The 72089-nt window shown below is 46.4% G+C and overlaps 1 protein-coding gene across 1 annotated transcript; it reads left to right on the top strand.

Moving 5' to 3' along the window:
• The first annotated feature begins 25171 nt into the window (after positions 1-25171).
• On the top strand, positions 25172-68366 carry LOC119442478 (carboxypeptidase M-like). The gene is made up of 8 exons (XM_049661700.1): positions 25172-25401; positions 38854-38951; positions 41921-42093; positions 50921-51117; positions 53796-53969; positions 61132-61284; positions 64734-64876; positions 68211-68366. Exons 1-8 carry the CDS (start codon positions 25194-25196, stop codon positions 68364-68366), a joined length of 1302 nt encoding a protein of 433 aa, XP_049517657.1. The 5' UTR covers positions 25172-25193.
• The last annotated feature ends 3723 nt before the right edge of the window (positions 68367-72089 follow it).

Genomic DNA, 72089 nt, shown 5'->3' with positions numbered 1-72089 from the left:
ATGACGTTGGTCAACTTCGCGACATCGTCCCACTTGTTGTGCGCTCTCACCCGTTCATACGCCGTAAACCAGTCCTCCACGTCTGTTTCATCTGTACCGCTGAAGACCTTCGGATCGCGTAGCCGAGGAACCCCGGCGCAGATGACGGGCTGGGGCGCAGGCGCCGGCGGGTCTGTGTTGTCGGTCATGATGGGCGGAAGCGTTCGGGTTCAAAGCTCCAGGGTGCAAGCAGCGGGGGAATTCCAGCACCTCCACCGATTGAGAAGAGGTTTATTGACGCTGTCCTTCAAGGACGCTTCGAGTTCCAAGAACGGCGAGGCAGCGTGGAGCACCGTCTCCAAAAGACACCAGCGACCAACATTGCGAGGAGAGCGGGCCAAGCATTGGCGATGCCGCTGGACCGGAGGCGCGTCTTCTTCACATTTCTTTTATCGGCATCATCATTACGCGTCGTATTCGGCAGATTTCCCTCCTGAAGTAGAAGGTATGTTGAAGTTATACCAACTTGAATACTAATTAGGTGTTCACCCCAACAGTGCTCACCACTGTACATTAACTCATGTCAAACTGGACGGAAATAAGAGAGAGAGAGAGAAATCAATGTGACTGCAAACTTCGGGCGCACCTACAGTGGCGCTATAACGTGAGTACAAACGTGCACGTGCATACAGTGGCGTGAAAAAAAGGAAGATGGATAGGTAATTTGTGAGTAAGCCACACGTGAACAGGTGCATTCGGTCGTGTCCACAATTGAGGAACGACACAGCCAATGGAATGTAGTGAAGATGGGTCAAAGGGTAACAAAGGGAACAAAGGGTATGCGAGGGGCGGCAGCTGCCTGGATAGTGTTTCTTTTGCTTTTTTCGTTTGAGGTTGCTGCAACTTTTCTATGACCACGCAGACGGTTAGTGCGCCCCCACCTGGTTATGGGATACCTGTACTTTGACCTCCACTGACCTCTGAATTCCACGAACGGCGTTCTATTGCATTCTTTGCCCAAGTGGCATTCTTTATATTTGCGGGCAAGCTGTTTTTTACAGCGAAGCTGTTAAGGGCTACGTCCCCAAGGATCGTGTTCGCGTGTAGAAAAAAACTGTCGTCATCAGCATTGGCTCGAGCGTCGTCGTCTTTTTGAGCGCATGGCCCCTCCTCCCTCCCGGCCAGCTGAGCTATCTCTCTTCTCTTGCGCCAGTTGACCTTTTCTTATGGCGCGTTCCCTCCTGAGTAGAGTTGGGCCCGGCTGCGAGGCTAGCGCGGCAAGCCTGCTGGAAGCTGCGCCCGACTACAGTTGAGCCCTGCTGGGAGGTTAGCGAGGCTAGGCAGGCGCCGCCTCGGCTGTTGACGCGCGCACTTTCCCTCACCCCTCCGGCTGCTCCGCGTGCGTCTATTGACAGAGCGGCTGGTAGGCGAGATAGGCGGCTGCCACTCATGACTGTGCGTGTGTGTGCCCATTCTCCCACTGCGGCGCATGCGCGCAGCCCTACCGGCCTCTGCCGCCTGTGCCGCGGACTCTCTCCGGGATCTCGGCCGCCTCTCTCAACGTTTAGCCGTTCCGTAACGTGGACATCGCGCTTGCGCTCTTATCAGTTGCAGTTACGGCTCAGGATGGCCCGGCCGCGTGCCGTTCATTCGGAGGAACAACGCAACGAGCGACTGCGTGCCCAGAAGCGCGAATGGGTGCGCAAACGCCACAAAAGAGCATACGCAGCAGAACCACAGAACACCCATACAAACTTAGAGAAGAGAAACTGTACCTTCCACAGTGCAACGGAAATAAGCGTAGCGGTGGCGTTGTGAACTAAAGTATGCGACCGAAAGATGACGCTGGCAGGGTCAAAACTAATATCATCATCATTACATAGTGAGCAATATGGCCGCTACGGTAGCGGTTCGTAGGGCTCGTCGCGCTGCTCGCTCGCTGGTTTTGGGCGTTTTGTTACCGCTTTCGGGGCGGTATTCGTGTGTACTGTACTCTAACATGACTACAGATATCTTTATTATGTCGCCAGGTGACCGAGAGGCCTCAACTGGCAATAAAACACTTCAAACAAGTAAGCTTACATTGTTTATTGTCAATGGTGAATGAGGCAGTACATGCTCACAATTTTCGTACAGCTCAGGTGGATTTAATAGTGTCCGTCACTGAGTTTACAACATACAGAAACGCAGATAGCCATCTATTTAATGGAACCCAAAGCTGAAATCGAGCGAAGTTTTTTTATCGTGTTCGGCGTGCCGTAAAGCAGGGAGAACGAAGGTTCAGACAGTGATATTTATGCTGAGCTGCCCTCGTACTGGTATTGCGTACAGTGCTGCTTGACGTTTTATATTCTCTGCGTTCGACGATTTCAGCTAGGTTAAAAAAAGGAACATAAAAAATTGCTCGGCAAAAATGTACTGTCAGCAACATAAGCTAGAGCTGCAATGTCCCATTGCTCTCATAACACATTGGCGAGAGGCACGAAGTGTAGGAGGGGGGGGGGGCATTATGCTAAATTTTACATTACATATTTTCTGCTCTTGATATTCTTTCTGCAGCACATTAGTGTTCAGGTGCGGCAGTAAAGGCTTTGAGACAAGTGGAGTACTCGTAGGGAAACTAGGGAACGTTATGGAGACAGCAATGCTTAGAATGACTTGTGTAAATATTGTGTGAATAAACAAGAACACTACATCAACATATAAGCAAGCCCAATTAATGCTCACAGATCCTTGGAAAATGGAATTTGTGGTTTCATGTTGAAAACGAATCTCGGTATATGTATTCACACATGGCAAAGAGGTTGCAAGGAGATGAACACTTCAGTTGAGTAACAGGTGAGCAAGGGAAGCCTCAGCTTGGAGCCAGCGTTTCACCAGGCAAACATAATTGTGAGGGCCGAGACGAAGACAAGTTCCCACGCTGAGGTTTCCCTTGCTTGTCTACGGTTGATTAGGTGAATGTTAAGCTGAACTTATTCTTCGAGTACATTCCAAAATCTTTTTGGGAGCCCACTGTGCTCAGGTTTGTCATCTGCTGTTTGAAGTGAAAGAAAATTTGTTTTTAGTGATTTCTCAAGTTAGTGATGTGTGAAATAGGCTGGCCGGTTGTCTGAGCTTGCCTTTTCTAGCTATCTCTTATAATGTAGGGCAAGCCTAGTTATTGATTCCATGCAAACTGTATGTGAGCCTCTTGTAGTAACAAATGTAAAATAATGCGTATTTCCAGATCTAATTCTACTCCTAGCATTTGCCATGTTAACGTTCCCTTAGATTTTGCCATGTCATTTAAATATCTCGGTGTACACATTACAAATAACTTAAATTGGACCATCAATATAGAGTACGTCATTAGCAATGCTAATCACATGCTCGGGTACTTATGGCGCAACTTTTCCAAAGCACCGTCTACTTTAGAACTACAGCTTTACAAGACTAATTCGCTCGAAACTTGAATATGCATCTGCAATACGGGATCTCAGTCGTGTTAATCTTATTACTTCGCTTGAACTAGCATAAAATAACTCTACTCGTTTCATTATTTCTAATTATAACCATACCGCGAGTATAACTTCAATGTAAACTAGCCGAGCGCATTCCAGTAGCTAATCGCCGCAAAGTCGGCCATCTTTTGCTATTTCATAAAATTCACCACACTTCATGACGACTTCATACTGCGGCCTCAATGCCCTTCAAATTGCGTCTATCATCGTAGTAAGGTATGAATTGATTCATGTAACACGAAGTCTTTCTTTCATGCCGCGTACAGCTCAGAAATGGAAGCACCAAGTATTGTAGCCATCACAGATAACAAACTTTTTTTAAACATTAGGTAACATTGTATAATCAGGAGAATCATTATGTTACAAGAACTCACTGCACTTGTTTGTTTTACTCTACTACTTTGTTACCACTCCCCTCTTTATTGCCATGTGGCCCTGAAGGTATGTTAAACTAAAAATAAAATAATAAAATGAAGAGTGACTGCCACAGTTTCAGTTAACATGAAGTATCATTTCCTTAAAATTGCATTAAGCGCTTTTGATCATTTTCAAATTCTTTGCATTTTCATGTAACAAATTTTAGTTGTGAGGGAATATGTGATACTTCGTGGTACTAATGCCCGTCAAACTAATTTGCAAAAAGCAGATGGCAGAGTTTGTGCATTAGCAAGCAGGAGCTTGCTACATTGTTTCTGTTCTGGTCGTCATGGCTATAATGACTGGAAAAGAAATAAGTAGGGACTCAACATGTGGTTCTTCTCCGATTGTCATAAAGTGCCCTTAAAAGCAACTAAGCTTGTACGTCAAATTTCTCATTCCCGCTCAGTATGATACAGAACTGTAGACTGCTGTTTTCCTAATAGGGCTCACACCTCTCTATCTGGTAAACTTCCAAACATTTCATAGTGAGGCACGTAGTTCAAGAGGACCTGTTGTCATTATGGTGACAGTTGAGCATCTTGTGGCTCAGCGTGGGCAGCCGGCAGACCAATAATCTCTCTCTGTCCGTCTTCCTGAAATAAGAAATGGCAAAGCCATGACACACATGCAAGCAAAAATTGGTGAAACAAAAGTTAGTCCCATAAATGAATAAATCACGGTTCTAGTTGAAGTGTTCAGAAACATACCCTGTTAGGATTCTGGCCCTTGATGTTACTTCCAGTGGTGACACATTCACGGTTGACTTGTACGTCCAGAGACAATAGAGTCCAAACGAACGAGTCCAAATATGAGCAGTGTCTTGGAGGCTGGAGTCGAAAGAAAAAAGAGCCTCAATTACTATGGTGGAAGTGTGAGTGAGTTTGTGATTCACGTATGACAGAGAACAGTAACAATACAGTTAATCTAACTGTATCACCGGAAGTACACTTGTCACTAATGTGCAGTGAATTTATCGCGGTGTAATATTTATGCAGAAACAGCCAAACTTTATTATTTATCCTGTACTCAGGTTAGTAATTTTAGCAACTTGGCAAAATAGCAATAGCCTCGTTTGAATTGATTCGGAAGGGCAATAACTTTATAATTAATACTATTTTCTACTTTTAAGAAATGACGACAGGAATCTGCTTTATCCGCCTCACCCGCAAAGAAAATCAAAGTTGGAAATGCGAAGCACTGCTTTATATACTCACCGGCGCACAAGCCCAGGGGCTGCAAGGTTAATTCACTTTCGTGGGTAGTCTTCAAGCAGACTGTGCTCGGTTCCAGCGATGAATTTTCGTGCTGGCCAGCACGTCATTACGCGGGCAGACACGGCAGATCACAAACGGCAGAAGCCGTGCATGCAGCCGCCAGTGAAACGCCGCAGCTGATAAAGTTCACCGTCTTTAAACACGTTCGCTAGGTGGCAGCTATCGAATGGTGGACGCATAAACTGGCTGAGGTATTATTGACATCTAATTAAAACTAACCTGCGTGATGCTTCTCAAAGGAAACGACCACCCGTTCGCAAACATAACCGCCGTACAATTTTAATCGATAAACGGCACGGACTGCAATCGATACCAGTGGGCTGCTGCTGATCACATGTCAGTGAAGCTTCATAACCTTTATTCAAGTAACAAAGCACGGACTTTAATAACAGAAGTCCAATAAAAACAATAGACTGCTTATTTTGTAAAAAAAATGACACTGTAACTCTGTTTGTAGGTTATTATATGTACATTAATAGATCAAATATTGAGTCGTGTTGAGCGCCCCTAGCAGAAAAAATACAAACTAAAGTATGCGACCAAATTACAGTAGCTCCACTTGCGCGCTTATGCTAGAACGCGCCGCGGTTGATTTTTCGCCCTCTGTGGCCGTTTGGTGAACTCGAGAGTTTCCGGGGCCTGGCAAAACGTACTACGTCCAGTGGTTGGGAAGCCCTAGTCGAACAAGAGGTCGTTGGCCGAATACGCCGCGAACGACAGCAGAGCCGGCAATGTGATCGGCGCCGGCGGCCATGCCGGAGGCGTTGCCATCTACGCGTGGAACGATTTCCTTGGTGTAGTCCAGTGATACGAGATGCCGGTGGCGTACGATGCCATCGTCTCCGCTTCCGCCGACGCATGTGCCATCAAGGTGCGCAATGTTCCGGTGGTCGCCGTCGTGTACGTTCCACCCACGACGCCCAAGAAAGGCATTCAAGCATTCATGATAGATAGATGGGTTATGTTCGACGACAAAGCATCTATCGTAATAAGGGGTGACTTCAACGTAGACATGGCACGCCCGGATGGAAAGTGGTTCACGTCGTTTGTGCTCGAGTGCTTCGGTTGACGTGTGTGAACGAACCGACGGTACCAACTACATCATACTGGACGTGTATAGACGTCGTGTTTAAGAAGAACGTGCCTACCGTTGCCATATACGCTATGGTGGCGTACCATAGCGACCATAAGGCTATGGTCACTGTGGTCACTAAATAAATGAAAACGACCGGATCATATATATTTATCATTCTTTAGAAGTTCAAATAACCAATTACACCATCCCACCTTAATAGTCATAATTGAAAATACATAATTCCCGCCCTAGTACAGCTTCACTGGTCTTCCATCTCCACCCCAGGGGAAGGGCTGATACTTTTTATACAAAATCTATGTGTGTATGAAAAATATAATAACAGATAAATGAAAAATTATATGACAAGTTGAAGTAGTTACATCAACATGACATAAGGGCGAGAAGAATTTGTAATTAACGATACAGAAATATACATACCACTTTATAAACATGCCATATAATATATGTATATATGATCGCTCGAAAATGCGTAAGGCAACAAGGAAAAATGTTGATTGGAGCACCAAACAAGTGGTATTCTTTGTGTTGGCGGGTAAGCTGTTTTTTATATATAAAACAGCTTTTTATATATAAGAAATTGCTTACCCGCCAATATAGTCAATCTTGTCGTTCACTGCCTTAAGGAAAGCTAAAACCCTTTTCAAAACAAGTGAGCTTGCAGCGAGTCATAGTTATTCACCACATGAATACCAAAATCGCTGTTTAACAGGCCATAAAATAAAACAAGTAGCGGTAAATGAGCAAAATCCAGCAGCCTCAGCCGCGGGGGACACCGCGGTGTGGATGGCGGCCTGTGACTCACGACGACAATAGTGACGTCATCGTGGGTATCGCCGAGGCGCCTAATTCAAATGGGTCGCTGAACTTGTTGAGCAGTGCCCTGCACCATCAAGAATGCGACACATTTTGTCGTTAAAGGGGAATTTATATTTTGCCTGGCGCTTCTCTTTGCTTTGTCTGCCCTGGATGTAGTAAACCGTTAACATGATTGCAGCAAATGAATAACCGCAGTGCAGTGAACCATGGTGTAAGGAAGCGCGGAGTACAAGGCGAATTCTTTCCTTAGGTAGTGCCAATGGCCAGTATTTTATTTAGCCTCAAGTCAAACCTGTCTGTTCTACGGAACAAAAGTGGGCGGCAAATGTCTGCACGGAGACGTAGAAGTATTTTTCATGTACTTCACGTCACTTCACTGCATTTGAGATCCGGAAATAGGATTCCTCGAGAGCGCGCGTGCTTTCAAGTACAGGCATAATAATTATGATTTTGATTGCATGTGCTGTTATATTTGTTTTTATTTTGAGAACTGGTTTGACAAAAAAACATGATATTTTGGTTCAATGAACCATATATACTTTTTAATTAAGCTTGTCATCGTCGCAGCTCTGTGTCAGGAAGGATATGTTTAGTGCGTTTGTATTTCTTAGCCATCGTCTTTCATCACGAGGATTGCTGCGTGCCGGATGGCCAACGCAAATCATAACAATGAAGCAATCTTTACTGTTTGATAGGGATTCCAACTTTGCTACAGCTGCGAACAAAAGTACATTGTTGCCCCGCCCCGTGTCACTCCCAGTATAACACCCATGGGCTATATATTTGGTACTCATTCTTCTTATTCGATTACATTAGGGGGCTTCAGCATACTGGAACCGTATTGTCATTGCCGTAACAGTTTTTCACGTGTTAAATAAATCTATCTGCATCTTATCGGTGCATGATAAGCGCGGGTTCTGGTAGGGAAACACTAGCAGCATGGCGACGCTACCTTTTGCTGGTAGCTGGCAGTCGAAGAAGGGCAGTTTCGTTGCAAAACGGCAACACTTCCCTCCGTCATATTGCTTGTCAATCCTCTCTAAGAGCTAAAGCACTGAGTGTTGTGCTAAGTGGTGCTCTGCCAAATGGCTCGTACGGCCAAAGACGCTGGAAGTGTCATATTATCTTATTTTTGTACGTGTGATTTTAGTAAGGAGTAGGTGTTAACTGGTGACAAAACTGTGCCTCTTGTTACCATTGGCGATAGTCCTTAAAGCGCCTTCCTTTAGGCTATCACATCGAAGCAGACAATAGAGAGTTTTAGCGTGCCCAGTATAGGCCTTATGTGAAATTGCTCCCATCTGTCGGAGGTCTGACGAAGCTATTGCGATATGGCGCCATGTTTAAGGCCTCTTTCCGAGTCGTATTGCTGTCGCTGCTACAACTTTTTGCACATATGTGTTTTTTCGTAATCAAAATGCGCATAAAAATTTTAAAACGAGTGCTGTAAGGACCTGTCCGCGTTGCAGGCATTTCCTAGTGTCTTAGTTGACAGTTATTACGCGTCAAGAACTACCTCACAAGCATAACGAAGCTGCGAACCGAGTCACATGTGAGCCTGCCGTCGTTTAGAACGAAGCAGTCTCCCAGGTAATAAACTTTCTCTTTGTGTTTTCAGTATGATGTATAAAGCGTTTTCATCCACTTGAATATTATGGATATAGTGTCCGTGTGTGTGAGAGAGAGATAGCTTCATTTACGGCTTAACGACGTCGTTAAATTAGCTTGCAGGTGGTCCTAAGGGTGGTGGCCAATTGCTTGACGCGACTGTTTTGGCACAGTTTGGTATACTTATGCCTGAATCTGGTAGTCAGTCGTCGACAGGAGTGACTCCCCTGTCTCGTGGGAGGGAGCTGGTAGTATTGTCGTTGGAGGAGAGTTTCCTTCGCGTTCCCAAAGAATGTGATTTTGGGTAGCCTTCATGCAGTTGCAATGTTGGCCTAAGAGGAAAGGCTTTCGCGCACCAAGGTAGGCTTACAAATATAGTGTGCGAAGGTCATGAAGAGGTTTTCGCGTGCGACGCGACCAGGCGCAGAGACGATGGTACAAGCAAGAAGCTGTCAAAGCAACGTTTGTTTCAGAAAGTTTGAGTGCAGTAGGGTGGCCACAGGATCTTTTCGAAATGTGCTGATAAATAACATGTTAGGTCAATGCGTTTCACTCCGTCGCCTTGGTGCTTACGGTGGCCTTGCGGATCTCGTCGCATTGCAGGCAGACTCGATTTTGCGGCGCTGAGGAAACGCTGACAAGAAAATACCTCGACGAAACAAACAATCGGGTACCCACGGTTGAATGTAATCCATTTCGCGGAACGGAATTTTTTTATTTTGATACGAGGAGTGTTAACCGCCGTGGTTGCTTAGTGACTATGGTGTTTGGCTGCTAAGCACGAGGTCGCGGGATCGAATCCCGGCCACGGCGGCCGCATTTCGATGGGGGCGAAATTTTATTTAGATTTAGATTTATTTATTTAGATTTAGGTGCACGTTAAAGAACCCCAGGTGGTCCAAATTTTCCGGAGTCCCCCACTACAGTGTGCGTCATAATCAGATTGTGGTTTTGGCACATAAAACCCAATTATTTAATTTTTTAGGAGAAGTGTCAGACACACCTCTAGCACCTTACAACATTCTATAGCACATGGAATGCTTGAAAAATGTGTACAGTGATCCATATCCCATCAAACGGTATCTCTTGAAACTACACAATCAAAAACAAACTAAAAACAACACTCTCCTGCACAATCGGTGTGTACCGATAACACGCACAAGTAGCCCTTGTAGCATGTACACCTTATCAAAATGCAATAAATGAACTAACGATTTCAAAAGCAACGTGGGCATGTGCAGGCAGACACAATGCACCTTTAAAGATCGAAGACATAAAGGCAGCTTGTCTGGGAAGCAGATGGTAACGAAAACGCAACGAAAACCGTTTCGTTTCGGCATGAAAAAAAAATGTGTGATCACGAGCGCAAATGGTATCGTCGTATTTCCTAAGAAAGGTGAACGTAAACACGACGTTAGTCGTTAGTAACGTGAGCACTGGAGTCATTTGCCGGAGCATTCAAAACGTTCACGGTGAACAAAAACAACAATGCGGGGATAGAGTTTACTGCTTACCTTTTTTCTTTCCCAGAGAGTAAATCGGGATGCCGATGGAAAAAAGGTAAGCAGTGGCTCTTATCAGGCACCACACGTTGAGACGTAGTACGTTCCGTACGCTCACATGCGGAGTGCGCTAAACCTCCAACATGGCGGGTATGCCGCCAGATGGCAGCGGATTTCGCATAAGGCCTATAGCACTAGACGCTGGTGAATCGGGTGGAATACCGCGTGAGCCGAGGCGGAAACAGGAGCGGTCTGCATGGTGCAGAGCTTCACCAAACAAACACAGAGGTAATATTGCAATAAATAAGTTTGTTGCCCTTCGCTGTTGGTGTAAACTTTGCGGAGAAATGCATTGGCATTACAGTTACTTTTGTGCTTCAATGCATGAATAGAATAAAGTAACTGGAACGCCAATGCATTTCTCTGCAAAGTTCGGGAAATGATGCATCGAAACTAGTGTCATCCTGAAAATTCGTTCCAGGTGGATCCTTCTTGCGAACTCTACGGCTAGGATTTGTAAATTGGGATATGTGCCATAAGGTAATTAGTTAAACACTTGATTAGTGAAGTTATGTTACTTAGTCGATTATGCATTTCAATTTTTTGTGCGAGCAATGTCCGCATCTTCGAGCAGACCAGCTCATGAACTACAATTGTGCTATGTGCCACAGGCAACCTTTCAAATGTTTTAGAGTGTTTGCTGACACACCCTGTATGTAATACAGTTATAAATACTAATGGTAAAGTGTAGAAATTACAAACAATTACGAGTTGGTGTTGGTTTATGGCTAATAGCAACAGTGCACGGAAAGGAAAGACGAAGTAAGACGTAAGCACAACACAAGTGCTTGTTTTGCGTCTACGCCTTCCTTCATTTTCGTTTTCAGTGTGGTGTTGTGGTTAGCCATCTGCAAATACTGAAATGCACGTGCAGATGCAATTATCAATTATGAAAAATTCATTATCACAATATATATATATATATATATATATATATATATATATATATATATTGCTACGAGAGACACATTCTGCCAGGGGCAGACGACAAAGAAGACGGTTCTGTCGGGTGCTGGTGGCTGTCCACCATCTTGGCTACTGTGTCTGTCTAGTGTAAATACAGTGTAAATAGTCCCGCCTTGTGTCGTTTTACGTAACATCTTTGTGGTGGAGGTGCTGGGTAGTTCCCTGTTTCCATCACGGAGCTCCGCAACGGCCGCTTCATCACGCTTCCGACCATGTCAGTCGGTGCAGGCACAACGTCTTCACCCGCTGCCCCTCCCGTGGCTCCCACCTACATCGTTCTGCCTCCTGCTCGTGATCCTGGCGTCTTTTCCGGCCAGGATGGGGTTGACGTCGACAAATGGCTCAACCTTTACGAACGGATCAGCGCCAGCTACAGGTGGGACCCGACCCTTATGCTCGCCAACGTGCTTTTTTACCTCGATGGCCCACCACGGGTGTGGTTCGAGACGCACGAGGCGGACATTACAAGCTGGGACTCTTTCAAAGAGAAGCTACGCGACCTTTTCGGTGACAGCACTGGCCGGCAGCATGCTGCGCGGAATGAACTTGCGACTCGTGCACAGACATCCTCCGAGTCGTACGTCTCTTACATCCAGGACGTTATCGCTCTTTGCCGCCAGGTTGACGAGCACATGCCTGAGTCCGAGAGGGTTTCTCATGTGCTCAAAGGTATCGCTGACGATGCCTTTAACCTGCTCGTGTATACCAACGTTGATACCGTCGACACAATCATCAAAGAGTGTCGGCGGTTTGAACATGCCAAGAGCCGCCGTATAACCCAGAGATTCACCCGGCTGCCCAATACGGCTGCAAGTTCATCGTGTGATGCCGTTCGCCTGCCGCCAACCTGTGACCACGTTACGCGTATTGTTCGTCGCGAGCTTGAAGCTGCCTGTCCTGCACCTATTCCACCACCCGTGTTTACATCCCACGCCAGTGACCCAACGCCGCCATCAGTGTCCTTCATTCAAGCTGTAGTAAGGCAGGAGTTTGCCAATCTCGGCCTTCCATCGGCGTGCCCACTGACTCGTCCTGACGCTCAGCCTTATTCCTCTGGACCTGCTCGACGATCCTACACCTCTCCTGTCTCTTTCCGCAACCCTGCGGAATGGAGAACGCCCGACGATCAGCCCATCTGCTTCTCCTGTCATCAAGCCGGGCACATTGCTCGTTATTGCCGTCGCCGTTGGACCTACGCATCTCGCCAGACCTCCATGCATTCTACTCCTTTTAGACGTCCAGCCGCTGGTTCCCCTACTTACTACTCGTCGTCCTCCCACGAGCCTCTTCCCTCTGACGCCACTGCTCCTGTTCGCCGCTTTTCCCGCTCCCCGTCGCCGCAACGCCGCCAATCCCGCTCTCCGCAGCCTCGCCGCTTTTCCTCGCCGTCCTTCTCTGGACGCTCGCCGCCGGAAAACTAGATAGTGCAGCTTATGGAGGTGAAGCTGCAATGCCGTCGTCCCCTGCAAATCCTCTGCTGACTCTCCCCACTCACCATAGCCTTCTAGAAGTCAAAGTCGACAATGTTCCTGTGACCGCCCTCATCGACACTGGTGCACACTTGTCTATTATGAGCGCCCCTTTACGCCGCCGCCTGAAGAAGATTATGACGCCGTCTACGACACAGACAATACGTGTTGCCGATGGTGGTGCTGTTCAAGTGATCGGAATGTGCACCGCCCGTGTTAGCATTGCCGGTCGTCACACTGTCGTACTTTTTGCCGTCCTTGCTCACTGCCCCCATGACCTTATCCTTGGCCTTGACTTTCTTTCGGCACACTCGGCCTTAATTGATTGTTCCTCTGAAACACTCTCTCTCGATCTTCCTCTTGTATCAGATGCCTGCGAAACGACCGTCAGCCGATTAAGCCCCACCGCTTTTGTTCGCCTACCGCCTCGAGCCGTTACGTACGTGTGTTTGTCATCGACCCCACCCGTTCCTGACGGCGACTATATCGTCACTCCGATTACTGACGTACGCCTGACGCGCAATGTTACTGTGCCACATACCATCGCGACATTATCTGATAACTGTGTGTTCCTCCCGCTACTAAACTTTGGTCTGACCCCTCAAGTGTTGCCCCACAATATGTCACTTGCCCACCACACCGCTATAACAGACCATGATGTCAAGGTTGTCGCCATAACTGCGCCTGAAGAAGCTGAAGTTTCCCGGTCACCAGTTTCTGACGACAGCATTTTTCGCAAAATGATTGCATCAGACCTTTCGCCTGACCAGGCCGACGCTCTCTGTCGGGTTTTGGCCTCATACAGCGACATTTTTGACATTCGTGATCGACCGCTGTGTCAGACTACGATTGTCACCCACCGAATCAACACTGGCGACTCTTTGCCCATTCACCGTCGACCTTACCGTGTGTCCGCATCCGAGCGCGATGTTATTCAAAAAGAAGTGGCGAAAATGCTTGCTAAGGACATCATCGAACCATCATCTAGTCCTTGGGCCTCCCCCGTCGTCTTAGTAAAGAAGAAAGACGGCTCCTGGCGTTTCTGCATTGATTATCGGCACCTCAACAAAATCACCAAGAAGGACGTGTACCCTCTTCCACGTATCGACGACGCCCTCGACTGCCTCCATGGTGCCACCTTCTTTTCATCCCTGGACCTTCGATCTGGCTACTGGCAAATCGCTGTAGACGACCTGGATCGCGAGAAGACCGCCTTCGTGACCCCTGACGGCCTTTACCAATTCAAGGTCATGCCTTTCGGTCTCTGCAACGCACCAGCCACCTTTGAGAGAATGATGGACACACTGCTTCAAGGATTTAAATGGTCGACGTGTTTATGTTACCTGGACGACGTGATAATTTTCTCTCCCACTTTCGCAACACACCTTGAGCGGCTTTCGACCATTCTAGCAATTTTCCGACGAGCTGGCCTCCAGCTCAATTCCTCGAAGTGCCACTTCGCTCTTCGTCAAATTACTGTGCTGGGCCACCTCGTTGACGCTTCCGGTGTCCGACCAGACCCAGCGAAGGTACGCGCTGTCACGAATTTCCCCGTTCCTCGATCTGTCCATGACGTTCGTAGTTTCTTGGGGCTGTGCTCCTACTTTCGCCGTTTCGTGAAAAACTTTGCGGCACTCGCACGTCCACTCACTGACCTTCTCAAGCAAGACGTCCCGTTTTGTTGGGGTCCTCTACAAGCTAACGCCTTCTCTGAGCTCATCGCCGCCCTAACGACTCCACCTATTGCCCATTTTGACCCAGCTGCTCCCACAGAAGTACGCACAGACGCTAGTGGCCACGGCATCGGTGCAGTTTTAGCCCAAAACCAACGCGGCATTGATCGTGTTATTGCGTACGCAAGTCGTCTCCTTTCGAAATCTGAACGCAATTACTCGATTACGGAACCGGAATGTGTTGCCCTTGTCTGGGCGGTTTCGAAATTCCGTCCTTACTTGTATGGCCGCCCTTTTCGTGTTGTCACAGATCATCACGCTCTCTGTTGGCTTTCCTCACTGAAGGACCCTACTGGACGACTTGGTCGTTGGGCGCTGCGCCTTCAGGAGTACTCTTACTCAGTTACCTACAAGTCTGGCCGCCTCCATCTGGACGCGGACTGCTTGTCCCGCTACCCTGTTGACCAACCAGACGGATCGGAAATCGAACCTAGCACCTGCGTGATGTCCATATCTCAGTTTCTCCAGATTGGGGACGAACAACGCCGTGATGATTCTTTGCGATCGCTCATTGACCGGCTGGAATCGGCACCTAACGACGCCTCACTGCGCATGTTCGTCCTCGTGAATGGCACACTTTACCGTCGTAACGTCCAGTCCGATGGCCTTGAGCTGCTTCTCGTTGTGCCTAAACATCTGCGTTCAACGGTCCTGCATGAGCTTCACGACGACCCAACTGCTGGTCACCTTGGAGTATCCCGCACGTACGACCGTGTCCGGCGCCGCTTCTTTTGGCGCGGTCTCGCCCGGTCTGTTCGACGTTACGTGACCTCCTGCGATAAATGCCAACGTCGGAAACGTCCCGCTGCACCCCCTGCTGGTCTACTTCAACCACTCTCCATCCCAACCGAACCATTCTTCCGTGTTGGTTTAGACCTTCTCGGTCCCTTTCCTGAGTCAAGATCCGGCAACAAGTGGGTCGCCGTTGCTATCGATTATGCGACCAGGTATGCAATCACTCGAGCGCTCCCCACCAGCACTGCTACTGACGTTGCCGATTTTTTGCTCCACGATGTTACTCTACACCATGGCTCCCCTAGCCAATTGCTCACAGCTCGAGGCCGTGCATTTTTATCCCGAGTAATCGACGATCTTTTGCGCTCCTCCTCAACGCAGCACCAGTTGACCACCGCCTACCATCCTCACACAAATGGCCTCACCGAGCGCCTAAATCGCACCCTCACGGACATGCTCTCAATGTATGTTTCCTCCGACCACCGTGACTGGGACCTGGCGCTGCCTTACGTGACCTTCGCCTACAATTCATCACGTCACGATACCGCCGGTTATTCACCCTTTTATATGCTCTTTGGCCGTGAACCGACGTTACCAATGAACACCCTACTTCCGGCTGCTGCCGCGCCGCCTAGCGAATATGCACGTGATGCCATCGCTCGTGCCGATCATGCGCGTCAGATCGCCCGCTCTCGGCTGTCGGCCTCGCAAGCGACCCAAAAGCGCCTCTATGACAGCCGGCATCATGACGTTCGCTTCTCACCCGGTGCCTTAGTTCTCCTGTGGTGTCCATTCCGTCGTGTGGGCCTATCCGAGAAGTTGTTATCTCGGTACACGGGTCCTTACAGAATCATCCGCCAGGTCACGGACGTCACCTACGAGATTGTTCCCGTCTCTCCGACTTTGCCGCCTGCGATCGCTCCCAGTGACATAGTTCACGTCAGCAGACTGAAAGCATACCACCCACCTTCTGACGACAATGTTTGAAGTGCGCCGCGACGGCGCTTCCACCGCCGGGGGTAATGCTACGAGAGACACATTCTGCCAGGGGCAGACGACAAAGAAGACGGTTCTGTCGGGTGCTGGTGGCTGTCCACCATCTTGGCTACTGTGTCTGTCTAGTGTAAATACAGTGTAAATAGTCCCGCCTTGTGTCGTTTTACGTAACAATATATATATATATATATATATATATATATATATATATATATAAACTTTTCCTTGAATTATAGTTCATTGCATTTGCTGGCACTAAGTGTTTAAATATCTGTTTTGCATATATTCTTACACTCGTATACGCCATTATGTTAATACTTCCAATCTCCTTTGTCGTGTCTGCACACCCAAGACATGAAGTATACGTAAAACAGATCTTTTGTGTCGTGGCAGAAAATAATTTCAGCTGTACCACCGAGCGTGCAGTTGTACTAGACTGTCTATAATGCGCTAGGAGTAAAGTTGAAATAGCTGTTGAGACCATTCAATGCTGAAATTAAGCGTTCAGTCTTTGCAAATTTCATACTAGAGCACCCTGAAAAGTATCACTGATGAGCATGGGCAGGCACTAGCACCATATTCTGGTGTACTATACTTGGTTTTTGTCCTGAGCGATAAAACCGTGACATATCTACAGTATGGCCCAAAATGTGCAAAAATAAAAAATAAACATTCATTCATATGTAGGAGATGTGTTCGCGATATTCTTCATCATTATAGGTCGTTTAATCTGAGGGTTTATTATTATCTTCGCAGAGACTAATTTTGCGCAACATAAACGCTAACGTTACCAATGATGCGCGAGTAGGGAGCACCGTTAGGGCACACTAAAGTGAAGGGCAGGCCAGTAATAACAAGATGCCACGCAAAATTACTAGTTGATGACACTCGGCTAAATTGCTAAATTCATTCAAAATCCTTGGTGTGGATCGACCAACGTGAGAGTGTAAAAGCATTTGTGCACATTAATTCCATGCTTCTAAAATTTTAATGAGGCTACATTTTATTTTTTGCAATGAGAAAGAAGGCCACGAACATGCACCGCGTGGCAGGGCATAAGAAATATGCACCTATACAGCAACCGTGCCGGTGGCTTCGGAAAGAAAACATAATTGCGTTGGGTATGCCAAGCACTCTCGACGATATTAAAATATGGTCGTCCCCCTTTCACCTTGTTTGTCATGTGCAACTGAACACTAAAAAAAAGAATTTTTCGCAGTTATAGGGTGCCAGTGACGGGTCATCAAGGTGCGGGTTCAAATTTCCCGGTGCACTGCAGTTGGGCCACTCAGGTCATTCTTTCAATATGTCCTTTTGTTGTTCCTTCGCTGACCGGCGAACCGGGCGTTTCTTCTAAGTCACAAATGCATGCCGCCTACCAAACCTACGATTTCCGTTCATTCTCTGAAGGCTTCCTATCCTCTCCCTTCCCGAAATACTCCCCCGGGCCGCTCTCTCTGTCTTCTTTTATTGCGACAGCAACTATATGAACACTCCAAGTGCATTTTGCCATCGCCGTCGTCGTCGCCGTGGGGTTCCGTATAAAGGCCAACGGCGATAAAATTTTCGCCGCGCGCCGTGCGCTATGTGTACGAACGTAAGCTTGGAAGGGTGAGCCGGCAGCCGCAGCTGAATCTCGCGCGCGCGAGAGAGGAAAGCGGCCGGAAGCGCACGGTCTTTCTTCAGGCGCGAGGAACGGGCAGGAGGCGAAGGAGACGGGAGAAGGGGGGGGGGGGGGGTGCGTTCAGCTTACGCGGCTACTGCTCACGGAGCTATATCTTGAAAGCGATCTGCGAGGCGGACGAAGTGTGCGCCCGGGAGGCCTCATCTTCAAAGCGGTCTGCGAAGTGACAAAGGGCATTCGCCGAGTGCCGGTAGCTTCGTATGCGCTGTGCTTTCGACGTTTAGCTAGCGTTGAATCGAGAGCCAGAGCGAAGGCCAATTTTCTCGCTGCTGCTTGCGCGCTTTCTCACTCCAGCGTTTTCACGAGTTTCCGCGGTCATCGAGCGAGATGTGTTCATGCTTACGTGTGCGCGCGTGTCACCGTGCTTGTTTATTTAGTTAGTAAGCAAATATTTACAACTTTATACGGCCGATAAAACTAGTATCCCTACTTCGTATAGCTGTCTGCTAATTTTCTATCGGTATCGATGCTTCGCCGTTTTCGTTGAATTATTGCGATAGCAATGATATGGACATTCCAGGTGCATTTCTGCCGTTATCGTCACCGTCATGTTCGGTGTAAGTTCCAAGAGCGATAACGTCGTCGTCACACGTCGTATGCTGTATGTGCGAATGAAATTGTGTGAGGCTTAGCTGACGTTGGTAGCTCGATCTCGTGGCGCAAAGGAGGAAAGCGGGGAGGAAGCGCACGATATTTAATTCCCCGTAAATCACCGGGGGCCGTCTAATTTGGCGGCGGCTGCATATGGTGCGGCCGGCGGGCTCTTTTTGAAAACGATCTGCGATGGGGACCGAGTGCGCCGAGTGGTGATAGCTTCGTATGCGCTGTGTTCTCGCCGCTTAGTTCGCGTTGAAATGAAAGGCAGCACGAAGGTCAATTTGCTCGCTGCTGTTGCCGCACTTCCTAACTCCAGCATTTTAACAGCGTGTGTCCGCGGTCATCGAGTGATATGGGTTCTTGTTTGCTTATGCACGCGTGACACCATGCTTGTTATTTAGTTAGTAAGCGAATGTGTACAAGTTGATACGGCCGATAAAACTACCATCCTTACTTCGTATAGCTCTCTAATAATTTGCTATTGCAATCCATATCAGTCGCCTTTCGGGTGAAACTGCGACTTTTATTGCGATAGCAAATATATGGACACTCCAAGCGGATTCCTGCCGTCGCCGTCGACGTGAACTTCCGTATTAGTCCAAGGGCGATAAAATCATCGCCGCGGGCCGTATACTGTATGTGCGAGTTAAAGCGCGCAAGGCACGTGCGCTTTCACGGAGAGCGACCGCATGGCGTAGAGCAAACGCCACTTCTTCTGTCGTGCGAAAGGCCGTTGGGGCGGGAGGGAGGGGGGGGGGCGGCGCTGTGCTGCGGCACCAAATGCGTATCTTGCGATCGGGCGCCAGGGGAACTGGCGACTCAATCTCCCACGCGTAAGGAGTAAAGCGGGGAGGCAGCGCTGGAGGGAGAGGGTGCGGCTTCTTCTCTGCCAGGAACTGCCTACTTGTACTTTCCACGGCTACGGTCACGCGCACCGTATCTTGAAAGAGATCTTCACACGTCTGTTACCGTTTTAGGTGCTGGGCTTTTGCCGCTCAGTTTCCGTTGAAGCGATAGGCCGCAGGAACCTTCGCTCGGTGCCACCGGGCTTGCTCACGCCAGCGTTTGGCAGTGGTTGTATGCGGTGATCGAGAGTGATCAATTCATGTTTGCTTGTGCGCTGACACGATGCTTGTTAATTAAGTTAGCAAGCGAATCTGTCCAAGTTTATGCAGCCGATAAAACTACCATCCTTACTCCGTATAGCTCCCTACTAATTTCCTATGGCAATTGATGCTTGGCCTTTCGGGCAAAACTGCGACATTTTTTTTCCTGTCGCCTCCCCGCTCCTCCGCTTTCTTCCCTTCGTTCCCCAAACGCGCACTCCCCGCATCAATGCCTATAAAGGCCAAATGATAGCGCTCATTTTTTTTCAGTCTCTGCCTTTACAGACAGCGGCCGCCGACAACAAACGCCCGTGACGTCCCCATACTAACTCGTTATAACTGACAGGGCTGCCTGTGACAAAGATAGGTCCAGCTGTCGGAACGAAGGCCAGCCTTTCTGAGGCACTTTATCCCCGCTTATGTAACTTGTATGCCACAGTGTGCTACTCAATTTGTCGGCGCCCCTTTTTGATCTTGGCTAAACAATTTGAAATGTTATAGATTTCGCGGTGACAGTCCAAAATTATTTCGGAGTTATCTCAAGGACAGGTGCCAGGGCGTACACTTAAACAACTTTTCGTATAAATTACTTATTTCACATGGTGTTCCGGAGGAGTCACTGTTGGGACCGATACTGTTTTCATCGTATATTAAAGATTTCCACAAATGCTTGATAAGAGAGAGGTAATAATGTATGCATGACGATACATGGTTATATTCTCAGGCAAGAATATCAGTCAAGTAGCAAGTGTTGCTAACAAGGAACTAGAAAACATAAAGAATTGGATCATGGACAACAGATTAATATTAAATAAGTCTCAAACAAAGTATAATATATTTTAGTCCAATAGAGCTAAAATACCAACACAAAAGTATTCAACATTCTGAATACCATAACTTCAGAAGTTCAATAGTATGAATATCTTGGTGTAATGATAAATTCATCCCTTCCATAGAAGACATACAACGAATGTTTACAACCGAATCAGTCATGCTTGCTTTGCCTTATATCAGGCTCGACAGTATTTTCCCGCATGTACATTACGAACGATTTATTTCAGTATTTTTCACAGTGACTAACCTATTGTGTAGTGACACGAGCCCATACGTATTCAACTTACCTAGGTCCTGTAATCGAGGTGCCGAAAACAGCACTCCGGATTATCTATTCATCTATAGCTGTACAGAGCACACAGGGTCTCTATTAAAAAAAATCCAAATTGTTTCATTCCTCATTGCTAGGTGCTTAAGAACCACGGGTTCAGGTCATGATATAGTTTTGGTGTATTACTGATGTATTAGTGATCTATAATAATAAAAGAACGTCTTATTATTTTTGCTTTTCCTGCTGTTTCATTTGCCATTGTGCGCAATAAGAACTTCGTTTATGTTACACGAATCCGTACCTTCAATTCGCGTTACTTATCAACCTGATTTACAATGTTGTCTGGTATGTATTGGATGGGCCCAGAACTAGCAGTGTTGCTAAGGGCCCGGGTGTTTTTGCAGCAATATTTTTCTAAACATATAAAATTGAACTGGTCATTCCCCATTGAAAGTGCGCAGCCTAATGGCGAAATGAACCGTGCATATAGTGACGCATTCACCTTATCCCTGCATGTCAACTTGCTGAACCTCCCCACCACATTGAGTTCTTCCTTCGTCTTTTTTGTGCTTTTAGGATAAAATATAAAGGTTTCGACCCAACAGAGGTATACCACGTTAGAGTAGCATGGTCCGAAAGCTGTATATTCAGACCGTAACCTCTCCGCGGCGCCTAGAAACATTAAACCCTCTAAGAGAATAAAAAATCAGAACAGCGAGGCTCGTGACTTGTAAAATTGAACTTATTTGGCGGTAAAAGTAGTAGTAGGGGCTACCAGATTCAGATTGAGAGTGACACGTGTTGGCTTTCTCAATTGCAACCAGTTATCGACTACGTCGTCCCATTCTCGCCCACGAACAGATTTACGTATAAGCAACGGCTATCTGGACTAGCGGTTACTTGGTTGCTGTGGTTTGCGGCAACGGGCCACCTACCTCACTGTCTTCGCTTATCCACGCAGTGTTGTTTTTCAACAATCAAGCCCTAGATAAGCACGGGTTGCCGGGTGCAATACAGATTGTAATCTAAACATGCTGGCTTCATCGCCTAGTGCCATTTCATATCCTCGCGTCCTCTCACCTAAGGACAAGTATATAAGCAACGCCATCTGTAACTGCGGTCCCTTGGGAGCTGCGGTTGCGGAAAGTGGTAACCTACCTGATTGTCGTCGCTTATCCGGTAATCTACCTGATTGTCATCGCTCCTGGGACATCAATAATGTTCGTTCTGTTTCTCTTCATTGTTGTTCTAGAAAGTTCTCAAATGGTTATTTACAATTGTTTAAATTAATACTTTAAACAGGTCTTCAGAATAGTGTTTGCCTAAGCTCGTTGGTTTCACTTAGCACAAATGTTTTCTAGCAGAACGTACTGACACGGACAGATAGGGATGACGACACACGCTGGACAGAAATGGATGACGACGTACCTTTCTGTCTATGTCAATACGTTCGGCAGGAAACCATTTGTGCAGATCTTGTTCGTGAAAAATGGTTTTCAGAATGGAAGATCTGCAGAAAGAAAGTTGTGTGGTTTTCTTAGCTATCACCCACCACATTCTGTCAACTTGATCCCAGTTTAACACTGTTGTGTTAAAGTGGGCTTAGTTGACACAATGTATTTTTATATGACCAAAGGCACTCCATGCCTTTTCTGACCACATGCTGTTGTCCTCACGTGCTGTTGGCAGAACGCGAGAACCGAGTGAAGATCTTGGGCTGCATTTCACATCCTTTCGTGTCTTCTTCTGAAGTGTCCTCCGGGTTCTACCTTTGGCACACTGTTATTAGTGGTTTTAAATATTTACCGCTGTGAGTTGAGCATTCTGAGCTCTTACTATTCGATAATGACCTCAAGCTGTATCGCAAACTGGAAATTTTACATGACTACTAAATATTATGTAGCATCAGTTCCATTGAAAAATGTAGCTTGCTCAAATGGCTTAACTTAAAAGTAAAATAATCTTCACGGATGTCGTTCACCATGAAGCTTGAGATAGTGAAGTTCAGCTATTCGCTTTAAGGGGGAAAGGCACCCCGTGTGTCGTATGTAAGGGGCCTAAGAGTTCAAATGGAAAGCTAGCTGTACTTTTCTCTACATGTGTAGAATATTGTTAACATGGCCCTACGATATTTTGGCGTAGCTTCAAAGTTTTTGTCGATATAAATGTACCCGCGCTCTCTCCTGTGGGCTGGTTCGTTCCCGGCTAGGGTTTGGATTAGTTGTTTGCAACTGTTTGTAACTTTCTTGGAGAATTTAGTTTAAAAAGCACAGTGTAAATTTGTGTGCATTGTATACGACAGGTAGATTGACCAACGTCGGTTTCATAGTAATGAACTGGCATAGGCAGACTTTGGTCTTATCGTTGTGCATGAAAGATGGCTTGATCATAACTTGATATTTCTACGCCAAGCCGCGCGAGGTGACCTTGGCTCTGCAACGCTGCTTACGACCTTAGGCTTTCCCATATCATCAGGTATAACTACTAAGTGTCTGTGTATATTTTATGCACACATTTTTAAAGGCGAAAGCCCTAGATTTCTCATGGGACGAAAATTCCGACGTCTGGCATTATGGCACCAAAATTCATGGCACGAAAATTCATGGTGCCACCACGGTGCTACCAAAAAAGGTCGTGAGTTCGAGTGCTAAATAACTCCACCTTAATTGAGGCAGAAATAAATGAGGCACTCAAACCCACAACCTTTGGTGTTAATTTGGGCGAGGTTAATTAAGGCACATTTAATTAAAGTAGATGTAATTAGGGCACTCGAACCCACGAACTTTGGTTGGAGTCAAACACACGACCTTTGGTGGCACATATGGCGAAGTTAATTAAGACGCAGTAAATTAAGATAGAGTTAAGTTGTGGCACTCGAACCCACGACCTTTGATTGTAGAAAACAATAGGAAGTAACAACGCATTCGAAAGAGAATGTTAAGTAATTTAATGAATGTCTCGTGAGCGCGGAGGCTTTCACCTTCATCTTCTTTATCGTGTGCTGAAGTGACTGTCAACGTTTTACCTAGCCCAATTACACAACCACAGGAAACATTATTCTAAAGATAGGTTGCACGGACGTCGCCATATTTGGGTACTTGCAGGTCGAGAAGCGGCGTAAGCGAGAAACATGACAGCATGACATCAACGACAGGCCTGTCTTGCGTCGAGCGTCAGAGCGGTAACAGTGATAAACCGGTGAAAAACAATTGCCGTCAAAAAGCAAAGCAGTGTGTGCGTGCACTGACGTCATCGTAGTCACCATCTTTGAGTACTAGTGCGGTGGGAGACGGCTCCGTGACGTCACATGAAAGTTATTTATATTTTTTACCATGGGTATTTTTCTCTGACGTCACATGGAAGTTTTGATGTTTTCTTGTGTGCTTTTGGGTAATTGTAGCATTCATGGTGAGCTTTGTCATCGCATTTTGCTTCTGTGCTGTACTATTACTCGCTTGACAAGTGTTTCTCCTTTTTTTCATTGTTCTCCTCTCACTGTGCTTAGCTTTCATTAAGGCGGCAAGGGTGGTGGCACCCACAAGAAAAAAAAAGTCTATCTATAAAAAATTAATAAGAAAGTAATGTGTCATCTCAGCTGGAAGGAAGCACGTCACACAATAAAAGTGATTTTTGTGTGTTACTATGCCAGATTTACATTCCAAAAAAATAAGATAGGACTGTGCATCGTTTATTGGGTAACAAAGCCCACAAGAAAATAATATAACGAATGTTGTAATACGTGTAACATATTGCCACGGGATAATATACAGCGATTTACGTAGAACGAATCACTAAGTGAAGCAGCACGCGCAATGAATTCCAATTTGTGACGGTGCATGGGAAATGCCAAAGATACTGAAATAAACTTATTCAAAATTGCGAAGAAAATTCGAGCAGTCTCTGACTTTTGATTAAATTAAAAATTGAATTACGGGGTTTTAGGTGCCAAACCCAAAAGGCACGCCGTAGTACGGGGCCGCAGAATAATTTTGACCACCTGAGGTTCTGTAACGTGCACCCACTGCATGGTAAACGAGCATCTGTGCATTCTTCCGCCATCGGAATGCGGCTGCCGTGGCCGGAATCAAACCCGCCACCTCGAGCTCAGTAGCGCAGCGCAAAACCCACTGGGATACCACGCCGGGTAAAGCTGTAGGATTAAGTCTAATATGATTTGCAATGAATTCAAGTATTTTTATTAGCAACTCCCGGATGCTCCTTATAACTGAATGGCGCGTTATAAATGACGCCATTTTGACTTCATTCGCGCCATGAGTGCAAAGAACCACGGAACTTTTCTTGGAAGAAGTAGCTATATCAGAGCGTTCGTAATTGCGACTGAATGCATAAGCACTAGTCCTGTGTTATTCAGTCTTCCTTGTGCGTACGTGCTTTTTGCAATAATTAGCACTCACCAATTCACCAAGTTTGCCTTTTTAATGAAGTAATTACGACCTACGGAAGAGCTCAAGAATTGGTGCTCAGCCGTGTAACGAATTTGTTGTGTCATTTACAGTGCTTGAGAGAAAAGAACAAGCGCTGCAATGAAGTCGTTGATCCTGCTCGGACTGGCGTCACTGCTGGTATGCCTCTGCGCAGTTCACCGCTGCCAATCATACGCCATAACAGACGTAGGCAACGCCCAGGCACTCACCTACTACGACCACGATGAGATGACTGCATTCCTGAAGTACACCAGTGAACGCTACCCAGATTTCACCAAGCTCTACACTATTGGAAAGTCTGTCGAAGGTTTGTACAATTCATTTTTGTCTGCATAGCGCAAAAGGTAAGTTCCTTATTCGGCTTGCAGCAGCATGGTTACAGATGATAATGCTGATTGAAGAAAATTGATCAATGGAGCTCCAAAACAGCGACACGGACTTTGTAGCCTTGCGAAAAAAAATTCACGCCATACTACAGTTCCCACCACGCGCAATTTTTACCGCAGGCTCGCAAGCTTAGATTCGCGTCTGTGAGTGCGAATGTGTGTACATTGGAAGCAGACTAGCAAGTCTATTGAAGAATTTTGCCTCATGCCGAACACTCTACATTTCCTTAGATTTGCTCTCTCTGACCTACGTTTTCTGTTCACAATTAGTGTTACGTGAATAACATGAACAATGGCCACGAGGCTGCATGTTCATGGTCTTTCATGCAGTACAACAGCTGAATGTGTCGTAAACTGCGGCACGCCACTAGCCCTGCCAGGTGGAAGAGACCAAGAGGGCTATACCTGCCCACCATCGTAAATATGAGGATCCAGCCGTGATTCCTTAATGTGCACCCAAATGTTAGTACACGAGAGCTATTGCATTCCTTTCTGATGGTGAAAATTATGTAAAAATAGTTACAAAATGGTTCACAAAGTGCTGCTGATGTTTCTTGTTCGCAGACGCATGATAATACGAAATATTGCTAGCCATTCGCCGACTACTCAGTTCAGGTACTACGCGGCGCCCGAGGTTGAAAGGATGTTACACATCTGCTACGATGGGACTGGCTCACGCTTCTAGGGCCACATCCTTACACGCAACGAGGAGCGTAGGTCATTTGCCGCAGCAGCTCACGGTATACTGAAGATAGCACGCGCAATGCGCGAAATGTGGGCTCGGCTCCCACCTTTGCAAATTGTCTTTCCGAGCAATTACGTTTTGTTTTTACTTGTAATTTGTACATTTTAATTAATAAGAACAGGCAATTCCTGTTCTACAGTTCCCCGACCTTCACGGTCGGCTTCTCATGGTTATAACGAACAATCAAGCCCCTCTCTTCAACTTATTTTCCTTGCTTGCCCATGTGCATCTCGTGATTCTCCAGAAATTGATCGTTACTGCAGTCTCCTGCAGAACTCACCGTGTCGATCGATTGGAGATCGAGGAGCCTGCTTTCTTACATCTGCTACGAAATCTGAGCGACAGAGCCGCCTTTCTTCAAGCAGTACACGATTTTAATTTTTTGTGGCCTAGGAAGCAATCATGATGAGGTCGTGTTGTCACTAAACTTTGACGCCAGAAAAGCGCGAGGTTTTTAAAACTAAGCGGTTATTTCGAGAAGATGCGGTGGAGAGCGACCACTCGAAACGACCGCTCAAGAAGTCCACGCGAAATGGCCACAGATTTCATATATATATATATATATATATATATATATATATATACTTTTTTCAATAATAAACGTCTTTCTCTCGCTTGCAAACTTTACCTGTGCCTTCGACACCTGTAAATGCCACTTGAATAATCTGCACCAATCACCCACAACTATGATGAACAATGAGTGTGTACCGTCGACTATTGAATGACCTTGTGCAGCTCATGTGAAAAGTAAAGGTTTTCAGTAAACCTTAGAAAATAGTAGCACAAAGCGCAAGTTAAACTCGTGGTTTACGTGCGGCACACTCACCGCAGACCTAGGAAACATGGACGAACATAAGAAAATTAGGCGTAGTAGGCTTTTCAATGACCAGGCAATGGTAATTCTCAGGAATTTCAGGAAAATGTTGCAGCACGTCGCACAACTAAAGCGCCTTCTTTAGCCTTAATCAAGTACCCCATGCTGGCACTGCATAGACGTGCATCATCTACAGACGGCAACAACGCACCCAACATCATCGCCTATTTGCACAAACACTTCAAACGCACTTTCATTGAGCGCCCAGTGACTACGAACTACTCACGACCAAGAAATTGTGCAGAAACCATCGACGATAACTTTCGATGTCCGTCGCTGTGGCCTTCCACAGGCCCGCCCCGCCTGAGGTCTGCTATGGCAAGCTCCCTGGGAAATCAACGTGCCTGGTCCAGCCTCAACGAGGTCATCAGCGAGGCTCACTACCTTGTGGCTATGGACGCGGAGTCAAATGCGGTGACACCCGGCCAGAGGTCAACTATGGCGAGCTCGTCGAGGAAACGGGGTTCCTGGTCTACCAGATCGGCCATGCCATGCGCGTCTGTACAAAGAGTACGGTTTGTCCACGCTGTGCGGAGTCGTATGCTGTGGACGCTTGCCGCGCAACACATTTAAAGTGCAGTAACTGTGATGAATCACATGATGCCTCATCCAAAGAGTGCCCGCAAATCCGGAGAGAAATTGCCGTGCTTAAACAAATGGTCAGAGACAACTCATCCCACAGAGAAGCTGCTGAGACTGTACGACGCCGGCGTAATCGTCGGCGGAAGCGTACAAGACGGAGTGCTGACCATACGCAGAATGTACCCAACCCACTACCTTCGAGTGCAAGTAAACATGCAAGCACGAAGAGGATTGAGGCTGAGAAATCTAACGCCGCGGAAGACTGGCCTGCGCTTCCACGCACACAGCCTGCCAAGAAGCCTTCCAGCCTGATGTCTACTTCCACACACACTTCGGTGGATGAAGTACCAAGGGTTGACCGACAGATCATACCGATGCTGCGGTCCCTAATGAATGTCATTAAAGAGCTACTGACAAGTATTGCAACCCCAGCCGCTCGAAGTGGCCTGCAAGTGCTGGACGCGCTGAGCCCCGTCCTAGCAGCTCTCGAGTAGAACCATGGATGGCATTCACCAATTGTTCCGCCAAGAGTTCCGCCAATTGCTCCGCCAAGAGGTCAGAGAAGCATCTATTATCCAGTGGAACGCCAGAAGACTTAGATGTCGGATGCCTGACTTTCGTCAGTTTGTATACTCTAACCGTTCCCCAATCATCGTAATCTGTGAACCGAAATTATCAAACCCAATCCGGCTATCCGGCTACGAATCAATCATGTCCTCAACTTGCAGCGAAAGCAGCAAGGTCGTTGTGTTTATTCGTCGGGACCATACCTATGTCGTTCAGCAAGCGCCACCTCATGATGAGAATCAGTATGTTTGCCTGACTGTTAAGAAGAAAAAGGTAGCCTGTCACGGATTTCGGTAGACTGAAGACAGACAGGGACAAGTCGCTCATTTAAGACAAACATTTATAATTGCAAAAAGGAAACGGCAAACAACACAAAGCTAACAATTTACAAAACGAGTTAATTCCAGCAATTCTCCGAAGTCCTCAGCTATCTTGAATTGATGAGTCCAAAATATTTACATTGCCTCCATCGACGTGGCCACGTCACCTCGTCGTCGCGGCTTCCGGCGACACGTCGTTGGGCCCGCCGATTCGTCGTAGACTCGACGTCGCTGTGTCCGACGTTCGGTCCACGGTTGGCCTGGATCGGTGGTCACGACGGTGGGGTGACCGAGGCGCCTGGATCGCCCGGTCAACTCCGCTAGCCTGCGGATCGTAGCCGCAGGGAATCCGGGAAGCGGCGCCGTCAGCCTGTAGCTGCGGCTTCCGGTGGGACGTCCACTCAGCTCGCGGGTCGTGGCCGCGGCAGCTGAAGAACAGCTTCCATTGGGTTGCCGCCGTCTCCGTGATCCACCCGTCTTGTCCGGCCTCCAGATCCTTCTCCCCTTTGTCATCCCAGCGCGTAGCTGGGCTGCTCTCTTCGGCTACGTGTCCCTTCTCCCATTGGCCACGTAGCTGCGCGTGCACTTTTGCGCTTCTTCTTCTGCTTTCATGTTGTATTCCTTTTATTCAGACGCTCTTATTTTCTAACTTCTTCTTTCTTTATTTCTGCCACCGACTCCACGTGTCTTCTTGTTCTCTTCTCATCATCTGCTTTTTCTTCTTCTTTATTTCTTCCTTTATTGGCTCATGATATAGCCTTTACACTGGTGGATACCTACTTATCCCCTTCAACCCGGTTTGATAGCAAGAGACTAGAAGACATCTTGACAGCAACCCCTGGTCCATGGATTATCACGGGAGACTTTAACGCCCATCACCCTATCTTGGGAAGCTCTAAAATTAACGCAACCGGCCTACGACTGGCTTCATTCGCATCTGACCATGACTGTCCCTGCTTAATGATGGGAGCCCTACCTTTCTACGAGGCTCATCACACAGCAGTTGCTTAGACTTGGCTTCTGTGTCACGTCGCTTGGCTACTTGTGTAAAGTGGTTTTTTTGACATTGAGACGCATGGGAGTTATCATATCCCCAGTTACCTTCAGATCAAAGGTTCGGCCAGCTGCTATTCGCGAAACACAATCCGCCGAATTGACTGGTCTACATTCAAAACCAGCATGGAAGAAGCTTGTCGCAACGGTCTCTCTTCTGGCCTTCTGCAAGCGATCAAGGAGGCAGCGCAGAATGCGATGTGCACGCTGACATGCAATCCAAAGTTCTCAAAATCCGACGTGGAGTTAGAGCGACTCCGTGCGATTCGTCGGCGGGCCGAGCGAAGATACCGACGCACAAAGTCCATCCATGATCTCAGAATAGCCAGACGCACGCAAAAGAAAATCCAGCGCCGAATGGCCAAACTGGAATCTCAACGGTGGGCAAAATTTTGTGAATCCATAGACCCCCCAAAATCTCTTTTTCATATATGGAGAACCGTGCGAGGCCTACGTACATTTCCCGAACAACGCGTGCCATTCAAAGCCTTGGCACTTTTTCAACATCGAGAGGACATCGAGGTTGCGGAAGATTTCTGCAGAAAGATTGCAGGTCCATCAACGTACACAGGCTCCCTTGGTACGGATAGCATTGAGCCGCATACACGGGATTCACGCATGGACTTGTCTTTCACCACCGAGGAACTTGATGCGGCTGTTGCTTTGTGTAATCGGTCGTCGTCTCCTGGACCAGATGGCATATCGTGCCGCATCTTGTGCCACCTGGGTGAGCGAGCACGAAATGCCTTACTGGATATATTCAATGAATCCTAGCAGGATGGAAACGTTCCTCAAAAATGGAAGACAAGCCGCCTGGTGCCACTCCTCAAACCACCACTAGAGCTCGCGTCATACCGCCCAATCGCGCTGGCAAGTTGCGTAGGGAAAGGGATGGAACGCATGATCCTTGCCAGATTGGAGTGGTACCTGGAACGCTACCAAGTTCATCCAAACGCTATGGCCGGCTTTCGACGTCTCCGCTGCTTCATCTATAATGTCATCGATCTGGTAACTTACGTCCAGCATCAAAAGAGATGTAAACGATTATCTGTCCCCATGTTTCTGGACGTAAAAGAAGTTTATGACAATGTTGCTCATGATGCCATACTTGATGCTCTGGAATCGGTTTGCCTTGGTGGCCGCGTGCACCGGTGGACCCGCAACTACTTACACATTAGGTCATTCTTTGTGCAGACCGAGTACGGTCCGACGTCTCAACACTGCACATATCGTGGTGTTCCCAAAGGTGGTGTCTTGAGCCCCACACTATTCAACCTTGTTCTTGTCGGTCTCGTGGAACGCATACCAAATGCTGTCCAGATATCACGCCGATGACAGCTGCGTGTGGACGTCAGGTGTAACACGTCCTCAGGTGCGCGCAAGACTTCAAAAATCTGCGACATCAATTTCGGCGTGTCTCAGCGAACAAGGCCTCCAGATTTCACCTGAGAAATGTACGCTGGTCGCGTTTACGCGGAATTCAATGACGCCTTACACCATATCCATCAATGGGCAAAACATCTGTTACGCCAGGGCACACAAATTCTGAGGGGTGATCATTGATCGAGACCTCAGCTGGAGTCCCCATGTGACCTACCTAAAGAAACGCCTAATGGCCATTTCACACGTTTTCAAATTTCTTGGAGAGAAAACGTGGGGAGCGTCAGTACACGCAATGTTACAACTCTACAGGGCACTGTTTCTCCGATAGCTGAGGTACAGCTTACCTGTACTGAGCAATACCTGAAGAAGCAACATCCGCACAATCGAAAGTGCTCAGGCGCAGGCATTAAGGGTTTGTCTTGGATTGCCACGATGCACATCGACAGTGGAGACAATTGCAATAGCTCAACATTACCCAGTGACAACTCACATGACATTGGAAGTGCTCAAAGCACAAATCAGGCACTTTTCCCGCTCCCCTTTCCATAACCTCGTCACTCTGCCGAATGACCGACCCAATGCCTCCTTTTGCCAGGCGACATCAGCGTACCGTGACGGCCTCCCTCGAGATTATACGCCTGCCCAGAGGCTGCTATCACCTCCTTGGTGTTTGACTCATCCACAAGTTCGACTTTCGGTAACAGGGATTCGAACGAAAGCAGGACTCACGTCCCCAGCTCTCAAGCAGCTATCTCTCCTCATGCTGCACGAGACATACATGGACCATTTTCACATTTACACTGATGGCTCGACAACTCTTGACGGATCTACAGGGGCTGTGATCTTCCCCGCAAAAGCCGTGACCCTTCAGTTTCAAACTTCTCACCGGACAACGTGGACTGCGGCGGAGCTTGCTGCACTTCGCTGCGCACTTCACATGATTCACGAAGAGTTACCACGAAGATGGAGCACATTTACAGATTCGAAGGCCGCCCTGTATTGTCTGCTATCCGCTCTCCGTCGTAGACCACAAGACCAACTAGCAGAAAAAGGCATCACTTTTCAGTGGCTCCCAGGCCACTGCGGCATCATGGGAAACGAACAGGCCGATGAAGCTGCGAGGAGGGCTCACGAAAATGCTGTGAAGGAACCCATCCCGTTATCAAGAGCCGATGCAGAAACAAAGCTTCGCATAATCGTGCGTGATTCCACACGATCCATGTGGAACACACCTGGTTTCCAACATACTCGACTGCACCGCTTGGACCCATCCCTCCGACTACGCATTCCATCTGGACATCCTCGAATCGAGACAACTGCTCTCTACCGACTGTGGCTTGGAGTATCCTTTACGAACGCTTTTGTTGTCGCATCGGAATGGCTGAAAGTGCTGCCTGTGATACTTGCGGCAGCAAGGAAACAGTCGAACATATGCTGTGTCATTGTCTCCGCTACAGCTCCCAGAGACAGTGGCTCGTAACGGAGTTGGCACGCCTCGACGACCGGCAGCTTTCTATGCAGAGGATTTTAGAATGCCGGCTGATACGGTCTTCACAGCAGAAGGCGACGAGGGCGCTACTGAAGTTCCTCCGGTGAAGTGACCTGTTCGAACGACTGTGACGCTCCTGATTTTGGTGTGTGTGTGTGTGTGTGCGTGTTTTTTATCTCCCTCTCTAAGTGAGCTCATTTTTCTTTATCTTTCTGTCTCCCCTTACCCCTTCCCCAGTGTAGGGTAGCAAACTGGATATCTACCTTCCGGTTAACCTCCCTGCCTTTCGCATCTCATTTATCTCTCTCTCTCTCTGTGCCTACCTGTGGGCTGAGTGATGGCAAAACCATACAACCGCGCAGATGCAGACGTTTTGCAAGGATGCACACTGGTACACATCCGCAAGCGAGCACACACATGCATAGCCGCGAACAGAGGAGGCCCGTGCATGCGATCAGCCAGCGCGATAAAAAAAAAAACTCCCCAAGCAAGAAATTAAGAGGACTGAAAAGAGCCGCAAACTTTACATGTAAACAGTGGGATGTATAGTATTCATATGCGGAATGTATTTGGGCTAGCAGGTAACGTACGGACGAGCAACAGCCACTGCCATAAATACAGTACTGATAATGAGAAGGCTGCTCGGGTCGAGATGGCGACACCAGTTCGCAACGAACTCAAGCAATGCACGTGATTGCATTATCTCGCATGACGCTAATATGTAATGCACGCAATTGCCATAGCCCCTTAAGTAAAACTGTAACTCTCCTGTCTGATACGCGCGTGCCACTGGACAGTGAGCACCATGGCAGGCCCATGCAATCTTTTGTTCCTCTTATCGCAGCGTAGAGTGCATAGAACAGTTATTCTAGGATGCGGCAATACAGGAAGTGAACACTCTTGCAATTATCGTTTCCTCGAGTGCTTTCTACTCAAAGCGATAAGCAATCCTGGTCACGATAAGGAACAGTACCGCTAATGCAACTTACAAATCATATAGGCACACTTTATTCCCACAGCTTCGCCCACACTTCTACCGCGATATTTTTTATCGCATGTTATATAACACAGGCGCCGCACAAAGCATACGTCGTGTACCACAAAAACGTAAGAGGACAGCGAGTAACAGAGCGCTTCACGCTATTTGATTTGTTGCAAGGCAGCCTCCGCATGGACGAGGCTCCTCGTGCGGGGACTAGGCATTGTTAGCATTCGGACAAGACCAAGCTATTGTTGCTGCTTGCAACGGGGTATTGTTCTTGGACCTTCAATTTGCGTTATGGCGTCGAACGTCCCGAAACCGGCCAGCATGTTTTGAGGAAGGCTGCAGCGAAGCACTTCGCAATAACGTTGACGATCAGTGATTCTTTACCGTGCACCCAAAGCATCGCACACGATATTTTTTTTCGGTGTGCGCTCATTGGAACACTGCCACCGATGGGTGGGAGTCGGTATCACGATGTCATGCTCAGCTGCATACTGCTATACATCACTAATCCAGCATGGTGGCTCGATGAGAAGCTTCAAATGCCTGGAATGTATCTGACTCTCTTTTCCCCCTCCCACACTCAAGGTAGCACAGGGAGACTTGAGTTGGGTTAACCTCCCTGTCTTTCTTCTACCACTGTCTAGAATTCAATCTTCGCGCCGCTGAACGATGTAGCGGTCGGAAGTGGGGCGTATGGAAGGAGACGTGGAGAGGCCATTGTTGTCACATCTATTAGGAAGACTTGCAGAAACGTCAGAGGAGTATTCACATTATATTACTGAGGAGAATCTCACCAAAAAATCTAAGCCCTAACGCAACCAAGCTCCATTTACATTTGACCAAGTTTCGAGAAAAGAGACTTCTTAGGAAAGAAAGCCACAGGTTCAGCAGCCCCAATCTAGCATCCCGGTGATACAACTGAAGAAGTGTTTACATGCACATTGCTCAAGATTGGTCTTCACTTGAATACCAATGTGCACTGGTGTTCGGGGCGAAATTGGTAGTTCTCCGTTCCGACAGATGCATCAATACGGGACAGCTCCTCCGATGATGTACAACTAGCAACTGAACATACAAAAGTGATTGTGGTGGCCACGGAATCTTATGCTAGGACTTCTCCTTGAAGAGTAGTATGCTGGGCTTGAACGCTTTAGATATATACAGGATGTCCCAGCTAAAAGTAGCCAATGTTTTAGAAACGACGGAGTGTGTTATGATGCTCAAAATGACTCAGTGGTGTCGAGAACCGCTTGTCCTAGTCTGCGGTATTTCTTTCGTTTTGCAAAGTCAATGAATTAGTATGAACTAATTGCCTAACTTCGTAAATATTGGCTTCACCAAGAAAGTGCCAATACGAAAGCTGTAGATAGCATTTAAAAATGGCTGACTAATGCGTTCGCAACTAAGTACCAAGGATGGAGCTTCTTGTAATTGCCTTTAAAGAAAGCCCGTGAAATACAAAAGCAACCGCGTGATAGCGCCACTATTTCAGCGCCCCCAGACAACCGATCAGTAAAGGGCATTGCTTGCATGCCTTTTTTCGATACTCAATCGCGTACCCTGTGGCGATCGGGCGCACATAGCGAGCAGTGGTAATGAAGGTGTGCCTCGCTTCGACGTGACGTGACATAAACATATTTCGCTCCACTTATGAAATGAAGCCCAAACACACATGGCAAGAAAAAAAGAGAGAAGCTCGGTCTTGAATAAACTTTGACCGCATAACTGTTTAATCGGCAAGAAAATTGAGATTGTCGTGTTATTCTATTCGCTCGCGATCATATCTTACTAGCGACAGTTGCTGGCGCATGCCATCCGGCCACCAGAAACGCCAAGCCCGTCCCGGAACCGCTGTACAGATGACTGAATAGCAGAAGAATAGGAATAGATGACTGAATAGAAGATGACGAGGCGCGCTCTTGATTGTTTAACGTCCCCTTTTGCGCTTGTATATTGTAAGTAAATAAATGATGAATTTAATATGTTTACGTCAGCTTTATGTGATCCATTAAAAGCGTACAGCAGTAGGATTGTCCACTCGTAGGATGTGATGCTCGGTTGGCCCTTAGGTACTTTTAAGGCATGCTTTCAACCTCGCAAGGAGATCATTTTGTATTTTCAGAAGCTTGAGGTAACGTTACCCGTTAAAACCACTGTGAGAAACCAAAAATCTAAGCCCATAACGCAACTGTTGTTCCCCTGAAATGAAATGTGGTTGTGGCGTAGGGCATAGCCTCCTCGATAAATTCTGTGCCTGTCAAGACGCCGAGACCACAATAGAGAGACGCTGACTGCAGAGTTGCAAACGGCCGCCACTCTTTTCACTGAGGGCGCCATCGACGCAGAGTACCACCGCGAATCCTGCCTGCGCGATGGCCGCGACGCCGACTGTTTTCAAAACCTGGGATGGTGGAACAACGATCCACTGTGTGACCTTGTTTATAACGCTAGATCTAGAGTACTATAGCAGTGTCTCAAATGCAGTCTACGAAGGTTCGAGCGCACTTGCAGCAGTTTTAGTGTCAAAGAGGATTATGCTACGCACGTAGCAGAAAAAGAAAAACCACGCAAGTTTAGTTACTGCTGTAGTAGTGCCTGCGGTTAATACGCCACTGATTACCGTAGCAAAGTGCAGAGAATACGGAAGTCGGCAAGTGCTCTTACCGATATATCTTGCCAAAACATGCTTGCGAGGATGCTCTAATTAAAGCTGGAATATTCTTATAGTAGCATACTATTTTTGCCACTTTCAGACGAGTTTTCCACAATTATTTTGCATCAGACGAGTGCTGTGTCCGACGCAAACATGCATACCCAGAAACATTTGCACCTTCTACCACGTCCGGCTGGGCGACCAGGAAAAATAGACAAATTTTTAAGGAGCACGAAAAGTCGCTGCGAGCCTTGAATAAGCAAGATGCGAGCAAATATTTTATTGCGATCGGTTCGTTGAATTAAGCATACAGTCCACGGAGTCCCGGCACACAAAATTCTGAGGGCTCATTTACAATTTGACATATTTTCTTTTCAGTTGTTTCGAATAAAAACCATTGTAGACGTCATTACTGTCAGTGGCTGCACTAGCGTAGTTCCCAAGCTGTGATTTCATAAATTTGAAACACACAAACTCAACTGTGTAGTTGTGGTGCTGGCTGTCAATGGTCCTGCACTGCAGAAGGCCTGATTTAATTACTGCCGGTACTGCCGCATTCAGGAGAGCATTAAAGTGCTTGTCCAGAGTTAAATGTTCCTCTCAAGGCAGTATTCACAAACACTCTCAGCACCTCGAGAAAATAGAACAGTTCATCAGCCGGTTACAAAATCCCACCTCTGTTCGGGCGCTTTGTGAATTCCTGGAGAGGCTGGCCAGTGAGAGGCTTTGTCATCAGAGAGCAACAGTCGTTGCACTCCAATTGCTGTCTGACCCCACGGGCTACGTACCCACTAACGTACACAGTCGCTGACACCTGTAGGCTTGGATAGGTGGGAACTGCATTTCGCTTCAAGCGTCCCAGCTCTTTTTCCGCAACAGCTGATAACTCCGAACAGTGCGCGGCTAGTGCGGCTGCTGGAGCTGGCAGCGCGTCGACATGCTTGTGAAAAGCATTGCTCTTCTCTGAAGGGGTCGCAATTCCAGCCTTGAGGAGTTATTCTAGTCCTGAAATGGCTGAACGGACATTCAACTGGTCAATTTATCGAGGAGCTTATGGGTATAGGGCTAGCTCAGGTGAACATGTTGCCTGTCTGATGCTGGATAATTCGACAGGAAATATGCTGTGGTTGTAACTTTTCCTGCCTAAAAAAACCTTTTTTTCCAGCAGGCAATGAGGATGGTTTAAACTTGGTAAAAGTACTCCTTCCCAGTTCGAACCATATCCCAAACTGAAGGAGTTTCGTTTCCCGCTGGTTAGCACTTGGAAATTGCACTACTTCCAGCTAGAAATGGCAACGATTCCAGCAGACATCTGGGCCCGAATTCACAAACACTTCTTACGGTAGAATTTCTCGCAAGAAAGCATTTTCGCCAATCCGGATGCCTGACATATCATTAGCGAAAGCGGCCAGCTAATCGCAAAGCGAACTTACGAAAGAAAAGCTTTGTGAATCTGGCTCCTGGTCTTTTTCCAGTTTGAATTAGCAGGGAGTCTAGCTGGAGTATTCCCATTGTAGTATTAGCAGCACTGGTCAGCTCGATTTACACCAAGTGGTGATGACACGTGCAGGTTCAAGATTTGCTTCCTGCGCTTTTTATTCCATAAAGCAAAATAATTTCTCAGGCATGCATTTGCTAAGATCGTAAACAATAAGATACCTTGACACACTCAAAACAGGGTCACATATCTATAAAATTCTGGTATGAGACATCAAAATGAGACAAAAGAATTAAGAGCTAATTAGCAAACGTACTATTTATTTTTGAAATTCTAATCACTTGCTCAGCCTTAGGTTTGTTTGTTTGTTCATACTGTGTCTGTTTACAACAAACACGGGAAATTCCCTGCACACCCACTGCCGCGTCTTGGGCATGCGGGATTCTCCAGTCGGCTGGGTATTTTAAAGCAAAAATTGGCACAATTAATGACTGCATGAAAAAGCCCACTGACCATAGGGAAATAAAGCTTTCTTTACTTTGAACACTTTTTTTACTAAAGCCTACGAAACTTACTCGAACTACATCACCACAGAATAATTATTTGCCCCGAAAGGTAATATTTGCAATGAAAACAAAAGCAAATAATTTACTAATTAAACTAATTATGTCAACTACTCAGCTAGAACCTTTACGGCACGTGGCTATGTTGTGAAGTTCAAAAGAATGTTCCTCAAGGTCTAGATACTTATTCCTACATTTCAAAAGGGCAATGTAGACCAAAATTACTGGCGTCACATTATTCGGTTAATTTATGTGATTACGCATACGGCACCACAAAGTACAGCTCGCGGTGGAACTTCTCTGTGACGTAATAGGGTCACGTAAAAGAAAGATTCACCATACCGCACAATAAAGCGGCCTGTCTCGCCCCTGCGGCTGAAGTGACTATACGTCGAATCGCGAATTTTACAAAGAGAAAACCAGAACAAGGAAGGGGGAAGCTTGACGATACATTAATTTTACGCCACACTTATATATTGTCACGTAGGGGTTGGACGGAGAGCAGCATTTTTAGGTGCCCCGTGCGTGATCATGTAAACTGAGCGAATATACGGTGGGGTACGCTACTTAACATACCCATATGGCTAAGTTGCGATTACAGAGTGTTCTTTACAGCTGCAACCACACTGTCCTATGTATGGGGAAAAAAGAAATAGTGAAACGAGGAGATGTCCCTCATAAACTAGCTGTGCTTCTATTATCTCTCACTGAACTGCAGGACGTGACTTGTGGGTTCTGCTGGTGACCAGGGACCCGGATAATGAAGTACTCCTCAAGCCGAACGTCAAATACGTTGCCAATATTCACGGCGATGAGGTAACTCTTCTTATGTCTAATCTGTGCATAGTGTATTTCACTGTGAATAGAACGTGATGTTTCGTTTAAAAGGTTCGGCTGGCATTTTCTTCGTAGTAATATAAATCCTACGTCAGTAGTCATGTGTATATAGACTCCACTCCCTGCGAATACGCTGGACTTCATCGCCTGTGTGCTTAGATATCTGCAAAAACTGTCTTCGGTCGTCTTTATTCTTTGTAGCTTCCGGTCACGAGAGGCACTGATGGCCTATATCATTTATTTGCTGTGTTTGTTATCCTATAGTTTATTTATATCTCGCTTGAACCTGGCAAGCAAAATGGTTTTTCTTGCACCATCCACCAGCCTCCGATCTCTCACAGTTCAAGTAATGTGAGGCGTTCTATGCCGGTGGAGAATGCAAGAAAGGAAGCTTCCTAGTTGAAGAAAAAAAATTGTCCTGGTCAGGGTTATTGAACCAGGGACCGAGGTCTTTCGGACCCTGGATCGAGGCATTCACTCTACCGTTTGAACTAATTAGGAGGCTAGCAGATTGCACAAAGAGGCCAAATGAGTCGTCAAGTTGAAGCAAAGGGACATTGTAAATGGTAAATCAGTTCTGCGGAAACCCGCATGGTGGAGGAGGATTCCTAAAAGGCAAAAAATTGGCGACTTGAAGCACGAAGCTATAAAGGAGACCCATGCTTTCTTCGCGAAAAACGCAAAATATTGAAAAAAAGTGTGTTGCCTCCAGTGGACACGCCAACGCGCATGCAGTGATTGAGCCAGCTTGATAATGAAACGGTCATGGAGGATTGATGTATCCGTACATGTACTGCCTGAATGTGAAAAAATACGAATGCTTACTTTTAGCGGTTTGCATTAGCAACACAAATACAACGACATTATCAGGGTCAACCCAGATGCGATTTTGGTTGGTCTATACCTCCGGGATCGGCCTCTGTCATAAATCACATTAAAGGGGTCCTGAACCACACCTCGGGCTTGGTGAAAAAATACAGTCCGCGCATAGCATACGCTGCTGTGAAAATCTCAGCCATGTTTTGCAGCTGTGCGCGCCGTGTGGAGGTTGTAAGTGGAGCGCGATGTCCCATTTTTATGAAATGTTCTTTTCAATCGAAGCTTTCTCGTCACTCTTTTCGGGCTGCCATATTTTGTCATATGCGGCTGGTATTGGCCAACAGCTGACATCAAGCAAGAAGGGTGGTTGGATCAGTGCGTTGCTTCCTAGGTGTAACTGTGTATATTTTTTGACGCAGTTTAATATACAGGCTGAAGTAAGCGAAAGTTTGCCTTTTTAGATTTCGATAATTCCGTACTCGCGGAAGAAGCCAACTCTCGTCTGCTCACGCTCGGCTGCGGCCGCCCATGTAGGAACTAAACTTTGGCCACCCAGCTTATCGGTGGCGTAGCCATCGGGTATCGCTGATTTCGACTAGCTTGAACACTCAGTTAGCCTCGAACCACTTCAAACATAAGGTCACACCACACGCACTCTGGCCACCTATGGCTCATTCCTGGCTGCTCCCGGTTAGACGCCTTGGCAAATCTCGCTTCAAGTTGAGCCATTGATAGCGCTTCGAAATGCTTAAGTCGGATCTGGCTACTATCCATTGGTCAAGCTGGTATGCTACAAAGGCGGTGCGCACCACGTGCACTGCCATACTGGAGCATGTGAGCACGAGCGCGCACTCAAGCCCTGTCGTGCACAAAGCAAACGCTGCAGTTGCATGTAGCTGCGTTACGCTACGTAGCGCAGGCAACGAGGCCGCCGCGGGGTGCCACGACGAGTCCGCTGGCTGAGTGTAGTGCGGCTCGCTAAGGACAACCGTGTTTGGCGCGTCTTACAGACGCCAAAATCGTAAATAGTGCGTGAACGTTTGTACGTGAACATACAAAATCAAATTGGAGCAGCTCGCCACGGTGACGTTCAATAGGCGGAGCGTTGTGGACACTACGGCTTCGCCGTAGCCTTTACATTGCAAGTCATTAAAGAAATAGCGGAAAAACCCCCACGGGGATGTTTGACTGCCAGTAACTCCTTTTCAGGTGAACACGCTGAAGTACTTTTAGCGGCAAAGTATTTTTGAAATAGCCTAATTTATCTCAAATACATTTCTCGACTTCGATAAAAAGTGGGTCAGGGCTCCGTTAAAAGCCGCTATAATCATGCACTGTTCATGATCGGCACACTCCTTTCATTACATAAATTCTGTCATCGGCCACCTCTGTTTTCAGCCAACGCCAAAAACAATGACAGGTATACAACTCATGTTGCACAACGCTATCGAGTTAGAAAAACCATATTCGTACTGTTTTGCGATGTTTTGAGAAATGCGATGTTTGCCTCGTTGACGATGCGTCTACGGCGTCCATCCAACTGGAAGGGCTAACACCTACGTCATCAGCCCCCTCAATAATCGTTGGCTAGAAACGTGGTCTTCTACAGAATATAGAACACGATGGTGTGGAAAATTATCACAATTCATTTGCGCACGCGCTTTGTCCTTGGTGTCGAAAGGAGTGTGACATAGAAAATTTATACCAGAATCTTGTTGCTTTACTTTTTTCTTCTTTTTTATGTGAGTAACCCAAAGTTATGAAAATTGCTCGTGCTTTGCTTTATGAGCATCGTAAATTTATGTAGTTGTAATAACTTATACGTGATGTAAAGGGCAAAAGAACATTTAGTTGCTTCGAAAATAACTCGATGAGGTCTTAATGCGTTTTAGAAATAAGCGGCAGGATGACTTACAAAATGCTTTCTTCTTGTCCCTTACCGCTGGTCTAGAGGATGGATGTTGTAAGAGAGATGTAGCATCACAAAATGGGAACCTTTTGATGCAGAGCCGCAAGTGAACTCGAGATAGCGAGACTACAGCATAGCGTGTTTCAAACCGTTGAACAAAGCTATTTATATGTACTGCATTGTCGATCGTGCAAGCTTTTATATTCCACGCCATTCGCAGACTGTCGGCCGCCAGCTGATGGTGTACCTGATCTCGCACCTGCTGATTCAATACAATGTGGACCCGCACGTACGCCACCTGGTGGACAATACGCGTATCCACATCATGCCCAGCATGAACCCCGATGGATTCGCTGTCGCCAAGGAGGGCATCTGCGACGGCGTCACGGGAAGGTATACACGGAGTGGTGATACGTTCGCGTTTATTCGTGAATTGCGGGGCAAATATTTCCTGACTGCGGGCTTAGTTAACAATTCCTCGTGGTCAGTTTTAGTCACCAATAGAGTTGTCATGGAGTCTTTGACTCATGGGAGCGAAGGAACATGATCGAAAATTTTATTGGGCGTATTTCTGATGGTGCATACGCCATCGAAAGTCTGTGAAGCAATCATGTTTTGAATATGCGCTCCTGGTCGGTGGCGCTTTAGGTGACCACTCCGTTGTGCGGCGGTTAAGCTTTGCTGATGTTGCTTCAGCATCTCATGGCATGAAATAAACGCGCCTACGCCAATCTGTAGATTCGTCGGATATGGTCCCCTTTGATTGCTTCTCGATATAGCGCCACTATAGTTGTGCTGATTCGAAAAGACTCGCGTATCAATAGTCCAGCCATATAACACAACGTGCTTTATGTAACACTTGGACGCATTGTTATCAATCATGGTCTAACAAGGGATGTAACTGGAGTCAATGATTCAAACACAGGAGACGAAGAAATGTCTTCTTGTCGAAACGTTGGCTCGAGCCTGAGACAACCCTTGTTCGGACACTATTGATGAAACATTCTTGGGATTTACGCGTCAAAACTACGATCTGATTATGAGGCACGCCGTAGTGTGGAACTGAGGATTAAGCTTGACCACATGTAATTCTTTTTACCGTGCACCGGAAGCAACCGGTACTACACCTGCTTTCTTGGATTTCGCACCCATTGAAACGCAGCCGCCGCGGCCGGGATGAAACGTGCCTCCGCGGCGAGTGACCAATGTAGATCGTGTTAGGGGTTCATCTTACTGAGAAATCAGTATCGTTTGAATTTGGACGTATTGTGCGGTATCAAATCGACTTCACGCCCAGTTGTTTACGTGTGTTACCTTCCCCGCTCATCTTTTCGCGCGCTGCGGCACGAAGAAGGGGCTGGACTGCCACTCAGTTGCCGCTGCACCCTGGAAAGTGCAGTGCGAGGCTCAACTACAAACATTTTGGTGACGATATATTCCGGCTTTGCCACCTACGCACGTCGAGTTCATGAAACGGGTTTAGAATAGAGCACTCGCGAAACAGCTGGATGCGCACAAAGCTTTCCTTTGGGAATCGATCCAACTCGATTTCGTCTTGCTCTGCTCGTTTCCAAACGCTTCGCCAAAGAGCTGTGCCTATGCTAATGATTTGCCCCATTATACGTGGGGCCGTACTCGTCATAGGTGAATGTGCAGGGAGAGTGCCATATGCTCTCGTAACCCCGAATTTAAAGCAACGTGACAGAACGCAGCTTTGCCACTGGGAGCCTTTTTAAATCGGCGCATATCGTGCCGAGTTTCATGCGCTTTTTCGTACGTGTCTGTCTTCTAACGCCGAACGCCACACACGCATGCTTCGACAAGCGCGTAGAACACTCTTTCTTGCGAGCAGGTCAGCACGTGGAGACAGTTGGCGGGTCTTGATTCGCAGTTGCACTAGAAGAAACCGACGCATCAGAAACACCACGAGTGCAACACGTTACTATGGCTTCACGGCTGAAAATTTAAACAAATAATTTATGTATGATGCACTGCATGTATATGTTTGTATGTAATATCCAACTTTCTCACTCCAAATAAAATAACTTCTTCGTATAACATAATAATATAACTTTAATAGTAATATTTTAACTCAAAAACCACGCTTCATAAACACTCACACACGGTTCATGAGCCAATTACACCAAGAATGCTTCGCTTTACGTTGATATAAACTGGAGTTGAGTTTGCCTGTTTTTAGTGGCATGAGCATTGAGTGACACTCTTCATCCTTGCGCAGCACTTCCAGTTCACCTCCTGAGACGGCAGGGGACGAAATTAAAAATGAATCACAAAAAATTCAAAAAACAACAGTGCAGTACAAAATTCATAGCTTTCATTATAGATATGATATGAGAGCATAAGTTCAGTTACAAGTTGAGTTACTGAAGTGTTTGGAATAGTTAGAATTAATAAGAAATCCCTGATTACCAAGGACAAAATTCAATATAACTCAGAAAAAATGTAAAAAATAGTACAGTAGAAAATTCATGGGATTCATTATAGATATGATATCATAGCATAAGTTTAGTTACGTTGAGTTACTGAAGTGTCTGGCATAATTATAATGAATTAGAAATCACTTATTACCGCACGCCAAAGCACAGAATCGTAGATTTTAGAGACCCGCCACCTGAGCACGACTTCGGCGAAATTCCTGAAAACCCGGAAGTAGATAGCGGAAGTAATGACGTCACTATTGACATCACACACAAGACGGTGGCATGATATTTACCCGGCTAATTATTGGAAGACAGTTGTCTGGCATAGACTGCACATTTGCCTGGCAGAGTGAACGTGACGCCACTCCCTCTCCTTTAGCTTCTCTTTTCCCGGCGCACACCTGCTCACTCGCTCGCAACAGCTGCGCTCACGCGATCGGTACATGCTCTCACGTCAGCACCGGAGAGGGCGCGTCAGGTACTGTGGCTAGAATGGGAAAGTGACGAGCGACACGCTGCGCCTACGGGGCACATTGAAGCCGCCAGCAGGGAGCCGCGAGGGGGCGCGCGCTGTCGTTGACACCAGGAGTCATCAGAAAGAAAGTGAGAGAAATAGAGACCGTGAATTGGATGCAAAGAATGGAAACAAAAAGGACAATGGAGATATACCAGAATGAGAAGAAAGAAATTAGACGAGAAAATCTCTACGATAACACAAAGGGCAGTGCCTTGCTATTTGAGGCTCGAGCCGGTTGCCTAAGAACCAAAACATAGCGGAAAAAATATTTGGAACTAGATGAGGCGTGTGTATGCTGCAGTAAAGATCCAGAGACCACTCAGCACATCCTAATGGAATGCGACGGGATCCACCCAGCGAGAACCGTTGGTAACGTGCAACTCCCAGAAGCGCTTGGGTTTAAAGTGGAAGGAAACATCAACAGATCAGCCGTAGAGATAAGCAAGATATGATTAGAGTACTGGTGGAAAAAAAGCAGGGAAAACATGGATACGACCTGATCTCTTAAATTCATAGGTAAACTTTTGAAAAAGAGAAAGAATAATGAGAGGTATACAAAAATGCTAGATAAAGCACATGTATAGTATACCTAATTAAATCAAGCAGGCTAGGTGACTATTTGTCGCCTCCCCGTTTCAAAGGGGATGCCAATAAATCATCATCATCATCATCACGTCGCCCGATGCGAGTCGCGCCGGCTCTGCTGCTTCAGTGATGGCGCCCGCCCTGAACTGTGGGAAGTAGCGCTCGTTTCTTTTTGTGCTGCTCCAAGTTTATATGTGTACTCATGGCGCGAGAACATTGTTTCGTGCCTCGGTGGTACTATCGTACTGCTGCCCAATTTTCGCTCACCACGAACTGCCTTTGTTTCTATGATTTCGTCAAAGCTCCCAGTAGTGGCAACTGTGAAGGGGGCGATCTGACACTTCTCCTCAGCAGTGAGGATGTAAACCATGAACTGGACACACTGCTGGATAGTGGAAAGGTTGAAGAAGCTTCTCACATGATAAAGCACAATGGTTTATTTACGCAGTAGCGCAGAAGCACACGGACGACGAAATAAACAGACGGAACAGAGCGCTAACTAATAACTGAGTGTTTATTGCACGAGAGCAGATATATATATATATATATATATATATATATATATATCACCGCACAAAAACGTGGTAGAAGGAGGACATACAAACAAATCAACCCAGCAAGTTTAACTGACATAGGCGCTTAACGCGACAAACACTCAGTTGTTAGCGCTGTGTCCCGTCGGCTTCTTTCGCCATTCGTGTGCTTCTGCGCTATACTGTGTAAATAATACTATACCAACTAGCCCACCAGTCTGTACTTTTGAATCCGCAATGCTCCCCAACCATGATTACGCTGAAAAGATATGGGACTCGCGGCTAGTCTTCTGCGTGACAGGGTATCTTGCACGCAAACCAATCCTGAAAGCTGTGTGCAAGGAATGCTTTGACGAGCTCCTTGTTGCCGCCGGGGAAGCCAACGAACAGGTGGCAGTGTTCACCAAGTTCGGCGTCAAAGGGATTTACCCTTCGGAGAAGCCATTTTCATTTGCATAGACTTCCTTGAAACCACTTTTTTCGATGTGGTTCAGGTACAACGAGCTGCGCAGTGACAGCTTGGAAGGAGCTTCTCTCCTGCCTGCACAAAAACGACCTACATACTGGGCTGTGCACCGTATGGCCCCAGCCTTACCAACCAGGTTACAAAATTCTTTTTGGACGACCGTTTGCATTGCTACACGAAGGCACTCAACAAATAGAGAGCTTCTTCCCGTGCATGAAAAAAAGAAGCACGTGAAGTTCAGGAGCGTCACTAAGCAGAGAATAACTTAAGGCTGACAACGTTGTGTTTGAAGTGTTTGTGAACAATCTAATTTTTTTCTCGTGAGAAAAAAAGCACCAGCTCAGGTGCGTCGCGTACAAAACATCATCGATGACTGAGAATGGTTTGTTTTAAACGGATTGTGAGCCACTCTTCAAAAATGAGTTGTTTGCGTAAACAGTGTGCCAAAAATAAAATCTTTGCTGCCGAGGTACCACTGGGAATTTTCTCGCTTTGCGTTCGATAAGGCGTCACTGGGAGTAAATCGGCTAAAGCAAGCTACAAAAAAAATTCTACCATCGACGCGCGCTCAATCAGATTGTTACCTTGGCGCCTTTCAATTACGAAAGGGCTATCATAGCTACTCAATCGCCATTTCCTACCATGCATGAGCGAGTATATTACGAAGCTTTCTTTATTTGTTATTGTATATTAGGCTGCGCGCAGGGATGATCGCATTCCACGCAGCGCCCTTGCACTGCGGCTGCTAACCGCCGTCGCGGCCGACGTGTAAAAGCAATGGCAAGTCGCATGATACAACAGACACACTGTTTTGCGCCGTGCTGCACAACAGGCTATGTTTCTGCTAGAAAAGCAGAAAAAAACACCCCTCTTCTCGGTGCCTGATGGCGATGAGGCACTTAAAGCGTAGCAGCGGGACGCGCCCGTGCAGACAAGGCCTTTAGACAGGACTTCGAAGATCTGCGAGCCGTGCATTGAAATATCACCTCAACAAGGTTTATAGGTATGCAAATGCCCCGTTGCTGGACAGAACCAAGCAATGATGTTTGCCGTCGGTTGTAGACACTCAGAATATTTTTTGCATTCCGCCTAATACATAATTTGTCTTAATTATTAATCAACTTCTCATATTATCATAGGATAAAAATTTTCAATGAGAAAATTGTAGAGCAACTTGAAAAACTACCGATACCGCTTTATGTTGCTCAATACGTGCTACATAAAAGCGTGAAAGCAGCCAGCGAATGCACTCAAAGTGCTTCCAGCGGCCAGTCGCGCGGCGATTTTGCGTGTATTCGCGGACTTATTTCACGCTCGGAAAAACATTTTGTAGCACGTATTGAGCAACAGAAAGCTGTATTGGGAGTTTTTCAAGTTGCTCTACATTTTCTCATTGACACTTTTTATTTAATTATAATATTTCAGAATATGTTGTGGAATAATTAATTAAACCTAATTATGTAATTAGGCAGAATCCAAAAAATAGTCTGGGTATCTACAAGTGGCGGAAAACAACATTGCCTTCATTCTGTCCAGCTACGGGGCACTTGCATATTTTTAAATCTTGTAGCATGATAGTTGGGACAACCTGTATATTGAATCGTATAATCAAGTGCTGTCAATCGTCTTTTAGGGTATTCTTCATGGTCACCACCATGAAGAATACCCTAAAGTTCATAACCATGAAGTTCATCACATTGGCGACTAAAATAAGTTTGTTTACTTAGCTCCTATGTGGAATGACTTCTAAGCATCCTATATTGGTATTAACCAATTTGACGAGCAGGATGCAGTGCGTCGCAGTAATATGACCTAAGGAGCTGTTCACTGCGAGCCTAGATATCGGTGCAGCTTTCTTTACCCACACCATGTGTACTAGCATAATATTCTTCGCATTAGCTGAAATATTTTTGTTTTCGCTCCCGACGATTCGGGAAAGCACGTAGAACGCGTGCAGCGAAAAATCTTTGTTCCGGCCGTGACGTGCCCGAAGCGAATGCATCTTTAACACTTAACCACTCATCAGAGGATAGCTGCTAGTCATTTATTGTCTCCTCTACTAACAAGGTACGACATGCATTAGCTTAACGCTAGTTATGTCAAATATGCGATCGCCAATTGCGAACCAAAACGCCCGCTCCGAAACCTGCGGCACCAACCGCCGTGCCTCGATCCGCACCCGGGGAGCGATCTTGCTGGCGACTGCAGCGCCGCCGCATCTGTCATGATTGCTTGCAACACTCCGCCGCCGCCGTTGCTCTCACCTCCCCCTTCTAGCTACCGTACCGGCGCGTTCAACACACTTCCCCATTCTAGCCACTGTACGTCAGGTTCGCTTCGTGCGCCGCTCGCTAGGGGGCTACGCCCCGCCAGGTTGCACGCGCTCCGTGCACGCGCTGCACTTCCTCCTCACCCTCCCTCGCTCCTAGCCCGCATATCGTGCTAGGGGAAAGACGTTCGCTTGCTTGCTCCTCCGAGTTCGGTTCGTGCGTTGCGTTCGCCATGGAGGTGGTCGACGAGGAAGCCGCCGGGCCAAGCACAGCCTACCAAGATGAAGACCTAGAGACTATGGTTCTTTGTGTCTGTGATGTTCTTGCAAAACATACACACTTTGTGTTAACCTAAAGAACACCAACGCTGAGGTTCGAGTGTCACTAAGAGACACCCAAGTCAAAGATTAGGGTCGCCTACCGTTTTTTTTTTCGCTTTGGTAGGTCGCAGGGAGCGTGTCCCCTAAGCGACGGTGCTAGCGGCACCCATGCAGTGATTCGCCAGTGGTGCAACATCCCTGGCTATACCTGGGACCTGTCATGCTTATACAGGGATAGACAGGTGTCAGTGATAGTCAAGTGCGAGTAAACATTGCCGTCTGGTTTATAAGATAACAACAAACCATGCATTTACAGAATTTATATAATTTATAGATTTCTTAGCCTTTATCGGAAATAATTGGCTCAGGTAATCAGTTCAACTTACATTTATACACAAACTAGCCCGGTGGCAGTTACGCCATGTCCAAGCGGCAATCAATGGCAGAATAGTACTTGCGTGTTTCTTGTAATAGTGAGTTATACTGAACATCTCTTTCTCATAGGCTTGAGCACAATTGTGTTTCCTGCACCTGGCTATTTAGCATTCTTTAAGCTCCCGCAAAGCGATACTAGGTAGACCAAAGTGTTTGTGTAAATTGAATAGTTGTGTGCTTGGGTCAAGAGCATCGTGTCTGTGACAACAGCAGCTCCACAATGACCGCCCTGAAGATGATCGTGTGGCAGCAACGGCATGATTTATGAGCCAGCCGTTTGACAGGAGCTATGGACATTACAATTATTAATTTCTATATAGCTAGTTGTCGAGTTTCAACAAAGGAAACACAGATTGTGACGTCACCAGCACCTACTTGTTATGCAATTGTGCGTATCTATGGCTAGTAATGTGCTTTATCTACAAAAACCATGGCATTTGAACTCCAGAAAAAAAATTTCACCTACGATTACGATACTCTCTCATGCGAAATTTTGAGCGCAGCTATATATGTGTTTCATTTAGCGATACATTGAGGCAAAGAATTTGAGAGAGACATGTAGCAGAGTCAGCAGTCGTCGAAAATCTGATCTGCGGGCCAAGCGCGTCGGCTTTTATACATGCCTCGTCGAAGGCTCCACTGTAATCGCTGGTGCCACTTGTCTTTCAGAAAGTACTACCTAATTCGTGTCATGCATGCAATCGGATTACAAAACAATCGCAAACCATGATAATCGAAACAGGCGCGAACGAGTCCAAACCAAGCAAACCAAACAAGCACGAGCGAGAGCTGACGCGAGCAGACGATAGTACGAAATGAGCGGTCCGGCTTAGACCAGATACGAGTACGCAACGAGCGGTCCGGCGGGTCCGCATGAAACCAGTTTCCTACGCGCACGTCACTGAAGGGGCCGCTCTCATTGGCCTCCGCTGTTCACGGCTTGCGTCTCGCTCTTTCATCCTTCGCTGAGGTGCTCGTTCGCTGGATTACGCCGCCGCCGACGTTCGCCCCAGGAACGGGGGTTAAGAGCTGCGCTCTAAAATGTTAAAGCATCATGAACTTCCGCGACCATGAAGTCGCTACAACGTCGCACAATTTCTACGTCGCGTGCTACAAGGAAAATAATGAGTAAAGAGGACCAATCTCGCAGATTGTTCAGTCCAACACGGCCCCTAAAGCACGAGCTGTCATGTGGAAAGAAGACGAGGAAGAAGATAATTGTACAAACGATCGTGGCCTCATAGGCTGACTCATTTGAACACTCATATTCTGTCTTGTCTTGTCAAAACCAGCAATAAAGAAAACAAACTGATCAGGCCTAATGGGGAGCACCGGGCTTCTGTGCTCGGCGGCACAGGTTCGATTCCACCTTCGGTCAAACAATGTTTTCATTTTATTAAAGTGTCAGGAACGTACCTAGCTACCTATACCTGCCGCATTGTGCCGAGAGTGAGGCAAAGCACGCTTCGCATTAAAAAAAAAAAATACTGGACGTTTCTTTAAGTTACAGCCAACAACATGCAGGTGATTCCATCTGCATAAAGAAACTTTTTTTTCGTTTTTTTTAACTTGGTGCATGATACTAGGGTTAGCCCGTAGAGTGCATGAGAGACGAAAGCGTTAAGGCGCATTCGTTTACACGCAAATTTGCAGGGAGAACGCTCGTGGCGTGGACCTCAACCGCAACTTTCCAAACCGCTACCACACGCAGACAGATGAGGAACAGCCCGAGACCACGGCAGTTCGAGCGTGGTCGCACAACATCCCGTTCGTGCTCGCGGCCAGTCTGCACGGCGGCGTCCTCGTGGCCAGCTACCCCTACGACCACGCTGCCTCCTGCCTGGATGGTAGCACTTTCTTTTTGTTCCCTTTTCCTCGTGATTTTCTATACTTCAATTCCAATTAAGCGCTGATAATTTCCGCTGTGCTTTCCTTGGCTTCATTGTCTGTTGGATTTACATGGTTTTGAATGCCAAAAAACCGAGCACCTCGGTTTCCTTTCCTCACAGCGAGGGTCTCGAATCTGGCAGCCTTGATACCGTTAGGAAGCATACGTGGGTTTATTAACCACGTGCCCACTCGTAATTGCAGTTACTACGTGGCGCTATAGGGGAGAAAATGGATGTTCCACATCCACCCACCATGGCCTTGAGTCGCGATGGGTAACACTCCCAGCGCTAGATCTAGTACACCCAAGATATTGGCCGGATTGATGGCCGTCGCCGTAGGACAGTTGGTACTGTAATGTAGGCTGTATACGTACTGCATAAAAGGCTTTTTCCGAGCGTGAAAGAAGCCTGCGAATACACGCAAAATTGCCGCGCTACTGGCCCCTAGCGGCACTTTGCGTGAATTCGCAGGCTTCTTTCACCATCGGAAAAACACTTTTATGTAGCACATATTGAGCAACAAAATACTGTGTCGGGCGTTTTTCATGTTGCTCTACAACTTTCTCATTGACACATTTCATCTAATTATAATATTTAAACTGTTATTTAATTATCTAAGACTACTTATGTAATTAGGCGGAATGCAAAAAGTAAAATTCGTCGGCTCTTCCACTCCGTGAAGGTGGTTAGCCAGCGAAGCTGAAACCTGCGGCCCCGGTGTTTATCACTGGGTAAATCCCGAGGGTTCATTAAAGCATTTCTCACTTATGAGGTTACACACACGTTCGGCTGCGATGGAGAGAACGACGTCACTGACGGTATGCCCGCTGTCGAACGTTGTCACTAGCGTTCGATGTCTCGAGTTTGCTCAGCAGCGGTGCGATTCTTTGAAATAAACTGCTTCAAAATTAAATCAGTCCGTTACGTAAGACAATGAGTGGCTCATACACCCTTATGCAATGGCTCATACCCCCGTAAACGCGGCCTCCCCATTACGGCGACAGAACAGAAGTGAAATTCTACGCTGGATTGATGAACGGAAACGCAGCCAGCTGTGAAAGAAGACGACGACGATGAACGCGGGAGCAGTGGCACGATCGCGTGTCCAGCACGAGCGGTACCCGAGGGGCGCTAACTAGCCAGCTGCGGAAGATGACGACCACGCTCGAGACAATGCTGATAATGGTAGTTTTCTGTAAACGTGCGATTTCGCCTAGCCATATACGATTTCGCCTAGCCACGTAAAGCTTTACTTTAAATATAATCTGAGAATCTCCGAGCGGCGGCATACACCAGTACCTTTATTCTGTCCAGCTACGTAGCATTTGCATATTTTAAAACCTTGGTGCATGATAGTTGGGACACCCTGTATATTTAAGCAACATAGGTACGGGAGATGTAATTGCTATTATTATACAATATTTACCGCGGAGAAAATTTTTTGAAGAGAGAAATAAATATTACCACTGCCAGAGCGCTTATACTGTGTCCTCGGCGTGACATGAGACTAAACGATAAGGAATTTTACCCTTTATTTCTTGCTCTAATGACGGAGAGCAAGTATCAGGGGCGAATTAGGTTCGAAGCGGGAAGCCTCGGTGCTGCCATGTTGTTGCGCAAACACGGTATATGGCGGAGCGTTCCGGTAAACCTACAGCGGAGCCCGCTAAACTTTGCGCATCCGCAGTCGTCGCAACCGCTATGCGGTAACACTTTCGGTATACAATAGCGCTCTGCTAAAACTGTCTATTAACTCCCTTCAGTGCCCAAAACCAATTCCTTCAAATATTCACTCTTACCTCACACCACCTATTATTGAAACAATTTCTCTCTGGCAACACTACACTGACTCTATTGTGTGGGCTGTATTGTTACTGTCAAAAGATTTTTGTATCGAACCACGATGTATATTTATAGTCTTATTGTACAGAGCATTCCTAAAAGCTCAGTGTTTGTTTGCCGTTTTCATTGCAGGTGTGTTTGCTTGTTTAGTTTTGTGTAACTATTTCATTTTTGTTTTTTTTTATTGTTAATGATATTTGTCCTACTTGACGCCCCTCCTACAGGGGTCCTTTTAAGGCCTGCAGTATTCTTGTAAATAAATAAATAGGTGATGAAGGACTCCATAGTCAAAGTCTCCGCCGTGTAAGGAACCTCTCTGAGATACTAAAGGTGAACTGCAGTCTCGCTACATTAGCTCTTTTGTACCATGTCCCTATCGAAATGCTCGCCAGGAACTGGGCTCACAAGCAGACCTCACAGGCTGTTGGCCCAAAGCTGGTGGTGCAATATATGAATGACAAATATATTTCAGTTGAGTTAATGATATTGGAGTTATTATAGTGGAGAACTGACATGTTCAAATTATATTGGCATAAACATGACGGGACGACAGCATATTGCAATACTAATTATTAAAGTGAAACATACCAGCAGCCGGTATACTAGTCCGAAGCCAAAACGCCACAGTACGCATCAGTTGTAGAACGTGCGTTCAATTTTTTTTCACGAAAAGTTCAACATTTCTAACAAGTGCAAATGGGCTTTGTACCATTGCGGCCTTCATTTTCTTTTTCTTGAAAGTGAACAACAGTGCAGAAAGCGAATTTGATTTCACCGCGTCCATCGGTCTCTTTCAGAATACGAGACGGGACCCAAGGCTTCGTTGACGTCCGACGATGACGTTTTCCGACACCTCGCAAGAGTCTACTCGTTCAACCATGCCCGCATGCATCTGGGCGAGACTTGCACCTACAACGGTGTAGGGTTCCAGAATGGTACTACTAATGGCGCCGCCTGGTACGCCTTCCAAGGTACGCACTCTGTACGCGAGCAAACGATGTGAGTCACTTGGAGTTGTTCAAGCATGCGTACCTTCTGCTGCATCAAGCAGCCGGGTACTGTGCCAGCAAGCACATTCTTTCGGTGTTAGACTATTTTATTGTCGGCCACAAAGTATTTCACCCCACGGGTGCCTTGGCGCGTTACCTCATGTAACCCAGCAAAACCTTGGCCGTTTGATGGTTCTTCTCTTGTGGCGGACACCACGCAAAAAAGTCACTGGCCTGCGCGGCACACGCAGCACAGTCACAGCGTTAGCTGGTAGAGCGTCTCAAGAGTAGCTCTAATTTCGGCACCATGCACAACAGGGTCTTCGCGACAAATTCTCTTGGCCTCGTTTTGACGAGCACAATCTGAGCTGTCCGCCTGGCGTCGACGGTGAGTTGCGGCATGTAATGCTCTCTGCACAGCAGTCTGCTGAGCCCGATGACCCGATGACGCCTGGTTGTAGCCGCGCACGTAGCTCAAGGTTTACAGGCGCTTTAACTAGATGGCGCCACCATACTAGCGGAGGCTCGAAATCGCATTGATTGCGCGCCTCGTCTGAATCGCATCCCGTCGTCCGTGCCTGCGCGCCTGCCTAGGGCGCGTTTATAGGGCATTTTTCGGTCACCTGATAGCAAGCGTTTGCGTGGCCCTGTGGCAGAGTATCTGACTCTCGCGCAGCGGGCCTGGGTTCGATCTCGGCGGAAACCGGGTACTTCTTTTTCGCATTTCCGGTGATAGCGGTTACGGTCACCGGACGCCGGCGGCGGTGGCGGTGGACACCATCGCGAACCGAAACGGCTGTTAGAATGAGCCCATAACCGCTTGCGCTGTAAAAAAGTCCCACTAATAGGACCTACACAGGAAGGTGCTTCCCTTACATACATTTCGTCGCCCCAACCCCGAATGGAGCGAACTTAGGTGCACAGAAAATGTCAAAGACGAATTTTAAAAGTAAGCAAAACGTGATTTTTTCTAATTGCGTGTCACGGTGTTTCCTGCAGATAAACTAATGCTATTTATTTCAACAATAGTCAATTTGAATAATAGACGTAGTGTGTGACCACAAATAATTTACAAGGTTTAGACGACAGTGCTTATCATCAAAGTTGCAAAGGCCCATGAAATTCAGAGTAAGTTTTCAAGGTTGCGATGTTCGCATACGCAATTCAGACCAGCCTTTATTTTTGTCTGCATTGCATTTAGCAGTCTAGAAATTTACGTCGACCATTTTATATTTCCTTACCACATTTACACTATTTTTAGCACTATCAAAGTTACCAGCCGACGTACTTTGAAATGCAAGCTTCAAATGAAAGCGACAGACCGTTAAAAGAAGCTAAAGCCATCAGTGCTCTTCAAATATCAGGTGACCAGTGGCATGAATTCACTGGGCACATTTGTATGCGTAAACACTCACTAAGCTTTTATCAACGGTTTATAGGCGGCAGACGTACTTGTGTGATTGCGCCATTGATCGGCTAAGCGAAGTACGAAAACAAACGTCAAATAGGTGATTCTTCTGACGAATGGACCTGCACTGAACGTTGTTAACGAGAATACATTTGTATAAACTCGCCCACTTCTTGCTTTTATTGTATACCGCAATGCGTTAACATTGCGGTATGAAGAAAGATTTCTGCGACATATGTCTATAAGTGCTGCCGCTAGTATTTTTATTATATCATACTGTAAGCCTTACACAGGCTCATACAGGAGTGGATACGTATAATACAAGCAAAGAAGGTAAAACAAAACGCATGAAAACATAAAATGAAAAACTTGCCATACAGTAGCCTCGTTAATAGTGTTAACCTAACAGCTTTTGAAAAAGGAGTGAGGTATTTTTAATCTGTAAAGCATATACATACATGAAGCATAAATACGTATATACTAACGGATACACATCTGTTCCCATACATGGGCACACATGCTCATAAGGAACAAACCAATTTCAAGAAAGGCATTTGTAAAAAGGTTAGGTCACTAAAAAACAGCGTGACAACAGTGACAACATTTTATCAGTTGTGTTTAACAAAACAATTCTTCAAGTTTAGTGGTGACTGATTGTCTTGTTGCGCTTTTTGCTAGCTGTTAATGTGCCTACAAAGTGGAAGCCACCGAAAAAGAGAGCTGCGCTTATGGCTTCTGATGTAAAGATGAACGAACTGTACAATTTAGTGATGGATTTGTATGTTGCGGTGAACATGCTTCCTTAAGTTGCTGAGCGAGCACTACGGATAGTACTCGAGGTAAGCTCTACGTATATGCTTGAGGCATCAGGAATCGAATGCCGACAGTGCAGAAGACAATCAGGCGGACAGAATAGAATGGGCTGAGCTGCCGAAGTCTGAAGTGGTTTGCTAACTTCAATTAGAAAACATAATACACGAAACATCAAAAACATGACGCTGTGGATATAACAGCAGGAGACCACCTCCGCGCAGAAAAATTGTGTCTAAAAGTGTAAGCGAAGCAAATGAATATGCTTCTTTCCGTGTTCCGTTCCGTGCACCAGTGTTGTCGTGAATGTTTTTCTTTCGTGTTCGTGGTTTGTGTGCGTTCTTCAAGCGGCAGTTATGTCACACCGCGAATACCAACTAAGCTGACTACAAGTTCTTCTGAAGATAAATATTTTGCAAAGAACACATGTTTAATCCATGAAGACTAGATGAGCCACCCGTTCTACATAAAAAATGAATTTAAGCTAATCTTATTATTTACCTACAGCGAAGCAACTGAAATTTTGCTTGTTGAACAAAGCGCACTTGACAATCAAGAAAATAGCCTATTTCCGTGTAAAAGGGTCCTATATTGAGAGTGATCTTGCTCCATGAAATGATGTATATAATATGTAGACTGTTTTCTTAAAAACTAAATGCACTAACCTTTTTTTGGGAAAAGCACTATGCGTGTGTGTTTCCATGTGCGCAAGTTGGACCACTTCCGGTTTTGTCTATTTTTGTTTGTTTTTCAAATATACTAGTCGCAAAACTTGACCGCGTGGTACCTGTGACCAGGCAGTTCTGCCAATGAACGCTGGAATGCTTTTATGCAGAACGTTTTTTACAATAAATGATTTTGATAAAAAGCTATAATTAAGCGCAGCGAAGTCAGCCGGCGTTTTTGCAAGGTAGCTCTTAGAAGATGCGGCCATGATCTGTGGCCAATAACGTGATCTTCAAGGCCCGAATTCACAAAAACTTCTTAAGGTAGAATTTTTCGCAAGAACCAATTTTAGCCTATCCGAATGCCAGACATATCATTATCGAAGGCGGCCAGCCAATGGCAAAGCGAACTTATGAAAAAAAAAAAGCTTTGTGAATCTGGCCCCGGGAGATTAAGCAACAAAAAGTCATCAATTAACTTAGTACCATGAGGGCACAGTTTAAATGGCACATCCGGAGGCGGTCACATTTCAATGCCCAGACATTTTTCCAAAATCTTGAAAATCCCATCTAATTCTAGATTTTCATCATCGAATTTCAAAGCTCGATTGAGGCAATATCGAAACCGACTACGTCCCGCTGCTGCGTCAGACCCCGTAAAGAAGTGTGTGACGAAGTTTGAATGATGGCATGTCGCGGCAAATCCTGAACCAAAACACTGCTGCACAAGCTTGCCAAACAGTGCCTGTCACCACCTGCCGTGACTAGCCGAGACGATCTGTTTCAAAGTGTATCGGTCTTTCCGTCACGGGGCGTTTCCGTCTGATATGATAGCGGGGCCGCCGCTTCTGCGCTCCAGGCATGCTGGTTTTCGATATGGCCTGGATTTACGGCTGAAATGTTATGAGGAATATCTATAGGGAGGTGTTATTTTCAAGATTACAGAAAAAAAGGAAGGTGCATTGAGACTGGCTCCAAATTTGCCACTTAAAGAACTGCCCCCAATGCACGGTAAAAAAGTAAATGATATTTTCTGTTAATTAGTCCTCGGAAGCTCAAGCTATTAGTCGCAATATATGGTGGCCTTACCGAGAAACTAGTTTGCAAAAACGTCACATTCGCTGTGCTTATAAATTTGTATTAAAAATATTTAGGATCTAAAATAAACACCCTGTATAATGCTCACGCCGTGCTTACTGAAAAGAGAATACACGCGTAGTCACCAGAATTAAGCTTTTCCAGTACACGCGGCAGATTGCCACGCACTGGACCTGCAGACTGTGTAGATCTGGGTTTTTCAATACTAGGGTTGAGACCAGTGCAAGGATTTTCGGTAATAGGGACGGAGACTTGGGATTATAGAGGAAGCGAAAAACTTTTTACACGCTGTCACCATAGTCATCCTTTTAGTATGTCCACTGCAGGACGAAGGCCTCTCCCTGCGATATCCAATTACCCCTGTCTTGCGCTAGCCGATTCCAACTTGCGCCATTATGCATGCATTTACATATAATTTATAAGAAGGGGTAGGTGGCAAATAGCCGACAAATTGTTTACATATAACTGGCAAATAGCTGTCAGAGCCCACCATCTTAATGGTTCGACTGGAGGGCACCATCTTTGTAATTGTCCGACATTAAGTGGGTTTGATGACCCCGGCTAGACGGTTCATCGTCGTGTGTAATAGGCAAGGAGGGTGGGGACGTCACCCACACTGCTTTCCTTCCCTTGAAGAATGAAGACGTCTTGAGGAAGCTTGAAGAAGTAATTAGCGTTGGTATGCCTCGTCTCGTTCTGCGTGGTGCAAAGCATTTCCGCAGGCGTCAATTAGCCCCCTTGAAGAATGCGGCGCTCATCGACGCGATGATGCATCAGAGGTGGTGTGGCACAACAATACTGACCCTGTAGAATGCAGCAAGCACTGGATTAAGAGCATCCCGTACTTGCACTGCACTTCGTGCTGACGGAGTATGCAGCTTGCTTAAGAGTATACGAAGGGTATTTACAAGGGACCGAAGCATCCCAACCACTTGCCTGTCTTCTTCGGGCAATTTATCGGGAGTCGACATTGTGGACTCTACCGCGGTGCACTCTATCCTTTCATGTGACTGTGGTACCGGCTGTGGTATCGGTTGTGACTCTCGCTGTGGCTTGAACTCTGGCGTCAGCAGTGGCGTCGGCTGTGGCATCGGCTGTGGCGTCGGCTGTGGCCATGGCTGTGGCTTTAGCTCGGGTATTCGCTGTGGCTTCGGTTGTGGCTTCTGCTGTGGTGGCGGCTGTAGCTTTGGTAGTGCGGGTCAGGCTTCAGTATTGGTGTTCTCTGGCACCACCTTGTCAGAGTAAGACTTGAATCCGCCAAGCCTAGGTGGCAGAGGAGGAGGAGTTGTCGGATGTGCCGCGCTCTTCATAGAGGAATCTTCCTTCTTTGAAGTCCGACGGCGTCTGGAGCGTCGCTTTCTAATGGCCGCAACAGCTTCCAGACCAGACGAACGGTCTCTTGCCATCTGCGTCAAGACCGCCCTTTCTTTCCTCCAAGTAGTCAGTGTCCTTCTTATCGGTAGGTAGATATCTCCTATTCCTTCCGGAACGCGGTAGTCTAAGGCTATTCCGAAAAAACAATAAATTCTGTTCGGCCTCTAACGCATCTTCATTGCCTGCATGTCACTTTGAGGTCTAACGTTTCGCAGTTCTGTGACGTCGCGTGACAGACAGGCGAAGTGGTCGCAGCCCGAGAGCGGTTGACCAATTGCGGAGGGTGATGTTGAAAATGGCTTAGAATCATTAATAATTACGTTTCTTTTGCTCGGCCAAATCATGCACAATCAGGGTGTATACGTGATATCAGATGGGGAGATGTGGTTTTCTTTACGTCGAATGGCAGACAGGCGAAATGACAACAATTCGGAATAGTTTTACGTTATAGCGCCAATGGTCAGCACGGCCTTCAATTGGTTGTTGCACTCGTCCTGTCTTCGTCTGTGTATGTTCTAAATTGTGCCCACCTTCTAATCGCTATGCATCTCCAACTAGCCCAACAGGAAGTACTCCTAGATACTAAGCAATGCACTAAGGTGCACTACCGCCACTAAATGTTACTGGTGGCCTGAAGCCAGTAAAACCATTGCTCGCTGTCGGGTGGCTCATGTCAAACATGTGGGTAACAGCACAAACAAACGACCAAAAGAAGGGAGACACGTAAAGACACGTACACTCATCTCAGAAGCACCACTCACGAAACGCCCGTATATCTGAACGTTAATCAAGACTTGTAGCGATATTTTGCAGCAATATATTGGAAGCTCATTCCCTTAATCACATTGATTTCCGCCGGCAGAATCTCAGTCGCATTGCGAGAATTCGTGGAAAGATAATGAGTCGCTGTGTCCACGTCAGGATTCGAACTCCGGTCCCACAGATTTTCAGTGGAAGATCTAACTAACTAGCCATGCACTCAGCCATGCACATTTCTCACGTGCATCTGCGAGCTTTAACTGCAATCGATACCGCACGAAAGAAACCAAGAAATACTGCGTATAAATGTCGTTCCAGCTATCGCGTCACTGGTTTGGAATTACTGAATGAAACCACCACATTTTTTTTACATCAGATCTGCCTGTGTGAAGATACTTCTGTACTTCGATGAATTTCAAACAAGAAAACAAGTATCAACGGTCATGTTTAACGTCACTTCGTCATTTCTGTTCAGTAGAAGTTGACGTGAGTGCCTTATATATTTTCAAGCATGGAACACTGCCTTTCGCATTGATCGCAGAATGCTACTTGCGCATAACGTACCTAGATACAACCCTCGCTGGAATCATGATACATTACTGCCCTGGAATGGCGTCTGGTTTTCTAGGCATCCTGTTTTTTTCGACCAAATACATTAAGGACAGAGTGCCATGTTTGAAGGGTTATTGAGTATCATGGGAATGGGTCAGTTTAAATTCTGGCATTTTGCGCGTTAGTACCACGATATGATTACGATCCACGTCATAGCGGGGGAGGGGGGGGGGCTCAGGTTTAATTTATGCCACCTGGAAATACTTACCGCGCACCCAGTGCACGGCACCCGAGCGCTTTTGCACTCGACTGCCACCGCAATGCGGCCGCTGTAACCGGGATCGGAGCTGCGACCTCGTGTTCAGCAGTGCAACGCCATAGCCACTGAGCTATAGTGGCGAATGGAATTGAGGCTCGCAATAGCAGCACGTTTGAGAGCCACCGCATTACTGAATCATCTCGGCCTTGTTTTGTACAGGAAGCATGGCTGACTTCAACTACATTCACGAAGGCTGTCTGGATGTGACGCTGGAGGTTTCATGTTGCAAGTTCCCGCACAGTAGTGAGCTGCCGCGCATGTGGGAGGAGAACAAGAGGCCCCTCCTCGCTTACTTGGGCGAAGTTCACAAAGGTGAGTGCAAGGTCCTTTTCTTTCTTCAAAAACTTGCTGTTATACGTAGTGTGCGCAATGCACCAATGTAAAAGGAAACACTTCGTGTTCGAACTGCCACTTCTACGAACATGAATGGATGGATGGATGGATGGATGGATGGATGGATAGTATAACTTTACTGAAATTCAAAAAACTCCTCACTGCTATTTAGCGTATATTTATCGTGCTGATGAATCGGCGTTATGACTTTTTTGTATTTAGGACGCGAAAGAATAACATCTTGCTGGTTTTAAGGATATGTGGTATTTCCTTGCATATTGGTGCACCGTACTCGCGGGAATGTTACATGAATCAACTGGTAATGCATATGGGTGGCGTTGGAGGCGGACGCATGGCAATTATATCAAGGTGATCTTGTCTATCCGACGCGTAACTACATCGATCTAATGGAGATTGTTCCTTTAAAGGGCGTTTACGGTGCCTATCGGATCATCGTCAATTACCCTGCTGTAGTATGCGGGAGTAACGTGCTTCGATGTGCGTTTCCGCCTTGAACTAAAGGCTCCACCTAATCAAGGCCTCCTAGATTACTAGCAACTTATGCACTTCAAACCACGATAAAGCGCGCATAATAATTACCTTAAGAAAGTGTATAAAAGGAGACTTGGGCGGCGTCTATCCCGGTAATTTTTTTGGAAGTATCGCATGCCACAGGAGCCACCTCCTTCGTAGTTGACACCAGAGTGAGTTTACAGACAGTCCCTTATTTTCGATGTGTTCCTTAAGTTTGAGGCTATGCACAGAGTTTTTAATGATATGCTAACGCTACCAGAAAAGAAGTTTATAACTGATGTCGTTTTACCACCATGGGAATGATAGGTACTCCATGGCATTTTCTACCTAATAGCCCGCGGCTTCGCTGAAACACGGCTTCCTTCTTTTATTGCTGCTTTAGTTTACTTCTGCTAGACGGCCGCAACATTTTTAAAGCAGTTAAGCGCTTTCACACTCATTACTCATTCATTCTGGTTACATCCTTTTGAGAGCGTACAAGAAAGTCTCGCTATTTCCAATAGCCGTGCCAATAAGTCTAGGTTACATCCGTGTCACTAAGTCTAGGTACGCAAAAATATTTCTTATATTCTCCACAAACTTGTTTTCAGTAAATTGCTTTGCAAACAGCAGTATGGTAGAAATTCTAGGTTAACTCCTATCGAGCAAGGAATTTACCATCACAAATTGTCTTCGAAACGCCAGTTCGAAGCCACCAGGAGGAAGTCGGGACAAACACACGTATGTTGTGCATGACTCCCAGGCTGGATAAACACCCACGTTCAGCATTGTGGGCGCAGATGCTAAAGCCAGTTTATCGTTCTGAATTTTAGTGGGAAACTATGATCAACACAACCTTGTTTCCGAGCACGTGGCGCAAAATGGCCACATCACGAAGCTTTGGACTCTCGAGCCAAAATATGGATGGGTTCACCCATGACAGAGCCTCTATTTTTTCAATGCCAGTCCAATCACTCGCTCCGCAATGGGAGCCGTTGGTGCGCCTTAGTTCAGTGAGTTGCCGCGATGTGACGCTAAACAGAGGGTACGACTGCTTGCGTCACGCGTGCGTCTGAGCCACTGAGCGCACGCCGCTGCCGTTCCGGAGGAGATGCCGTAGGCGCTTCACGCGTCTGTCAGGATTACTTCCTCCGACTTCCGTCGCGAGGCGCCACCCAGAGGGTACTGTCCGCCCCGACCGTAAAGCAGGCGCAAACGCTAGCCGACGGGGAGGTTAGGAAAGAGCGATCGGAGGGGGTGGTGAACCGTTGAATTGACGGCATCTGGCTGGCGTTGAAAAATAGAGGAGGCGCTGATCATGGTAATTCATATACTATATTACTAGTGAAAAATGTGGCTCAGTGATTGTCCACTGGGCAGATAGATAGATAGATAGATAGATAGATAGATAGATATGTAGAAAAAGTGTCGGAATAATAGTCGGAATAAGCGTCCTAGATAGGTTGCTGACTCAAGCATAGAGCTACTATTACCAACTCTATGATTATAGTCGTTGGTGAAGATGAAGTTCACAGCGATAGTACGAGCATGCTGATGCTGACGGCGACTTGGAGCAGCTTTCTGATGTTCCTCCCACACTCGGCATTTTCTATGTGCAGAAATTCTTAGTACAGCATTTTATTATATCAACTACCTCTCTAACAATAAAGGCGCACCATTCAACATTTGCGAGATGTGGCCGTGCCTTATGGGCCCTAGGCGAAACTGCATCAGCCCAATTTGTAGTCCCCGCCAAATGCTTTGTGGTGAGCACCAAAAATGACAACTGAGCAGGTTGGAACACCAATTGACTTTTTTTGTGAAGAAAGAATCAATCTATAGATCAAAGCTTCTGACGTTAAAGAACTATAGATCGCTTCACCAGATGCGGTATTATATGAACTAGAATTAAATAGAAGCTAAACATTTCACAATTAAATACTGGGCTTTTGGTACCGAAACCATGGTACACATTTAACGTACGTTAATATAATATTTCTTTCCCTCAATTTATGGCGTTCTCTACCTGCAAGTGAACATTTCTTGCTGACATTCACGAGATGTAGGTATCCTGTGGAAATATTTGGCTATAAAAGCCAGCCTTCTTTCTCCCCTAAAATTGCTCGATTAATGAACTTCAGATAAGGTTTTAGATAAGAAAACAGGTTTTAGATGAGCGAGCAATGACTACACAGCAGCAAAGTGGCGTTTATGGTTGTTTTCAAAACACGGTGTTCTTCGCAGCGCTTTATATGAGCCTACTTTTAACTTGTACCAGCTTCAGTTAAACAGTGAGTATTGCGCCTTGCTGCCGAGCACGAGGTCTCGGGTTCGAATCTCGACCGTGATGGTGGAATTTCAACGAGGGTGAAATGCAAGTGTACCATTCTGTGGGTGTAGGTTAACGATGCCCCAGGTCGTCAAGATTGATCCGGCACCCCTGCCGCCCCCCCCCCCCCCCCCCGACTACGGCGTCCGTCTTAACCAACTATGCAGAGTGATGACCTTAAACCACACAATTTAATTTAGATTTCTGCAATGCAAATGAATCAGAACTAAGTTGCTAGAATAAAATTGTTTCCCCGCAATATATTTTTCGAACAGACACTTTTCATTATCCAAAAAACGCATGTCCAAATTGGAGGTGCTCTAGCGCCAAGGATTGGTAGCGTTATCATGTACGTATTAATTTGCTTTTAAGGTGCGTTTAGTGACGTTTTTGTTTTAGTCAACCTGAATTACTCACGCCTGCAGCTTAAATCGTAACTATTTGACAGCCGAGGTACTTCCTGACCATCTTTATTACCCAACCAAGTTATCTGCGTAGCCTAGTCTTTTGAATATTGGTAGCAATATCAGTGCTTTTAACCGCCCGTGTTCTTTCACCACTCGTGATTTTTTATTGTTTTCCGCAGGCGTACGTGGCATCATAATGGACGACAAAGGCCTTCCCGTCGCTAGAGCCTCTGTGCGCACCACGGACCGCAAAAGTAAATTCATGACATCGTCCAGAGGCGAATACTGGAAGATACTAAGACCTGGCAGCTACACATTAGTGGTGCGTATAATTTAACCGACGCGTTGACGTGCTTGAGTTTCTTATATAGACCAGTAACTACATTCGTGCCTATATGTCTCCGACATGGCATTCACAGGTTACACTTGCTGACCGCACTCACCGTGGTGATGGGCGTGGCACTCAGATCAGTCAGAGTCCGTGGAAGGGAGACCTTGCAAATGGACGCGTTCTTAATGCGACACACTGTACGGGTCGGAATTTTGGTAGACTACCGCTTTACGCGCGCTCAAACTTTATAGCGCACCGGAGCTTCAGAAGAAGGAGACTCTACAGTTGACCTCGGTAATTTTAGCGAATGGCGACAAAGCATTTTGCCTTCTTGTGTCTGAAAATCCAATGCTTCGTCAGCCATACGAAGCCAATGCAGGCACTCGGGAAATTTACTTTCCTTTTATTTTCAAGTCAATATTCGCTCATTAACAATAACCATGAAACAAATTTGGCGATATAATTACTTGGAGAAATAACATAAAAGTCAAAAACGAGTTTCTTTCGCGTATGCTTTCCGTGCCTTTCTCGTCGGTTTGCTTCGGTTGAGTGAAAATATCGATCCCTTCGTTTCCTCGAAGCATTCTCGCTCTTCCGCCTTGTCAGAATCGTTGCTTGCCTTGCGAGAAACGAAACCATATGGGCACTTCCGAATAATCGGCGACGGCCATTCATGGTAAGCGTCTTACGCTAACAGGTGCTTTCGTCAGCTCTTCATAAAATTTATCTTTGTTACATTTCGCTTTTTTTCGCGTTTCAGCAAAATAACCCGTTAATCTGTAGAATTCTCTTCCTAGCATGTCCGTCCTTTTCATTGTGTTCTCAGAATTTCATTTTCTGCTGTTTCAAACTTATGTCGTTCGGTCGTTCACCTACCTTCTAAAGATGAGATAAAGGATTATGGATTGTAAGAACACTTGTTCCTGGTCCTGTACGAAATTTCTTTCATAACGCACTGTGAAGCAAGAAAGCTAGGTTGACAAAAACAGAAACAATGGCGACATTTATGTGAACTGCGCCTAAACCAATTCCTGCTCCCCTTTCGCTTTTAATTCCTTTTGGGAACTTGAGAGAAATGTACTCAATTCTAGCGGGTTAATTCTTTTTCCTGTTTTTGTTCTTACTGGGGTTTTTACGTGCCATAACCAGTTCTGATTGTGAGGCACGCCGTAGTGGAGATCTCCGGATTAATTTTCTCCACCTGGGGTTCTTTAACGTGCACTACAACGCAAGCACACGGGCGTTTTTGCATTTCGCCTCCATCGAAATGCGGTCGCCGCGCCGGGATTCGATCCCGCGACCTCGTGCTCAGCAGCGCAACGCCTTAGCTGACTGAGCCACCACGGCGGGTTTCCTGTTTTTGTAAACGCTTGGCTCTGAACAAAATGATTCAAATCGTCTATGCTAAAGTGGCACAATATGGAACTGTGATAATTAAATGACATCCTTAGATTATTACCTTTACCCGCCGGAGTGGCTCAGTCAGCTAATGCGTTGCGCTGCTGAGCACGAGGTCACGGGATCGAATCCCGGCCGCGGCGGCCGCATTTCGATGGAGGCGAAATGCAAAAACGCGCATGTGATTGCGTTGTAGCACACGTTAAAGAACCCGAGGTGGTCAAAATTAATCCGGAGCCCTCCACTACGGCGTGCCTCATAATCAGAACTGGTTTTCGCACGTAAAACCCCAGAAAGAAGTGTAAGTACATGATTACCTTAGTATTATCAGCTCATTTTTGCCTATTTTTTTTCAAAGGAAAAGAAGGCAAATTTACTTGGCCGGGCGGTAGTCATAGGCTACTCGTTAGAGAACATTGAATCCCCGCCATTTTATTGTGAGAGAATGTCAGCGCGTAGCATACGCATCAGAAGTGTAAAGTGCAATCGGGTTGGTGTAACATTGCCAAGAATACAATAGCGCCACATACGGGACGGAGAGCAAGACAACACAACACAAGCATTAACAATCAAATCAATGCACCCTGGCCGAGATTTTTTCCGTGTATTTAAGGCTTGTGTTCTTCCGTCTTGATCTCCTGCATGTCAATTGACGCCATTTTATCCACGACAGCGTGCGCATAGGTAAAGAAATAGTTCTATACGGGATTCCTCAATACGGAGAGTGGTATCACGACAGAAAAAGATGTGTCTTCTATGCAGCAGTGTGCTAGAGGCGATTAAAAGACAACTTTCTTCTGTCTCTCTCTTTCATTCCGTTCTATACTAACAAAGCTTATAACCATATGGGGCGTATCCTGTCCCGGAACAATGATCGGCTTATATCTTGCGTGTCTTCTTTTTCCGGTAAAGCGGTGCGCCAGGTACATTAAAGTCACGAACGTCATACACGTATCAGCGTTGCATAGCATTAGGGAGTTTTAGTATGGCGGAAAACGCTTACGTTAGCGTTAGCGTGCGACGCAACACTAACGCAAAGAAAGGTTGCACTGCGTGGTACAAGGTAGGGTTTTAGAATAGCGGAGCGCAACAAAACGCTAACGCTAATGCAAATACACTTGGGCGCCAGATCAAGGCGTATACAGCAAACATGAGCAAATATGAGCAAACCCTCTCGTTAAACCTACTCCGCCGCTAATCAAAAACGTATATCGAAAACAACGCCCATTTCTCACCTGTACGCCACTGTCAAAGCATCATCACACCAATCTAAAGCAAACACGAGCATTAGTGGGGAACGAATGAGCCGAACAGAGGAGGCCGACGACTCCATAGATCCGAAGTGGATGGCTCTCGCTTCAAAGGGCGCTGCGATCTTGCCCTACGTATGGAATCCCTTGCGTGCGTTAACGTTGAACGCTATATTTCGGAAATAGCGTACGTATGTAAGAGTTCTGGTTACGTTTACGTTCTGCGCATGCGCAGTTTGCAGCACGCAACGCTAACGCTAACGCTAAATCCTTGCGTTTGCTGTTCTGCGCTATACTAAAATTCCCCATTATTGCCAGGAAATCAGCGTGCACGCTGTGTTACAATTAAAGATGGGAAAAGCATGCAAGACAGGCGACGGTTATTATTTAGGGTGAAGAAAAGTCTTCAAGGGTTTAAACCATCTTTTGTAGATTGTAGAGTGCATTGCTTTCATATCATTTACCTCTGGCTACCCCAAGCGATCCCGGGGAAAAACGAAGACACAGTGTCCCTCGAGTCACTGACGATAGGTGAAGCGGAATTGCATCGCAATAGAATCGTTGCGTTATCGCCGAGCGAAGCTTCGTAGCAGTCACCTATGCTTAATGCAGACGATAACATGATCTTTCGTTTTCTTTTTTGCTTTCCCACTATCTCTTTCTTCCTACGGTTTTAGGTGACTGCACCTGGGTTTCAAGATACCACACACAATTTCAGCGTCTATGAAGGAGAGATGACCATTGTGAATGTGACGCTCAAGACATTGCCCAAGGAAGACGAATGTTTGAGGCAAATTTTGAACGAAAAAGACCGGAAAGCCACTGTGGGATGAAAAAGACAGTCCAATAATAAACATGTGACGGTTTCAAGAGAGAGTCAGTTTTACAACCTCGTCTGTTAAATTACTTGGTACAGCGCAAACGAACATTGTGCTACATCGTGCGAAAGCTTAGATACCCCTAAATCTTAGGCGAGAATTACTTTTAAAAAATGTAGCTTCGGCCGTAAGGCCAAGCAGTTTCGCGATATCTGGCTCAATACTGGGGAATAATTTTTGCGTTTTCCGGAATTTAAAAGAATCACCTGTGGCCGATAGCATAATTGTTGTCCCTGAGCTGGATTATTCGAAGAGGCGCACCTTACGTGCACGAGAAATTGAAAGACATATACCAGTTATTAACAAAATTATTTATTAACTACTTCACCAATTACTTTACGGCACATGTCGTAGTTTAAGGATTGTCGCCACTCAGTTGGAAACACTTGAAATGAAATCTCCAGGATGACACCTGTTTCAAGATATTATTTCCCAAAACGTGGGACGAAATACATGGGCATACCAGTTACTTTAGTGCTTCAATGCATAAAAGAGCATTTTGTTAAAAAAAATAAGTGGAACAACAGTGCATTCTTACGGGGAGTTTTATTGCGCAGATCTCCAAACCGGTGCCATTCTGGAAATTCATTTCAAAAGCATACGCCTTGCAAACTCACCGGCCACAATTAATAAATTGTAATACGTGCTTCAAAGTAAATAATTATGAAGTTAAGTACTGATTTTCTGTTAATTAGTGGATATGTGTTTCGGTTTCTAGTGACAGTAATAATGTCCACCGCTTCGAATAATCAGCTCAAGCCCAAGAATGACGCTATCTAGGCGAGTTTTAAAGATTCTGGAAAACTGATAAATGGTCACCCCGTATAAAGTGCAGCAAAACTTGCACTCTTTCACGCATTGTTGGTTGGAGTAAGGTTTAGCAAATGTGCGCGAGCAATCAACATTCGCGAAAAAAATAAGTCTTTGCTGTATTCGCTTGTGGAAGTCACTCCCAGGTTGTGGTTTTGAGTGACACGCGGCTTTTTATTCCTCCTCTTTCCTATCCTGCCGAGTGCTTGAAGAAGACTAATAGAGACGAAGGAGAAAGAGAGAGAGAAACGAAGAGGGAAAGGTAGGGAGGTTAACCAAGGATGTGCCCGGTTGGCTATCCTACACTTGGAGAGGGGAAAAGGGGAATAATAGATAAGGAAAGAGAAGAAAATAATAAAGCGTCAGTCATTCGCAGAGTAAGTTGCACAGGAATCTCGGCTGTCACAAGCGTCCGTATAATCCTGTATCCTTCACGAACTGCAGAAGGGCTTTTGTGGCCTTTTGCATGCAAGAATCATTGGCCATGGCCCAAGAATTTTTTCTTCCAAGAGCTCTCTGTTATCTAACAGGTTTAGTTTAGCTCGTAGAGTACGTCGTTGAATGTCAAAGGATGGGCAGTGACACAGAAGGGGCTCTAGAGTTTCATTGCACCCGCAGAAATTTCATGCCGCACTGATGGTCATCCCTGTTAGGAGTGAACAGGCGTTGCTAAATGCGACGCCCAACCACATGCGACACCGTAAAGTTGTTTCGCGACGGGAGAGTCCAGGTGGTAGGCGAAGTCGCAAGTTAGGGTCTAGAGAGTGCGAGCTTGAGTTGGTGAAATCCGGTGAATTCCATCGTAGAAGTGTGATGTGGCGAGCAAGTGATTGAAGTTGATGCAAAGCATCCGTTCTTGAGAGTGGTATAGGAGCCCGCCGATGTTTTTGAAGAGCCGAGCGCGCAGCTCCATCTGCGCTGTCATTGCGGACAATTCCCCAATGGCTCGGCAACCATTTAAATACAATGTCGTGTCCTTTCTCGAGCACCATAGGAAGGAGAAGCGTGGAATAGGCTGCCGATTCGTGTAAAAGAAAATTTGGGAGCGCCTCCGCAAGCCGAGGCCCAAGAACACGAAATAGGCACTGATGCAAACTGTATTCAGTACACCGCTGTAGAAGTCTCCAGCGGGCGTCAGATGATCATAGCAGCTGCTGGCGTGATCGCGCTCTCTAGGTACAATATTGTCCACTGCTGTAGAATCGGCGGAGAAGCTGAGTGATCGAATCTCTAACTTACAATCTACTGGTAAGTAATTTGAATCCTTGCTGGAGAAGGAGGACTATTTTATTTTTATTTGTAATCACTTCGGACGCTGAAGTTTTCCGCTTCGTTTGTTTAAGAGCTGTTTCTCAGGCCGGCTGCATCGCCTAATAATGCGATCTTTCTATACGGTGGCCAGCACTTGTTCTTCGAAAATGTTCTGCTTTTAGCCGCCGTGGTGGCGCAGTAGATATGACGTTTACTGCTGAGCACGAGGTCGTGAGTTTGACTCCCGGACGCGACAGCCGCATTTCCAGGTTGCGAAATTCAAAAATGCACAGAAGCCATATTTCAGAGGAGCGCTACGGACCACCATGATTATCACGTCCACGTGTGGCGCTCCATTGTGCCACTGAGTGATACGCTTTAGCACCTCGGAAAATGAGCAGCCCCGCTTCCATATTCACCAGACATGACAAACATTCCTATTTCAAGGGTGGTGGTTCTAAGGTGGTTTTTCTAACAAATTAACTTCATTAGCAGACATTTTGATTTCTATGGTAAACAGCTGCAGTGAATCGTGATGCATTTCAAACAACAGGTAAAGTGATTCTTAAGAAAACAGACCAGGCTTACACCCCAACATGCTGAGTAAAGTTCACGAATACTTAAAAATGTTAAAACTTTATATCAAAAAGTACCACAACAACAAAGGAGACGCTGACATGAAAACCAAGAACGGCCAATTGGGCGAGCTGGTCGTTTCCTTATTGTTTAAAATCAGCGCTACCGATACATGGCACAGAAAAGAGAAGGAGACACACACGGCGTTGACTTACAACTGCGTTTATTGGGAAAACGCGACTGCTTTTTGAAGCTTTACATCAACTGTGTACGCATGCTCATTATCAATAAAAGCACTTGTCATTGCCAAAACATTGCCTTGTGGTCGCGCGTGAGATTAGCACGGTTGTTCACATCTGTTGGACCAGCCCATTTACTTAGAAGATAAGGTGACGGAAGGCTAACACAGCCTTCCGAAACTCGAATTGTTCCGATTTCTTGGTATTCACTTCTCACGTTGTACCGGGGTGTTATAATTCATACGGGCGGCAGGTGTCTGTTGGCTTCCCAAGCCCGGGCCCTACCTCGAACACTGCGTACTGCGAGCACGAAGAAGTGCCAGTCATCGGAAGCCCACGATCTTATCACACGTATCCGCTTAATATAAAAAGAATGATGAACTCCGACCACAGAGTAAGAAAAGACAGGAGCGCCGACTCTCCTCGTCTGGAAGGGACACATTCTGAAACGCCGGCTCCTGCTTCACAGCGTGTGCGCCAGATGGCGCTACGGATTAGAAAAAAACTAAAGTCTCTATATAAGAAAGGTACCGCAATCCTTTGATCAACGCCACTTCTCTCTCTCCTGTATCTCCGATTGGACGATGATAACGCGCGCTTTCACTTCTTTATATTTTTTTCGCGTCAGAGCCATATTGAAAGTCCTCTGCGGAGCCGCAGTCGCCGGTGGCGGCGGCGGCGCGCGCCCGGCCTTAAAGCTTCAACGTGCACGTGGACTTTCTGGGTGTGCCACCGTCGACTTGCTTGCGCAAGCAAAAAGTAAACAAAAAAAAAACAAGCGCTTTAAGAGGAAACGGCGGAG

Source organism: Dermacentor silvarum, chromosome 1 (genome assembly GCF_013339745.2).
Source record: "Dermacentor silvarum isolate Dsil-2018 chromosome 1, BIME_Dsil_1.4, whole genome shotgun sequence".
NCBI lineage: Eukaryota > Metazoa > Arthropoda > Arachnida > Ixodida > Ixodidae > Dermacentor > Dermacentor silvarum.
This window is presented reverse-complemented; position numbering and strand designations above follow the sequence as displayed.

What these genes read in the sequence shown, in the direction of transcription:
- LOC119442478 (XM_049661700.1), top strand. Translation starts at nt 25,194, where the DNA reads ATGAAGTCGTTGATCCTGCTCGGACTGGCGTCACTGCTGGTATGCCTC. An exon ending in CCAATATTCACGGCGATGAG is followed by an intron (nt 38,952 to 41,920) that starts GTAACTCTTCTT and finishes CGCCATTCGCAG; the next exon opens with ACTGTCGGCCGCCAGCTGAT. An exon ending in CTGGCAGCTACACATTAGTG is followed by an intron (nt 64,877 to 68,210) that starts GTGCGTATAATT and finishes CTACGGTTTTAG; the next exon opens with GTGACTGCACCTGGGTTTCA.